At 43.0% G+C, this 72,089-nt stretch overlaps 5 protein-coding genes across 7 annotated transcripts; 3 read left to right on the top strand and 2 right to left on the bottom strand.

Annotated features, from left to right (window-relative positions):
• Window positions 1–4,094: 4,094 nt before the first annotated feature.
• LOC127777545 (cytochrome P450 84A1-like) lies at window positions 4,095–5,960 on the bottom strand. Its single transcript, XM_052304151.1, has 2 exons — window positions 5,008–5,960; window positions 4,095–4,926 (listed from the first exon to the last, which is right to left on the bottom strand). Exons 1-2 carry the CDS (start codon window positions 5,920–5,922, stop codon window positions 4,297–4,299), a joined length of 1,545 nt encoding a protein of 514 aa, XP_052160111.1. The 5' UTR covers window positions 5,923–5,960; the 3' UTR covers window positions 4,095–4,296.
• A 19,072-nt stretch (window positions 5,961–25,032) lies between these two features.
• LOC127777599 (uncharacterized) lies at window positions 25,033–25,848 on the bottom strand. Its single transcript, XM_052304202.1, has one exon. The coding sequence runs from the start codon at window positions 25,759–25,761 to the stop codon at window positions 25,294–25,296; it is 468 nt and encodes a 155-aa protein (XP_052160162.1). The 5' UTR covers window positions 25,762–25,848; the 3' UTR covers window positions 25,033–25,293.
• Window positions 25,849–29,673: 3,825 nt separating this feature from the next.
• On the top strand, window positions 29,674–32,082 carry LOC127776940 (uncharacterized). The gene is made up of 4 exons (XM_052303495.1): window positions 29,674–30,207; window positions 30,411–30,790; window positions 31,169–31,337; window positions 31,441–32,082. Exons 1-4 carry the CDS (start codon window positions 29,674–29,676, stop codon window positions 32,080–32,082), a joined length of 1,725 nt encoding a protein of 574 aa, XP_052159455.1.
• Window positions 32,083–33,447: 1,365 nt separating this feature from the next.
• Window positions 33,448–38,870, top strand: LOC127775567 (uncharacterized). 3 transcript variants are annotated; one of them, XR_008017998.1, is made up of 7 exons: window positions 33,448–33,978; window positions 34,510–34,736; window positions 34,815–36,735; window positions 36,819–37,076; window positions 37,153–37,264; window positions 37,356–37,434; window positions 38,004–38,870. XR_008017998.1 is itself a non-coding variant. In XM_052301827.1 (6 exons), exons 3-5 carry the CDS (start codon window positions 35,216–35,218, stop codon window positions 37,217–37,219), a joined length of 1,845 nt encoding a protein of 614 aa, XP_052157787.1. In that variant the 5' UTR covers window positions 33,448–33,978; window positions 34,510–34,736; window positions 34,815–35,215; the 3' UTR covers window positions 37,220–37,264; window positions 37,356–38,870. The 3 variants fall into 3 exon arrangements, 1 of the variants encoding a protein (XP_052157787.1); XR_008017997.1 differs by having other exon boundaries at window positions 37,712–38,870; XM_052301827.1 differs by having other exon boundaries at window positions 37,356–38,870.
• Window positions 38,871–65,585: 26,715 nt separating this feature from the next.
• LOC127776939 (pathogenesis-related protein PRB1-3-like) lies at window positions 65,586–66,095 on the top strand. Its single transcript, XM_052303494.1, has one exon. It carries the CDS (start codon window positions 65,586–65,588, stop codon window positions 66,093–66,095), a length of 510 nt encoding a protein of 169 aa, XP_052159454.1.
• The last annotated feature ends 5,994 nt before the right edge of the window (window positions 66,096–72,089 follow it).

The following is a 72,089-nucleotide window of genomic DNA, read 5'->3' as shown; positions in this document are numbered from 1 at the left end:
AGGATGCCACGATAGCAAAACCGGTTAGTCGATACTACCATGGGACCTCCTTTGAACGGTTTGAGTAAGTTTAGGGGTACACATTTTTGGATTCGTGGTTAAGGGACCTAAAAAAATCTCGCTGGTAAGTTAAAGGACCTCCGGTGAACTTATTCCTTTATAAATTGGAAGAGCACTGGCCTTATCTCGTTTTGCCAGAGCAGCCCCACATGCCGCACACACACTACGTTGGATCGGCCCAGCCATGACAGGCCACCTCTGATGGGCCAAAGTGCCTCGTCACATATGGCCACATCTTTGACGGGTTCAATCGGAGACTATAACAGGTGAGGCTGTGGGCCTAGACCCACAACAGGTAGGTAATCATCTATGACAAGCCACTATGTGCGCCCGATAAAGGTTGCTCTCTGTCGGGTACACATAACATCCTGTCAGAAATGACTATCCACATGTGATGGATGGAAGTATTTGAACCCTAACCCGACATAGGTGTCCAACACGCTATAAATATCCTAAACCTCCAATTGTTTTTCATTCCAATCCTGTGCACTGTTCACATTCAAGTGAGAGGGCAGGGACAAGCGATTTTTTCCTGGAAATTGAGTAAAAAAAACAATGATAATTGTTTGATGAAGTTGTTTGTATTTTTTCTTATACTTTCTGTCTTATTATTCGCAGATAGATCCAAGTTGGATGTACGGTATTTCTCATTGGAGTCAAAAGAATAGGGATAGGGTCGTTGAATTCCTGAATATTGTGAAGGGTTGTAGGAGAACTAGGATGAGCGAACATATGCTATGTCCATGTGCAGTCTACAAAAAAATGAGATGATGTTCTCTGAATGTTCGTGGGTGCAGTCTCAGCTGATCTGTAGAGGATTTATGAAGCATGACAATTGTTGGACCAAGCATGGAGAGAAAGAGTCATTGAATGTTGCAGTTAATGATGAAGTGTCAAATGTAAGAAATGAGCTAGATCAAGATGGCTTGTTGTCCCTTTTCCATTAGGTAGTAATACCATAGATTTGGACCCTGGAACTTTATTTGAAATGTAAACCTAGTGTGGTATCTCCCAACTACTGAGCACGTTAAGAGAATGTTTGCAAATCTGAACCAAGCTAAGTTAGTACGTTCCTTGCTGAAAAATGGAACGTCGATGGTACGTTAAGGCACCCAACAGATTCATTGTAGTGTATGACAATAGATAGAATTTACGTTGAATTTGCACATGACTCGAAAACGTACGATATGCCATGTGTACGAATGGTATTAATCTATTTAGTGATTTGGGCAGTCATCATAGCACATGGCCAGTGCTTCCTGTGAACTTCAATCATTCCTGCTTGGATGTACTTAAAGAGAAAGTACATTATGCTTGCCATGCTAGTTTAAGGATCAAGGCATCCTGGCAACGATATCGATGTCTTCATTGAACCGATAACCGATAATCGATGACTTGCACGTCATAATGGCAAGGGGAGTTTCCCGGAGATGGAGCCAGTGGCCCATAAGAAGTATGCATGAGCTAAGTTCGTACTAGGCATGCCCTTTGTGGAGGACAACGCATTAGCTTTAATTAGTATTACGCGCTAAGAGCTACACAAACACTACCTGGAGCTGAGGAATGCCAAGCGGAATAATAGGGAGTCCAGTGTACTTGGATATCACAATCACCAACCATTCTTATCTATTCGATCTATTAAGGATCCGCGCGGTGACATGAGCCTTCTTAAGTTCCTCTCATTGTAAGTGCACTGTAGTCTAATGTGTTACACTGAATATCCAACATTAAAATGTTCTAATAACTATTACATCTCTTTGGGTTGTGTTGGCAGCAAGCTTGAAGAATGGGAAACCATGTTGGTTTCCTATATCCATCATTGATCAATGAGATCAACCTCCATTCCAAGGGAGATGATGTTGTTGAGTACGTGAGCCAATGCCAATGGGCCTACCAAGACAAGGAGTATATAATGTATGCACACAATCAACCGTAAGGGCAGAAAATACATTGGTTATATTATTTTTAGTGAATCTTTTTGTTATGCTACGTTACCGCCATACAAACACCACTGGATAATGTAAGTCATAATACCAAAATGGAATAGGGTTTACTACCTTAATTCCAGAAATAGTAAAGTATATGATTTCAGTGCTTTCTCCGCCGCATTAGATAGGTGCTGGAGAGAGGCGGTTGCCCTTGTTCGTCCGAACCAGGCGTGGCCCCTCTCATCTCCACCTTCCACGTGGAGCTCCCTCATTGGTTCCCTATGGCAGCTATGGGTGGAAACCGACTTAGTAACTGTCATTAGGAAACTATAAAAGGAGGAGAAGCTCTCACTCTCAACACACACTCAAGAAGCAATCTCTTTCTCTTTCTCATTTGTATTAGTGGAGTTTGGGCTGAGATTAGCTATACTATTTTGTTTCCAAGTACTGTTAGTGATTCGGGTATGGCTCTAGTACTCCTTTCTCTTTGTAAGACTATGATCTTAGTAATGAAATTATCTTCTTTATTTATCGGTGTTCATGGTTCATATACTGTTTTGTCAAATATATGTCCCTTGATTAGTTTATACTTATTTCATTGCATATGCTATAAATGTTAAGGCAATCTTATGATTTGCGCTAGTTATTACTTGTCCATTTGTCACGTGGGAGTCCGGGGGAACTTTATGTATTATTTACAGTGCAAGCATGGTGCTTGGATTGATTACATCTTGTTGGATGAGGGTGTACTCGCAGGTTGTAGAGGTAGGCGGGAGGTGGTGATAATGATGTCCGTCCTTTATAATCCTTCACGTTCGGTTATAACGTAAGAGTTCGTAAATTGCCATTACCATGCTAGCAGACCAGTAGGGAACGGTCTCTCTGTAATGCCTGGGTGCATTGAACTAAGTCCTAAACATGTATATGTATATGTATGTGTGTAAACTATGCGTCGTAAGTGTAGAAGTATATAAGAAACCATTGCTCTCTTTTGTCCTTCTCCACAATCTAGTTTATCCTTTGTATAGATGATTTTTCTGTGTGTCACATTACCTTAATACTATTATTTACCATTGCTTAGACTATGATTTATTAATCATACTAACAACTTCCTATGACAAGCTAAGCATGAGTAAGGGTTTTGAGTAATCGAGATGATCGTAGAATATAGCATTCTGGTTCCAATTTCATGAGACATGTAACACATTTGATCGCTGTTTTCGAGTGGTTTGATGGGCATATCTTAGGTTGAAATTGACTAGCAATTTACTCACAACTCTGCATCGTGAGCAACTATCTATAGGAGGTTGGACAGTTCTCAGGAGCCAAAACATTTGAATTTTTCATCCTTTAGATCTGACATCTAACTGTTGCTGATGGCCCCACGATGTATTTAGTGTAACCGATGCAGTTACAGTGTAACTGTGCTATAGGTAGGGTGTAAGTATGATTTAAATTTATGTTTTAAATCAAAATAGGTGTTAGGTCGGACATTGCACTAGTGAAGCTGAGGGTGCGGGATCGACTACTCTCATCTACGTAAATTTATGCTATTTTCTCCCATCTATGCACGAATCTAATAGCGCAAACATCAGTAGTTTTCCTTGAAAAAGAACTGTTGGAAGTTTTATAACTATTCCGTATATTGAAAGGTGTCAACCACGATCGATCATGGATGGACACATTGAGGATGAGTGATCATTGATGCATCTATAGATCTCACTCATCTAAATGCGTGTGCAGTAATTCACACCCACCATAATCTAACAGTTACTTTTTTTTTCAAGAGCTGTTTTTTAATAGAATGAACTGTATGTGGATATTGGTATAAGATGGCTTCACCCTTGAGGTGATAACATAAAACAAAGTCCCATGTGAAGCATGCCAGATGCATCACATGTCATGTAACATAGTAATACCTCCATCTCAAAATATAAGCATTTTTAGTATAGCAGCAAGTCAAGTAGTTTTAACTTTGGTTATTAATGAAAAAGAAAAGATCAATCAGTTAAATTTGATGTTACTGAATTTATCATTTAAAAAACTATCATAATATGCAAATATTTTTATTTAAAACATCTTACTTTCATAGATATTGTTGGACAAAGTTGCATCTCGATACTATATCAATGTTCAAAAATATTTATATTTTGGGACAGGGGAGTACTTACTAGCGTTTGTACGGGATTCTTCATCAGATAATTAATTAACGACATACAACGAGATGATTGGTATCAACAGTAGCTCGCTGCAAACGTGGGAGCCGGGCGAGCCGCGGGAAATATCACAAACTAGCTGCACACTCGAATCAGAGCAACGGGCAGGACAGCCGCGGCGATGGCACGGCGCACAGCCGCTCAGCCTTGGGCGCGGTGAGCCCGAACACGTCGTCCATGTCGAGCTCGAGCGGCTCCGTCCCAGCTGGCAGCGACCAGTCGAAGCAGTGCAGGAGCTCCGCGAGGCCGAGCTCCACGGCGAACATCCCCAGCTGCATCCCCGGGCACGACCGCCGCCCGGACCCGAACGGCAGGTACTGGAAGTCCCCACCCTTGAACTCCACGCGCGCGCTCTCGTCGGCGAACCGCGACGGCCGGAACGCCGCCGCGTCGGTCCCCCACAGCGCCTCGTCGCGGCACATGGCCCAGTTGTTGATCCAGATGCGCGACCCGCGAGGGACAGTGTAGCCCCCGATGGCGCAGTCGTGGAGGCTCTCGCGGAGGAGGAGCGGCAGCGGCGGGTGGAGACGGAGCACCTCCTTGGTGACGCACCTGAGGTGGGGGAGGTTGTCGAGGTCGTCCTGGTTGACCCTGCGGCGGAGGCCAACCACGCCGGCTAGCTCGTCCTGCGCGCGCTTCAGTTCGTCTGGGTTGCGCAGGAGCTCCGACAGCGCCCACTCCACCGTGGACGCCACTGTCTTCGTGCCGCCGAACATGATGTCCTACACGGATCCATGGAAGCTTGGATTAGCTGCCGTGGAGAGTTGTGAAAAGATGGCAGAAGCTAATTACACGTTACGTGCCATGATTAGCCCCTTGATGTTGTCTCTGGTCAGGTGGAGGTCACCGAGTTCGACGCCGTCGGCTCTCTTGTGTCGTCCGCCGGGAGCGTCGACGAGGTACGCGATCATGTCGTCCACCATGTCGGACGCCGACACGTCGCCGTTCCTCAACTTGGCCAGGTGCTCGTCGATGATCCGGTCGATGAAAACGTCCAGCGCGTGCCTCGCGGCCGCCATCCTCTTACCGATGCCGTTGAGATCGAGCCACCCGAGGCAGGGGATGTAGTCTCCCATGTTGAACGCCATGAAGATCTCCGAGAGCTCGAGGATGATGTCGACGAACACCTTCTCGTCCTCCCGGCTCTGTGCACCGAACGCCGCCCGGAAGGTCACGTTGGTGGCGAACTTGAATACCAGATCACCGACACTGCCCGCGACTCCGCGCAGCTCGGCAACGGACCTGACGAGGGCATCCACCTCGCCGCGCACGACGCGCCACGAGACGTCGCGCCGGGGGCTGAAGAGCTTGAGCACGCAGAGCTTGCGCATCTGGCGCCAGAACGGGCCGTAGTGCGCGAACGCCATGTCGGCCAGGTCGTAGGAGACGTACACCATGGCGGCCGTGACCGGACGGTGCGAGAAGACGCTGTCGTTCTCGTGTATGATCTCCCTCACCGTCTCCGGCGATGACACCACGAACACGTCCGCCTGGCCAACGCGGAGGTGGAAGAAGCCGCCGTGGATCTTGGAGAGCTTGGCGAGGCCGCGGTGGGTGAACTGATGCACGGACAGCAGGTTGCCGATGACGGGCAAGCCGGGAGGCCCGGGCGGGAGGAGGATGGCTGTTCGACGGAGTCGGCTGGCGTACCAGAGGAAGAAGGCGATGCTGATCAATGAAGCGGTGACGAAGTAGGCATCTTGACTGTAGTACTCCATAGAGTGATCACTTCACTAGGGATTACTACACACTAACAAGTTCAATAGCGTGTTTATATAATGTTTGCGAGTTCCATATATTATATATAGCTGCTCAATTATGTTGTTTCTATTGTAAAACTACAAAAATAATATACTAAGACATCACGTGTATGAGGTAGGTGACATATCCAATGGAGCATGCACGATTATATATTTCTATATGGTTGGAAACTTTCCTCGAAGCTTTCATCACAACTTTAGGAGAAATAAAAACTATCAAATTCTCGCGTTAATCAGAAGGGGATTACTTGTGACTGAATTTGTCACCTTCAACTTATACGCCAGTTTTCATGAAAAAAGGCATCCCTTCATCATCCCCATTTATGGTGAAACTCGAACTCTAGCAGAGAACCTGTGGTTTAGGGGGTAGGTCCCTAGCTCCTGTTTGGAACTCCTGTACTCAGCACAACACAAGTGTAAATTATCTGCCCGTGTCATTTTTTCATGTTGGGCTTACTTCGTGCTTGAATGGCCCGTAGGCCGTAACTCTAAATTTCCATCCATTTTTGACCCTATGGCCTATCCATCGTAAAGTAATTGTGACTTCACCAGGCCATAGTAATTTTCCAAGAAATATCGGGCTCGGCCCGCTCGGCATCCCCATACCCATCGCTGACTTTCCTCATGCCCCGCCGGAATTTCAGAACAACCCCGCCGGGCACAATAGTATTCTTCATTCATTTTAGATTTGGTCAACATTTGTTTGGATTTCAAATATTTTAATTCCAAAATTTCCGAAATTCCTGAAATTTTGGTGCCCCAGTAAAAATGTCCAAAATGAAATTGCAGACATCCTGCAGCATCAATCGATTTCTTTCGTCTTCTCCAGTAGTTTTGCTTGTTATTGCTGTCTTTTTATAGCGTGTTTTTCTGTTTTGAATTTATTGTGGATATTCATCTTGAAGATCAATTTGATCCTGACTCCTTGTTGGCTTATCTTGTTTCAATTCGAACCTGGTGCCCGTACCTTAATTTGGATGCATAAATGCAATATTTGCTAATTCAGTGAAGTGATATGACAATTGTTTATTCTATGCCAATACTAATAGTTACTATTCTATGCTGGTTCATGTAAAGGAACCGATACTAATACATCGTGCTGGTTGATTTGAAGAACCGGTACAGACGAAGGTCATCATTATTAATTTTTGTACTCCAAGAACCCGCACAAGTTAGGAGGGTTCCATATCAATACCAGTTTTTAGCTATAATAGTAGTGTGTGTACTAGGCACACCAATGGTTTGTAATGTTGAATAGTTACAAATTACTTTGGACCTCCTCTAGAAATATAGTCGTATTTGGGATATTTTAATCCAGATAAACAAGATACTGAACATGTGTTGTGAATAACGGAGATATCTGGTTTGGGATATTTTAATCCAGATAAACAAGATACTGAACATGTGTTGTGAATAACGGAGATATCTATGAACATGCTAATAATAGTAATATAGCATCATCTAGTAACATGTTTACCACTAAGGTGATTAGAGTAATATACCCATAGAAGCGCCAGAAGATGAGGCATTGTTGTTGTCGTTGCCTCCATTGTAATTGTCGTTCTCCGCTCCTTCAGTGTCGCCTTTCTCTCCGTTTGTTGCCATTGACGTAGAGGAAGCCGAACATGATGAAGAGGATGCAGTGCCGAGAGCACTCATGCATACAACGCACTCTGAAAAACTTGATCACCTAACAACCCATGCAGGTTCTCCAGTGGACAGAGTTCTGAAGGCTTGCTCATCCTACTACCAACAACCGGGACTAAATGTTTTTTTTATTATTTTTTGCTGCTTGCATAATGATTTCCCCAAATCGAGTTGGTCCCGACATCCCCAAATAAAATTGAGATCCCCAAATCCCTACATCAAATCGATGTCACAGATCGAATGAACATACCATGTTTACATCACAGATATCCCCAAATCCTCACATCAAATTGATGTCACAGATGGAATGAACACACTATGTTTATACGTTATAAATTCAGAGATCGAAATATAATAGGAAAAGGACACAAAAACAACAAAGACACAAACACATTCAAAAGTGGATCGATCGATGGAGATGACAGCAATGGAGGCTGCAGCCGCCTACACCCGCCGCCTCCGCGCCGACATCGCCGAGGGCACCGGTCGCATGGCCCTCGCCATCGACGACCACGACGGAGGCCACCGCCTCCGCGGGAGCCGCCACCCGCTCGCCGGCTTGCGCGCTCGTGCAGCCCGCCCACCACCCGTTTGCCGGCTTGCTAGCTCTGCCGCCCGCCGCCAGCTCACGCCACCCGCCTGCTCGGCTTGTTCGCTGCTCGCTCACGACTGCTGCGTGTGTGCACCCACGGGTAGGGAAGAGAGATAGAGGAGAGAGAGGAGGAAAGGAAGGGGAGGGAAGAGAGAGATGGAGAGATAGAGGAAAGGTCATGAGGAGGACTCGTTGTGAGGAGGAGATGATAAGTGCGAGGGATAATGTACGACGCTTCGATCTTTAATCCCGGTTGGTAAGACTAACCTGGACTAAAGATAGTGGGGGACCTGACGCTTTTTGAACCGGGACTAAAAATGATCTTTAGTCCCAGTTGGTAACACTAGCCGAGACTGCAGATCAAAAAGTTTTGTAAGGCCTTTTAATCGGGACTAAAAATGATCTTTAGTCCCGTTTCCCATTCGAACTGGGACTAATGTGATTTTTGCCATCCGGGCAAAGATCACTTCTCCGGTAGTGATCCTATAAGCGAATCGAAGAAACAAGCAAGAACAAGATAAAAGCAAACTGAATTGCAAATAACAATTGAATACAAACGATAAGGTGGAGTTCTGAAGACGAGTAATTAAGCGGTCTAGTTGACACGTGTAGGTACAAGGTAAAATAGAAATGGCTAAAACATTAATCTTACATAACCAGAGAAACCCTGAAGGGGTACATAGCTATTTCTGGAGGTGGGAGGATGACCAAGGGGTCCCTAGGGTCGTGCTCCACTATGTTGTGGAGCACCCGACAAGTGCCCCACTTTGGTCGGGGTCCCAGATAAAGTTACAAGCCCATAGGCCCATTATAGGTGACACAACACCTTGTTTCCTTGATTGCCTCCGACTGATATAGAATTTCGAGACGAGGCAAGATCCGTTGGAAAGAGGAATAAAAATGCTATTTAGTCACGGCTCCTATTCGAACCGGGACTAATATGATTTTTGCCATCTAGGCAAAGATTAATTCTCCAGTAGGGATGCTATAAGTAAATCGAAGAAACAAGCAAGAAGAAGATAAAAGCAATCTGAATTGCAAATAAAAATTGAATACACACGATAAGACGGGGTTCAGAAGACGAGTAACTAAGCGGTCTAGCCGAACGCATAGGTACAAGGTAAAATAGCAATGGCTACAACTTATCTAAGATAACCCGAGAAACCCTGAAGGGGTACATAGCTATTTATGGTGGTGGGAGGACGACTAAGGTCTCTCTAGGGTCGTGCTTCACTATGTTTCGGAGCACCCCAAATGTGCCCCGCTTTGGTCGGGGTCCCAGATAAAGTTATAAGCCTATGGGTCCATTATAGGTGATGCAACACCTTGTTTCCTTGATTGTGGCCAATTGATATAGAATTTAGAGATAAGGCTTCATCCGTTGGAAAGAGGACATGAAGAGCTTTCCATCAAGTACTCACTAGCAGAAAACAGACATTGTATGCACATTTGTATGCTCGTTGATGTGGCATGGTCTCGATGTCCTCCAGTTGACTTAAGATGTGAATAATGGTTATACCTATGGTAGTCATGGTCACATTAGCGTGTACCGAGGAAACAGTAGAGTCAGGGAGAGATGAACAGAGTGGAGGGAGCTCCCTGTCTATCTCGAGGTGGAAGATAGTGAGCGCGAGAGAGACATTTAGGGAGTAATTCAACCAATTTATTGCTCCATCCGTTACTAGAGTAACGAATCTCCGTCAGTTATACCTGCCACGCCTCGGCTGCGGCCATGGCCCGACTCTGCACATGCGCATGTTCGTGTGGCAATCCCACCATCATCTTAACTGCTTAAGAGCTGCTCTCAATTAGCAACATGTTTAAGTTGAGGTCCCTCATTGTTTTTGGAGGTAATATTAGAGCCTGTTTAGATCCATGTCACATCGGATGTTCGGACACTAATTAGAAGTATTAAATGTAGACTAATGACAAAACCTATGCCATAACCTTGGACTAATATAATTCATGAGACGATTCAATTGAGCCTAATTAATCCATTGATTAGCCTATGTGATGCTACAGTAAACATGTGCAATTATGGATTAATTAGGCTTAAAAAATTTGTCTCGTGAATTAGCTCTCATTAATGCAATTAGTTTAGTAAGTAGTCTATGTTTAATACTCCAAATTAGTATCCGAACATCAGATGCGACAGGGACTAAAGTTTAATCCTTAGATCCAAACGCCACCTTAATCCTTTAATATTAATTGTTGACCCATGGAATTTACTAGAAATAAATTGGCCGTAGCCCATTTAATTTTAACACCTCCAAGTGGCTAACCAAATGTCTGTCTAAGAATTTACGATTTTTTGTGAACTGTTTGATATCACCTCTTATATAGCAGTGTCTTCATTAATCACTGTTGTCCTGACATGAACACCACATGAGCGCGTGAGTCACGCACGTTCATACTGCATAGGATATTGCAGTGTATCTGTCACTAATCAAGCAATAACTATAGAACTACAGATATCGCCCTCGTGCATATCTGTGGATCAGGAGATGCCAAAACAGCAGATGACGTAGACAATATGACGGGCCACATAGACCAATGATTCCTTGCTGTGTCTGCATCTCTAGCAAGCTATTGCAAATTTGCAATTGCAATGCTGAAGGAGATGGCCAAACCAGCTATACAAGATATATTGTCCCCTGACAGAAAGATTTATTTTCTAATGGAGGGAGTACTATATAGTATTATCAATTTTGATATTCTCTCCTTGTTTAGACCTGCATGTGTATAGAATATGACTATGTAATCATACTATATACAATATAGTTTATCTTTCGCCTTCGATAAGGACAATTCAAACAGACGAAATGGCAGGTGCCAGGTGGTGTGTTAGCATGCAGGAAGCATTTGCGTACGTTCTATGATGAAGCAACCGTGAGTCTTAAGGTTGACGGATTTAAAACTTCAAATCGAAAGGCCATAAATTTTTGACGACTATGTCGGTTAACAACAGGATGAATTTATCAAATGATAGCAGTATTGGTTACAAACTTTGAAATTTATTAAACAATGCAAGATCTATAGTTAAGACAACAACCAAAATACAACTTTTCAAAACAAAGCACAAATTCAATCTATTTATTTTTACTGGAACTCAATATTTATTAAATATGACTTTCAAAATTATTACTCCATCTGTTACATCTACTTGGCAACATTGACTTTGACCATTTCAACCTTGAACATTATCACTCTTTTAAAGAGTAAACTGTGTTTAGGGCCACCTTTCATTGCCAAAGTTTACTTTGGACCACCCTGTAACCCAACCTTTCACTTTGGACTAGGTTATTTTTCTTTTGTTTCATATTGGACCACCCTAAAAACTTTTCTAGAGCACATTAATGACTTTATGCACATCAGCACCCATAAACCATCAATCTTCCCGACGTACATGTAGGCTATTCTCCTAAGTGGGTCCAAGGACGAGTTTGGACTAAAATAAAAGAATAAATTACACCCATGGTGCATCAACTTGGCAGGTGGGTGCAATTTAGTACAATAACTGGAGAAATGAGCATTTTAGTACAACAAGTTAGCAGCTAGGTGCAATTTAGTATAAGAACTTAATAAGTGATCATATAAATGCAACAGCTTGTAAGATAAGTACAATTTTGATACAGTAAATTAAGAAGTTATGCGACAACTTAATTATTTGAAGCATTTTTTTATAAATTCAATTTTTAAGTACTTATTCTGACAATATAATAGTGTGGATTTGTATAAGCATATTTATATTTTTATTCTAATAACTAATAACAGAAAGTCAATTAAACTGGATGTAGAAATTATTATATTTCGGTTGATATTTGAGAAGGTGAAGAAAAAAATTCATAAAGTTAATTGGATGTAAATTGTATGTGTTGTATAATTCTTAAAGATTAAATTTAATATTGTAAGGTAATATCCATAGGATTACTATGTAATGGCATATTGACATCGTGAAAAAAACTCACCCAGTATTTGCTTAGCTAAGTTGATGCACCAAAATACTAAATTGTCAAATTCATAAACTAGAACGCACCCAATTATCAATTTGTTGCACTCCGACATTCAATTCTCAAGTTCTTCCACTATATCGCACGTATCTGCCAAGTTGTTGTACGAGGGTGCAATTTACTCAAAATAAAAACTCGAAGGAACTGCTCGTTATTGCATTGAGTTTGGTGAAATTTTAGTGACCCTTGTTAGATTCTTTTCATACTTTCATGATCAATATCACACACACCCACCATATTTGCTCATCTTCTACACTGGAGGATAGCAAACACATACTTTCCATTTACCATATATGCTATACTTCTATGTAGAAAGTCAGAATAATTTATACATCTACCACAAAAGCTAAACTTCTACACTAGAAGTCCGCATCAACTAACCATCCATCAAATAAAGACTTCACATATTTATGATTTATCCTCTAACTATACATGGAAAATGAGACATGAGCTAGAAAAAAATAAATGTTGAGAAAAAAGCTCACAAGAGACAATATTCTCGTGCATGAGAAAAAGAAAAAAAATAATGAGAGAGAAAAAAAATAGCCATGTTCTCCAAATAAGTGCAAGGAGGAGGATCCAAAAAAAGGAATCATCATTACACTTTCCCCCTTTTTCACATATATCCGTTGTCCACACTCATGCACATCTTGATCATGATGGTATGACTAGTTATTTTCTTGGATCCGGGTTTTGACTATGCAATATATGTGATGCAAGTATGCCGTTCTTCTTTCATACATGGGCTCTACATAATCCTTATTAGAAGTAGAAATAAGAAAGAGCAAAATCACTGTCTTGGTGAGGAATCATACACATTGAGCGATCTGAGAGAATCAATTGAGGAGTAAAGTAAAGTTATGTTTTATGAGCAAAACAAAAAAAAACCCAAGGTACTTATCAGGAGGAGTGGATGTAACTTGAATCAAGGCCGTTCCATTCTTAAATCACCCAAGATGGTGTATGCTTTAGAATAACTTGCATGCTGGAATTATTTCAAGGGAATCATATCTCTGTTGTCATCCATAATCTTTACTTAGGGATGAGAAAAGACTAAGTGTAGGGGTCCTGTTGCCGATCCTTAAGTACCGAATCCAACCATCAATTCTTGCATTAAAAGCAAATGGAATGCCAAACTTAGAGGTAGTGGTTATTACTAACCATTTCCACAAGTCTTGGTCAATATGCGTATGCAGATGAACTATGGACCAAAACCACACGCCATGTGACAAAATACACCTCTGGACAATTGGATGCAATTACACAAATGGAGGTCCCAAATGTCAATCAAAACCACCTACCATTGAGTCCAACAAAGGTACAACATGTAGGGACCCACCAGATCTCCTCCCAACCGAAGCAGTGGCTGGGAGCCTGAGAGATGGGATAGAAGGTCAGTTAAACCACAATGTCGCCCGAACCTCCATCGATTCCCCTCGCCATCTGCTTTCACGTGTAGCCTCCTGATAATCTCTCAAAGGCTGTTATGCTTGATTCCTGGTGGTTACCGACCTTCCAACCGTCATAGGAAGACTATAAATGGAGGAGAAGCTCTTACTCTCAAATTGCACAACAAGTGGAGTACAACTCACCTACACATTTAGGAAGCTCTCTAGTAGAGTTAAAATATAGGAAGAGAGTGAGGGGAAGCTCCGGAAGGAGAGCCCTAAATGTATGATTTCTCTCTGGGATGTTCCGGAGATGTTGGCCCATCTTCAGGAGTGTCCCCGATGGATGCCTTATTTTACAAGTAAGTGTCGGCGCACTCTCTCATCTTGTACCTCGATGGATGCCTTATTTTACAAGTAAGTGTTCATGATTCCTGGTATTTAATTACCTTGCTTAAGTGAGATATATTCTCATAGTTGCGAGTTCGTTGCTTTGTTTTTATAATAAGTGCCCTATAAGTAGGACTCTTGATGAAGAAGGAAATTCCTGCGCCAGGCTTGAATAGTAATCAATGACTTAGGCATAGTGTTGAGGTTAGTGGTTACCTTCGTTTGTTATGTGCTACACGGAAAGTGATATTCACGGCAGGTGGTGATAGCCCTGTCTACCCTTTACATCCCTCCATGTTTGGATACATCATAGAGCTACAGGCCTGTAAGTTATGTCTAGTTAATTATTCCATTGCTGTCCGTTCTAGCCAAAGCGTACCATTAGTTATTGTCCTTGGATAAAATCTCTTTCCTTGATATACACACCCCTTAGCTATGATTCGATACACTCAGAATACTCTAAAGCTGAAGTGCTACATCGGTATCTGTGCGCTTGCAGGTTGATCTGTGACCGTAACAAATATAAATACCTACCCATCAACGAAGGTGTTTAGTGGTACGTGGTTTGAGCAGTGAAGTTGAACTTGCCACAAGGGGATTAAGAAACCAGCGAGTTCCCAAAACTCAGATGAAAAATTGCTTAACTTGTGTCTTATTTACTTATTGCATTTTGTTGGTATTTCTTACATTCACAAATAAATCCGCAAGCACACGGATACTACTGTAGCATTTCACCCATGAGTATTCCGAAGGGAAGGTGGTGGCATAAAGGTATGGTTTTATATATCATTAATCAATCTATAATTAATTCACCATAGTGTAAAAAAGGGTTAGGATAATAATTAATTCACCATAGTATAAACAAGGTAGTGGACACAGGAGATTCATCTCTATTATAATGTCTAGTACAAAATAACAATACGAAACTATAGTACAATTGTACTTCTATACTAATCATGTTTAGCATACACTTAACAAGTACATGCTAACAACATAGGACTTAGTTCTAGGCACCTAGGTACAACAGAGAGACCACTCCCGGCTGGTCTGCCAGCATGGTTAAAGCATTTACGGACTATTACGTCATACCCGAACGTAGACGAATACAAAGGGTGGACATGACTGTCACCACCTGCCGCCTACCTCACTTTCCGTGGGGAACACCTGCATCCAACGATATTTATCTAACCTAAGCATTGTGCTTATGCCAGCAAATAATAGCACTAACCTAAGTTGGAGCTAGAGCAACCTATAAAGGTCATTTGACTATTACCATAGCATAGATCGACTAGCCTAGGTTGAAGTAGATATACAATGTATATACTACTCATAAAACATAAGCTCAATAAAGAAATATGTAAACTATTCTATTAATTCAACTATAGTCTTACAAGAAGAGTAAAGTACTAAAGACATACCCAAAACTCCGAACAAACTATAGGACCGAAGCTCCTCTAGACATATTTCTACTAGAACTATAGAGAATACAATATGGAAGAGAGAATTGCTCCTTCGGTGTTTCTTGTGAAGTGAAGAGCACATCTATCATTGGGAGTGGTTGAGTCGACACATGGAAGAGGAGTGCCAAGCGCGCCAAGTATGGTTCGGCCGAACCCATTCCACCGCCATCGCCCACCGACTTTTGTAGGAGTATGTTAGGTGGGCCCCTTGGTCGGTTCCAGTTTGTTTGACCCCCACATTAGGTTAGTTTGAGTTGACTTGTGGGCCCCTCAATCCGTGTGCTTGCATGTGATTCGCCGGAGGTGTGTTTCCTTGCTTGCCGGCCTCATTTTCCCTTCAATTTGATGTATAATTCCTGTATCCATGTTAATTCTCTAATCCTAATACGACTATATTATTTCTGATTGATATACTTTTAGGAAATGCTAATTTTCCCTTTATTCATTGTCACACCTGCAGTTTCCCCTTTTCCGTAGTTTCTAATTCACCAATAAATTATCTATAGAAATTACTTTGGCTAACCTCGAGAAAATCCAAGTTAACAATGTATTTAATAATCTGATTTGTCAGGGAGAATTATTTTTTGAATTCTCTTTTCTCTAAAATCATTAACAGGATATTCACAGCATCAGAACCAATGTTTTTAATTTAACTTGTCAACATTTGAAGTAATAATAATCTTTATCTTTCGCTTTTGGTCATGAGTCATGCCCGATTCACTCCCCTCTTCGTCCGCGGTTTCATTTTGCATGATGAGTTCGGTCCTATTTCGTTCACGGGTTCCGTTTCCGTTCCTTTCCTAAAACTCCTTATCCTATTTTCCCTATTCCTATTTTTCCTCCCCCTCTCCTCCTCCCACTCGGCCGCCGCTCCCCCTCTCCCATGCTGCGTGCCGCCCTTCCCATCCGAGTCCGAGTCGGCCTCCTCCTCTCCCCACTCTGCTGACTCCCCTCTGGCCCCATCTCCTTTAGTTTTTCCCCTCTCCTATTTAAGTTAGAACCCACCTCCCCCGCTATTTTCCTATTTGTTTTATTTTAGCCTTAGACCTAGCTAGCCGCTGCTGCCGACTAGCCCTAGCGCCGTGTCGCCACCGACCGCTGCTCCGCCACCGCTGGCCGCTGCCGCCGCCTCCCGCCGTTGCCGTCGTCGCCCTAGCGTCGCCGGTAATATGTTTTACCTCTCTGTGTCATAGCTATCGCCATAATCTTTCCGGTTCTAATTTGTTTCCGTCCTAGGTTTTGATCTAACGTCGCTGCCGTCTCCGCGTGTTGCCGTCGGACCGTCGTCGCCGTCTCCTCCTCGCCGATAGTCTCGGTTTTGTGAGGAACCTATCCGTAATCTCCCGTTTAGGGTGTTAATTCTTTTTAGTGTCGTCGTTGAAACCCTAGTAGTTTAACCGTCAAAACCCTAGCCCTAGTGCCGCCGCCGCCTAGCTGCCGCGCCGCCGCCGCTCTGTGTCCTAGCCGGCCGAGCCTTAGCCGCTGCCGTCTTGCCTAGCTGCCGCCGCTGCCGCCTGTGCCGGCCGAGTTGTGCCCTAGCCGCCGCCGCTCTGTGCCGCCGCTGTCGGCACTGAGCCACCGCCGCTCTCCCGCGTGGTCATCATGGTTTGCCGCTGTGCTGTAGCTCGGTAGCTGAGTTGCAATCGAAATCGGTACATAACAACTGTCAACACATTTACTTTTGTGTAATTCACATTCATAGACACTATTTGAGCACTCATCACCTTAGGATTGCAAAACTTAATATAATTTCTTAGTTTGTCCTATCCTTCACCAAGCCTAGCAACTTGGGTTAGTTTTGATTAGATGTTATTTATTTTTAATATCGCCTATTAACCCCCCTAGTCGACATCTCGATCATATACCCATATGGCAATGAAAGAGGGGAAGTGGATTGGATTGGTCCGCCATTTTCTAAGGGATGATACTAACCCGGATCTAGAGGGAATATTGTTTTTCATGGATCATCTGTAACAACCCTCTCTCTAGGACCATGTAGCCCAGCCCAACTGACGGGCGGGCCACTCACACATACCACTCCACATACACTTTTTTCCTTGCTTCGTGTAAAAGGGTCAACCCGGAATTGATATCATTGGAGAGAACAGACCTTATTAGTTGATTCCACCCTTGCTAAACTAGCAAGGTACTAAACATGCGCAAACAGCTCTCATGGACTACATAGTCCCCATCCTAATTGGGTTAGGATGTCACATCATCCCATATCACCCGTCCCCAAACTAAATACCTTGAAAAATGGGTTTGCCCCTAGCCTGAAACATCCCATCCTCCCAACCAAACACATGCTAAATAGTGAATAACACGCATGGCAAACCAGAAAGAAAATGACCTGCACTGATCCAGTCTTCTCTATCCTGCCGTCTTCTTCCTCGCACACACATGCATGGCAAAAACACGAGCACTGGTAGGTCAGCAAACACTAGATGGAACTCAACAAGTCAAAAACCAACTGACAAAAGTTTCTAAAAACTACAAAGTAGAATTTTGGCAGCGAGGCGATTCTGTTTTCAAATGTCCCGACGGCAACAAAGATACTATAGCGATAGCGACAGTGGTGGTACTAAACGTGACAAGAACTCAAAACTCTAAATGACTACATGCTAAGACTAACAACATGACACAACGATGCAACACAAAACTAAACAAAGCAAAAACTGAAAAGAACAATTCTTTTGTTTTCTTGTATAGCCATTTTCTGGTTATAGGTAAGGCTCTGATACCACTTGATAAACCCTGAGCTCCGCTTGAGACACTCACGGCTTCGATTGGCCTGATCTTTCGGTGAGTTGATGATAACTACGATTTGGGAGAAACGTTAACGACCCAACTACAACCATATGAGACGTTGTTCTTGATGCATCTCTCCGTGGGTTGTTGAACATGCAATACAGATCAACCTTATTCTTACAAGCAAATTGAAGAAACAAGTAAGAACAAGATAAAAACAATATGAATTGTAAATAGCAGTTGAATAAAAATGATAAGTTGGAATTTTGTAACTGAAAAATGACGATCTGTTAAACTTTAGTTTAAACAAAACCCGAGAAACCCTTAAGGGGTACCTAGCTATTTAAGAAACCCTGAAGGGGTACCTAGCTATTTAAGGACATGGGAGGTGTTGGTATTTCTTATGATAATAGATAAATCTGCAAGCGCACGGAATACCGTTGTAGCACTTCACCTTCGAGTGACCCCAAAAGAATATCGAACTCAGGGAACATGTGTAATTTCCCTAAGGCTAAGACTATCCAAGGACAACAACTTAAGGTAGGCAGGCTAGAGAGGACTTTCTATGTGTCTTAATTATCTAAGCTAAGCAAAGGTCATTTCATATCTATTACTTCGGGCACTAACCCCTGCTGGTCTGCCAGCGTGGTTCCGGCTATAGCTCTATGATGTATCCGAACGTGGAGGATTACTAGGCCGGGATTCAGGGCTGTCACCACCTGCCGCCTACCTCTGACAAATCCGTGGGATACACAACAAACAAAGGTAACCTTTAACCTAGACACCACGTCTAAGTTATTAATAACTACTCTAATACTTGTACAGGAACTTCCTTCTTTATCCATAGTCCTAGTACTAGAGCACTTAGTATAAATACTAGACAATGAACCCACAAAGATGAAAATCTATCTTACTTAAACAAAGTAATTAAATAACATAAGAAAGGAACACGAATGCTTACTTTATAGAAGATGTTCTCCGAACCCGGAGCAGAGTATACCAACAGCTCCGGTACTCCTCCAGAATTCCTCCTAGGAATCTACACTCGTCGAGATAGAAGTCGGATGAGGGCCAAACTTCCGGGCACTCCTCCAGAGCTTCCCCTCACTCTCTACCTAATTCTAATGTACAAAAGATACAATAGAGCCTCTTGTAATTCAGCTCAAAGTTGTGTTTTGGAAATGAGAGTGAAATCCTCCTTATATAGGATCCAAATGACGGTTAGGGGCTTGGGAAATGACCAAAAGACCCTGCAACTGCCATAGGGGAGAAATCCGAGCCGTCCACGTGAAGCCAGATGGCGGGAGGCGCCATGATTGGTTCAGCCGAATTGGCGGTTCGACCGAACCAAAAAACTGTCCTCCTGACCTCTCCTTTGGCTGGTAGGTTGCTTAATGGGCCCCCAACATCTTGCACATTGTTTTTTCCCAATTCTAAGTGGTTTTGGTTGACATATGGGCCCTCCAATTCATGTAAACGCATCCTGAATTCGCGGAGGTGCATTTTATCGCATGACGGATGTGTTTTCTCCTCAAATTACCTACATACACATATTTCACCAACACTAGTAGAAATGATTAGTAATAAACCCTACCACTATGTTGGATTCCATACTTTATTTCATTATATGCAAGTATTGACGGTCAAATATTATGATTTAAGGACCGTCAACAAGAGGACGACTAAGGGTTCTCTTGGGTCGTGCTCCACTAGGTTGGGACTGTTGACAGCTATTAAGTATCAAATTCTCACCGTCAATACCTGCACAAAACTAAATGTGTAAAACGTCTTACATAAGTGGTTGGGTATATTTCTAACAATTTCCACAAGTGTTGCTGTATATTTGGATGCAGGTGACAAACTACCAAAGTTGTGAAGAAATATACATAAAGAAGGAGGAGAATCAAACCTATATTCAAACCTATAGTGTTTTGGACCCAAAAACCTAATGAAACACCTCCAAATGAGCCCAACCACTATGCCAATGGACTGAGGGCCCACCAGAGAATGTCCAGGAGAATGGGATGGGTAGTGGCGCAGTTGTGGGGGTGCCGGAGGGGGCCAACACCCCCCCTATCCAAACACCACCACCACATCCCCCTGTTTTTACTCCATATTGAGGTTAACTAAGATAGGTATTTATCTAGTTTATTTGTGTAGCTTGGAATTATTATTAGTTTAGTTAGTTAGCAAGCCTAAAAAAATTAGAATGAAACATGATCTACAAAATTAGTCTGTGATTTCTCATTTTTTTCAAAGTAAAATAGAAGATACTTATTTGTGAGATTATTTAATAGTTTACATTAAAAGGATATAGCAATAAAGACTAGTTCCAAACTTTCAATGATATTATTAAAGAGCTAAAATTCAATTTTTTAAAGGACTAGTTTACGCATTGATTGTTATTAGCAGTGACTAATTGACCACCCTTGTCATCTGTTGACGGTCGTTACAGTCAAATTTCGACTGTCAATATGACTAAAATAATGGAGAATTAGCTATGCTTACAATGCATATTTGTTTTCAAATAATATAGTTTCACTTGTACTTGGAGAATAACATGTTGCAAGAATTTATCAAATAAAATAAAGAGAAAGTGGAGAAAACCTCACTCCTAAGCAAGCAAATGGATAAGGAGGCCTCCGCCATGAGGACCCACCTATCAGCCACCCTGTCGAAGCTTGAGGCCTGCTGGGCCGGCCCAGGATCGGCGGCGCCCAATCTGGTCAGCTCTCCACGTGGACATCCAGGATTGCTTCTCAATGACGGTTGTGAGGGTAAAATGGACATTTCACATGCCAGTAACCGCCATACCACCCCTATAAAAGGAGGAGCTCATTCACTCTCGCAACACACTCAAGCAAGCTCAAATTCCTCTTCATACTTTAGTATTAGTATCTTAGTGCTAAGTGGAGTAGAATAGAATTTTGGTATGGCTCTAGCAGCTCTTGTGTTCTCTTCTGTAATACTTTCTATATTAATGAAATACTCTTCTTTATATATCTTCGGTACTTTGTTTAGTCTGAGTATTGTTCTTACTTTATATCTGTGTCGTACCAATTCTGTGGGTAGTGTACCAGAGAGGTGCAATCATGCGGGTTTAATGTTTGATTTATCAGTTGCTCTATGTCATGTTCACGGGTGTAGAGTAGTATTTTGTAATGTAAGCATGGCGCTTAGATTATTAAATATCATTATTTGGGCATATATGCTGCGGGAGAGTAGAGGTGGGCCGCTGATGATGACAGCTCATTACGGATATTCCTCCATGTCAGTATATATTCCGAAGACAGATTCCTGGGGTGTGTACTCCTCTGTATTTAGCCCCGGTTGGATGGCTATGACAGGTTGTCGTAAGGAACTCGGCAACCCAGGGTGGTCTCTTGAAGTACCAGGAGGGCACTGTTAGGGGGTATTGGCCACACGATTGTATACTAGCAGATGTAAACTAGGATTTGAGTGTATATTAGAAGTATAGGAATTGAGTGCTTTCTAATTCTTCTTCCACTTAGTTAGAATTACTCCATTACGAGGATTTGATTAGCTTTACTTCGTGTCACTCTACCCCTACATTAAACTTAACCCCTGCTTATACTTTAACCATTACAAGTAATGTATGTATAAGGTGCACTATCAAAGGTCACTCTTATTATCTTCCGTTGGGATTAAAAATACGGTCTTGGAATACTTCCGGGTGAAATACTACAATGGTATATTCGTGCGCTTGCAGATTACTTCTGTAACCATAATATACCAGGACTATTTTTGGCACCATTGCTGAGAATGAATATTTCTTGTAATGTCGTTATGAAATACCAACACCCTCGATATTGGTTATTCGTTCTTATGGTTTATCCCCACCCCACACTCCCTAATCTCAAATCCTGGCTTCACCCCAAGGATGGGCCAACGGAGCTGGTCAGGGTTTGGCCGAACCCTGAAAGAGGCTGCTGGCCTAGGCCCAGTTTGCGTTCGGTAGTAACTGCTTCCCAATGATGGTTTCTACCGGTTCCGTTGCTCCATCCATCATCCAAATGGACAGATGGCATGAGGAGAAGAAATGTGCTCTTTGGATACAATGGAGGATCTCCACACTTCCAAGAAAGCTCCACCAATAAATACCCCTGCTAATCCTTCATTCAACACACACCAAGCATGAGCTGAATTACAAGAGGCTCTATTGTATTTTTATGTATATTAGATTAGGGAGAGAGTAAGGGAGAAAAAATCGGAGGAATTCTGGAGTTGTCGGTACTTTCCTCTTCACTTTTGTACCTTGTTAATTACCCTGATTTAATTGATAATATCTGTATCGAGTAATTGACATTTACTTTGTGAGGAATATCTCTTATATAGTTAGTTCCTATTAGCGCACTAGAATATTGTGCACTAGAATAATGTTTGATCGACATTAGAGTAGTATTTAGATAGTGTAGACGTGGTGTCAATATTATTTAATACCAGTATTTGTTCCATATCCTATAGTTCGTTAGAGGTAGGTATAGAGGTGGTGACAGCCCTCGAGATCACTTATGTCCTCTCTATTCGGGTACAGAGCAGAATGCGATCTGGTAGCAGCGAGCAAGCCAGTGCCTGAAGTATCGCTATACGATTAAACCAGACTTTCTATAGACATTGTTCCTCTCTTCCTCTCTACCCTTTGCCTATTTTTCCTTTGTGTCCTTGGATGAACTTGTAGAGGAGTTGAACACGCACGTTTCCTATGGAAAATCAATACCTTGGAGTACTCCCGGGTGAAGTGTTACATCGGTATCTCCGTGCGCTTGCGGATTTCATTTGTGACCGTAAGAAATACCAACAGGGACGCACCTCACATGGGTCGGGGTTCTTGATGAAATTAATGCCCAAAGGCCCATTATTGGTGACGCAACATCTTGTTTCTGTGATTGCGGTCGAATGATATGGAATTTGGAGATGAGTCTAGGTGCTTTGGAAACAGGACTCCGAGAGCTTTCCATCAAAGTACTCACGGCCCAAAACGGAGCTCGTATGCACATTTGGCTGCCATTGGTAGATAACACTGTAGCCGGTGGCTGAACTGGACTCCAAAACTTGGACAAGTTGATATTGATGTGAGCAATGATTACATCAATAGCAGCCATGGTCGCATCACCAACCCTTATGCCAAACACATGGATGGGATCATTCTATCGCAAAAAAATATGATAGACCTCACCTGTCCCACTTTATCCTCAGATAAAACATGTGTTTACTGAACTTCATATATATATATATATATATATATATATATATATATATATATATATTTAAAAAAAATATATATATATAAAATATAATGATTAGATATAATATATATATATATATATTATATATATATATATATATATATAAAGTTTTGGTCCTTGTTTAGATATAATGATCTGGATTTATAAAATATAAATTGTATCTTTATAATTAGATTTAATCCAAATCATGATCTCATACCGGTCAGCAAAGCGAACTGTTTTGTTCCTGCCAACACACATGGGATATAGTTTGGGTCTGGAAACATGGACACAAAATAAATGAAAGATCATTTCAGCAACTATTTAATTGGAAAAAGGAATCAAAATCATCCCTTTCAAATCAAAATATGGAAAAGTCCAAATTCCTTCCTTATGTCTCTTCTCTGTTTCTGGCATCTTTCCTTTCTCCGTTAAAGTCAAGTTTGCGTCCTCTTTTCATCGGGTCTAGGAAAATAGTCCTAGCAAAAGTCAATTTATCTCCCTGTCGTTACACTACATCTTTCTTTTCTCCGTTAAAGTCAAGTTTGCGTCCTCTTTTCATCGGGTCTAGGAAAATAGTCCCAGCCAAAGTCAATTTATCTCCCTGTCGTTACAGTAGCTTCGTCAAGCTCTAGCAGAGACAGTGGCCTACACCCGATGCCACCCCAATCCTGTGCCCGATTCAACCAAACCCTTGGAGATAATCTCAAATTAGTTGAGCGCTTTTGATCTATATCTCCTACCCTATCTTTTCCCTCAAGAAATTGAAGAAAATACCATGGAAATCGCTCCCGTATCGAGGTCGAAGTCGAGTTTACCTCTCTAGCGAACCCTAGTTTTATCTCTCTGGCAAACTTGAGTCGGATTCAACCAAATTAGCACCTTGACGGACAAAAATGCCAACAAAAGAGAGGTGATGAACGGAAAGTTACCAATTTTTTAATTAATTAACACAATATTGGTGCTTCATATATAATAGGAAAATGTTCAGAGTGGGGTGGTGGAAAATTCACCGTACACCACCACCACTTATTTTATAGTAAAGCATGGATGTTTTTCCAATGCATCCATCCCCGCGATCATGACACCACACTCTTAATTAGATCAGCATGCGGGAGTTTACTATTATGGTATCTGCCTATCGCAATGGCACAACCAAACTTCCCAAAACATTAACATTGAAATTCACAAAACCTAGATAAATTTCTAAAAAGAACCTTCATTTTGTATAAAAATGTATCAGAAAAAACAAAGTAGTAACAAAATAAAGTCAGAAAAAATCGAGAACAAATAAAATCCAAGGCAATTTAGTAAATCCCTGAATGATTCTCAAGAAAACATAAAAGCTAAGAAAATCCCTTATCTCACTACAAGAATATAGGTGTTTCGTGAAGGTGCTTAAAAAATATAGACCAGCTTGCAACCAATCCCGTCTCAGTAAATTCCTATTGAAAGTATATCCGCAACTGGGTGAGGATTTCAATGAATTCGTGCTTTTGCTGGTGGTCAATAATTTTTATTTAGAAGTCTTCGAAATTGCTAAAAAATAAAGAGGGAAAAATTCAACCCAACATTGCAGACCATGTGTTGCCATGTGAACATTTGTGTTTATCCAAAACTAAAATGCATTAGCACATTAGTTATCTTACAATCATCATGCATAAGTAGTATTTACAATGTTAAACCCTGAAACTAGCTACCCATCGACAGCTGCCAGAATTATTGAAATTCAAATTAATTTACAGGTCAAAGCAAGCATGCGTTCAGTATATATACATAGTTGGCGGTACTTTCAATCTTACTTGTAGTAGCAAACTAACGACGTATCCATGCAGCGCAGAGTCTTAGTTAACAATAGTATCCCGTCCCATAGTATCCGTACGCAGTTCCAGCCAAGTTGGCGGCACCGAGTGCCGGCGGCGGCCGAGCAGCGGCGACTGCTGCAGCCGCCTCGGCTTCCATACGCGCTATCTCCGACTGCGTCCTCTCCTTGAACTTCCTGATGAACGTGTCGGCGCGTTCGTCCACCTTGCCGTCCTCCCCATCGTCAGGCGCCACGAGCACCTTCCTGCGGGTGACCGCAGGCTCGACGGAGCGTGCGGACACCGCCGTAGGCCATGCCCGGGCCGTCACAGCGTCTGGCGGCGGCTGTGGTGGTCTGGCCGGCGCCGGAGCTGCAGACTGCATGGACGACGGTGCGGCACGCGGAGTGATCTTGGATAGGAGGTAGGAGGAGGAGGCCATGATCAAGTTGGCCGTGATGATGGTCGATGACTCCAAGAGTGAGGAGTTATTCCGGCGACGTGACGGTGGCATGCTTAATTAGCTAGACGCGCCTTGTAGAGGGTGGAACTGGTGTTGGAATACGATTCTTCACGGTAGTACAGGCGACAATGGTGCTATTTATATGCGAGAATTAATGGAGAATAGCCATCTGTTTGGAGTGTTTGTCACTCTACGTTGTAATATTTAGGTTGCTATAGTAAATATCTTCGACATGTGGTGGTCCTTCCACGAAGACATGTTCCCTTGGACCCATGCCTATAATATGTTGTCCTTATCTTAACTGAGTTGTAGCAGTGAGCTTTTTAGGCGATCGATCTCATCTTGATTTTCACTACGCTAAACTCTAGGTGCGTTATCCTCAGGTGATCCATGGTTTACCAAACCAGTCCATATATTCTGCAACATGAGGGGGTCACTGCTATAGAAAACAGCATCATAGCCGTTTAGAAAACATCATGCCTTGAACTGTCAGCAATACTGAGCATTATTGCCAATTCATTTTCGATTTGGCAGGAGCTTGTTTGAATTGGCAGTAATATTCCATCACTATCTGTTCACGTTAAACTGACAGTGATAAGTCAGCAGTGATACATGTCTATGTAGTACTGGTTACTGATCGTGGCAGAAAAAGACCATCTCCATCGAGTCAATAGTCAAGTACATTTATTATTTAATTTGGAAAGATTAACTTGTACATGCAAATTCATTTTTGTCGAAAACATATCACATGACCTCTCTCTATATTGGTTTTTCTCTATAGAATGCTCATTTTCAGTTTAACTCTAAATTAATCAACGAAATTTCGCTCGCCTAGCTCGTTACTGACAGCATATTGATTTGGTTATACCTTGGGTATTTAATTAATTATACTTTTGATTGTAATATGCATGGATGCATCCAACTTCTATTATTAATAGGAAAACCATGTTCTTCTTTTCGGATGTAATTAGCCCTACGTAACCTTTGAAACAAATCATTGTCCCGAAGAAACGGCACCAAAACTTTCTCTTCAAAAATCTGGTTTACAAGTGGCATGGTGGGAGAATAGGATCAGATACGACCAAAGGAACAACGTTACGATTGCTTTTCAGATAAGATGGCCAAAGGGGTGATCTGTCCAGCTATTTGTTGGAGTGTCGCACATGTATTCCTGACAGGACACACTCGTCATGCTTTTCAGATAAGAGCATACGCAGTGTTGCACTTAGAGGAGGCACTAGAAGAGAGAGAAAAGGATAGACCACACACTGTGATATGTTTTTTAGCCGGTCTCAAGCAAGAGCTGGGTACTAGTCATAGGACCCGATTCTACTGGAAAGAGCATATGACATGGCCCACGCATCAGACAAATTGTGTCTTTGGCCTGTATGTAGGAGAGAGATTATGGCTTTTCTTTATCTTATTTTAATTTATGTGAGGCCCACAATAAGTACCTTTGCCAAATTTATACACTGCATCAGTTCTCACGAGGTGCTATATCTGACATGGGTCACACCTTTAGTATCGATGCATGCATGACACACTACACATGCTCTAACGTCGTCTTATTGAGTACAGTCTTCTGCGCGTTACTCCAATGCTGCACTTATCTTAATTGCCTCTCTAATTCAAAATATAAGGTGTTTTTTTTTTGTTTCGTTCGGATAATCTTTGAAAAAATGCTTCAATAATATATCATTTTTATGACAAAAAAGTATATCATAAGAAAATACTTTTGGATTAAAATCCATTAAATTCAGCTTTCACTGCTGTGAAGCATCTTATTAGTACCGGCAAGTCCGTACCAGTTACTCCCTCTATTCCATAATATAAGGCATAGTCAAACTTGATACGGTCTTCAAAACTAATCTTAGTCTTATAATTCTTATATATTACAAGGTTTATAGTAACAAAATTATAACCATATGAAAGTAAATTCAAATGTCAATCCAATGATATAATTTTTAACAAGTAAAAATTCAATTCATATTATACTAAATGTTGGTCAAAATATTTTGAAGGTTAAATCTTGAAATTTGTGAGCGCCTTACGTTATGGGATAGAGGGAGTAGTAGAAAAACTAGCACTAATATGGGATTTCCCACCCTCCGAGCCCCTACGCGTCTCAGAAGTAGAAAAATGACATTGTTCGGGATCATTACTGACATTATTTAATAAACAGCATTGATGTATTTAGTACTTCCTCCATCTGAAAATATACTATTTTTTTGCCTACAGAATTTGTCCCAAATATAACTTCTTCTCCACCAATATTCTCTTATCAATCAATCGCAACCCTATACCATTCAAAATTCCCACCAACCTCCACTTCTCAACCAATCATAATCTTCTACCGTTTAATTTTACCTACTTTTTAATAACCGTGTTCAATTCTAAAACTCCTTATATCATGGAACTGAGGTAGTATCAATTCCCTACATGACCGACATAGAAAGGTAACTATTAGTGTCAGTTTTTGGGCAAACCGACACAAAAGAGCTGGTCGAAGGAGGTGAGTCAAGCATATCGGCAGAGCGAAATAAAGATTTAAGTGCCCTCCCATCCGCATCGACTCCCCTCCTCTTCCAGGCTCACACTCTAGGATTGCCTCGCCCTTCTCGCCCCACTGTGCGTGCCTTCCCCTTCTCTCCTCTTACTTCTGGTTTTGCCCCCTCATCAGCTAGTGAGGAGGCTGGGATGCTAGATCTAGCGACTCTAGCCTCCCCACCGGTGGATCCGTCTAGCCAAACCGAGGGCGCAGGCCGATCACCACTCGGATGCCTTCGACGCTCATCACTAGGCTACCTCCCTATCGTCAAGCCTTAGCTCCGCCTTATCACCCCGCCCCGTCCCTACCATCCCACACCTAATCTTGTTCTCGTCTACCCTGCCTTCTTCTCAGCGCTAAGAGGGGAGGGGCAGTGGATCTAGTTCGTGGGCAGCGGCAATGCATGTCACTACTAGAAAAAGGATTTTTCATGGCGTTGGCCTAATATTTTCTCTGGCGGTGAAATGTGAAAACCGCCAGCAAGGTTTTAAAGAGGGGTGGGAGGCAACGACCGCCAGCGAAAAAATATTTTCGTTGGCGGCTGAGTAATACGGGCCGCCAGCGAAGATTTTTCTATTTTCGCTAGCGGTACCTTCGGCGCGCCGCCAGCGAAAATAAGTTCATCTTCTCTGGCGGTACGATAACGTGGACCGCCGTTGAAGATGAAGCTATTTTCGCTGGCGGCGCTCTTTAGCCACCACCACCTCTATCATTTTTTATGGCGGTGTATTACGTAGTCCGCCAGTGAAAATTGGTTCTCCTACATAAGGCCGTGCCCGAGCTGCCATGCCATTTGAGCACGATTTTCTCTCTCTTATGAACTCAAACATAGGGGAGAAGTTTTTGAACTCGAATGGTTTGATAGATCTTTTGTACCAAAGGTTAGTTATACTTTATAGTACTCCATTTCTCAAGCTTTTTTTCATTTTTATCCGTTCTATGTTGAGATTTTGCAAGGTCAAGTTTCCAAGGCATGTTCGTTTTGATTTGTTTTGTGGTGCTCAAAACGGTCAAAATTTTTATGATATATTGTACATGATCAATGTATATAGATTTCGCAATGTTTTGATAGGTTTATTTGTAGAAGATCTATATGGCACGGTTGTTTTGTGCACTTTAGATCTATATCTGGTTATGGAAGAGAATTGAGAGAAAGAAAGAGGGTAGTTTGGTAATTTTGTCTAGTTTTTTCTAGTTGTATGTCTAGTTGTCATGTATTGGGAATATGGGTGGTAGTTTTTTTTTAAAAAAATGAAGTCATAATATAGTTTTAAATTTTCCGTGTTTATACTAATTGTAATATTTTTCACAATGTTTAATTTATTTTTTTACATATTAGCATAATTATTTTAATGTGACATATTATTAAAACTATTTAAACTAATTGTTAGTTTTTTTTTCTCAATGCATAGACGATGGCAGATAGATCATGGATGCGTAGAGAGAGATATCGTGCGTCATATATTGAAGGAGTCGACATATTTATGAAAGCTGCGAAGAAAAATGCTGTAGCTAAGAAGACAAATGAAATTAGATGTCCATGCAAACACTGCAAAAATCAGAAATTTTGGAATGATCCATCTGTAATCGAGCAACACTTGGTGACAGATGGATTTGTTGAAGGCTACACAAATTGGTCATACCATGGAGAAATCCCTGCAAGTTGTCAAGTTCCCAACCAAGAGATAGTAGTACAGGATGAAGTGTTCAATGACTGGAATTTCACGGTAGTAGAAGAAGAATCGGTTGATGATGATGGTTATGACACAGCTAATGATGTTGATGATGGTCATGTCACGGTAGATGATGCTGATGGTAGTGATGGAACTGCTTTTGATTTGGAGGAGATGTTGCACCATGCTGAACCTGAAGTTGTGGCTGGCTCTGCTCGTGGTTTGGATAATTTCAATGCATTACAAAAGGCATCAAAGGAACTTTTCTACGATGAGGTAAAGGGTTGTGGAAAGGATTCACATTGTTGCGTACGGTGCTTGAACTTCTGAGATTGAAGGCTAGAAACAATTTGTCCGATAGTAGTTTCAACGATTTGTTGGTTCTACTAAAAGAATTGTTGCCGAAGCCCAACTCAATGCCAACTAGCACCTATGAAGCGAAGAAGCTTATATGCCTGTTGTCATTGGGTGTGCAAAAGATACACGCGTGTGTTAACCACTGTATCCTGTTTCGTAAAGAGTACGAGGATTTGGACAGTTGCCCAACATGCAAGAGTAGTCGATACAAAACAGGCCATAGCCAGTCCGAGGGTCAGGATGTTGTCCTTGACGATCTTGAAGAGTTCGATCCATGCAAAGACAGCAACAAAAAGAAGATTCCCCAGCTGGTCATGTGGTACCTTCCGGTGAAAGATCGTTTGAAGCGTTTGTTCTCGAACCCGAGGGATGCCGAATTGATGCGTTGGCATCATGAAAAGCGAAAAAAGGATGGGATGATTCGACATCCTGCAGATGCAAGACAGTGGAAGAAATTTGACACAAAGTACCATAAGTTTGCAGAGGACCCAAGAAACGTAAGGTTTGCATTGAGTACCGATGGAATGAATCCATTCGGTGACTTGAGCAGCTCACACAGTACGTGGCCAGTACTCCTAACCCTGTACAACCTCCCAACGTGGCTGTGTCAGAAAAGGAAGTATATTTTGTTGACCATCCTTGTACAAGGACCACGACAACCTGGCAATGACATGGATGTGTTTTTGGAGCCTTTGCTGGAGGATATGCGCGATTTGTGGAAACACGGGATCTGAGTTTGGGACGAATTCCTTCGGGAGTACTTCACGCTACATGCAATTATCTTTGTCACCGTGAAAGACTTGCCCGCACTGTTTTTCCTATTGGGGCAGATCAAGGGGAAGACGGGTTGTGTTATTTGTGTGGATGGTACTGTGTACAGGTATCTTAAGGGATCGAAGAAGTTAGTGTACATGCGGCACCGGCGTTTCTTAAGAAAGAAACACCTGTACCACTCCAAAGAAGAATATTTCGACGGTACTGTTGAGGAAGGTGATGCACCAGAACCATGGAAGGGTGATAAAGTGTTCAGAATGACCAAAAACCTGAAGGTTGTTTGTAAAAAAGAAGGAAACGAATAAGCGGAAGAGAAATGATGCCGAAGTGCCAGTAAGCTCTAGCGTGCCATTCAAGAAGCACTCCATTTTCTTTAAGTACCTTCCGTACTGGAAAGATTTAGACATACGCCATTCCATTGATGTCATGCACCTAGAGAAAAATGTCTTCGATAGCACCATTGGGACTATACTGGACATACCAACTAAGAGCAAGGATGGGCTGAAATCACGTAAGGACCTCGTGGATATGCAGATAAGGAAAGAGCTTCATCGTGTGGATGAAGGTAATAATGGAAAAGTGTACCTTCCGCCTGCTTGCTACACCTTGACAAGAGCGAAGAAAATGGCATTGTGCAAATCCCTACATGGGTTGAGAGTGCCTACTGGCTTCTCCTCAAACATTAAGCGACCAGTGTCGATGAAGGATCTATCGCTTTCAGGCTACAATTCCCATGACTGTCATGTAATGCTCACAATATTCCTCGCCATTGCAATTAGAGCAGTCGAACCAGTTCACGTAAAGCTGGTCATCACAAAGCTGTGCTATTTCTTCAATTCCATATCTCAGAAAGTAATTGATCCTGAAGAGTTAGGTCCTCTCCGGGCTTTCGCTATACAGACAGTGTGCGAGCTTGAGATGTGTTTCCCTCCATCATTTTTCGATATGATGCAACACCTCATAGTTCATATCATGCCTCAGATAATTGCACTTGGGCCCCTTTACCTGCATCAGATGTGACCTTTTGAACGATACATGTCCATTCTAAAAAGCTACGTACGGAACCGCGCCCACCCAGAGGGATCCATGATAGAGGGATACACAACCGAGGAGGTCGTTGAGTGTTGCATTGATTACCTAAAAGATGGGAAAGCAATTGGTTTACCGGTACCTTGACATGAAGGTAGATTATCTGGGAAAGGAACAAAAGGGAAGAAAAGAATCCACGACAATGACTACAAAAAAGTGAAAGATGCTCATTTCACTGTACTACAGCAACTCGCATTAGTGGAGCCGTACATAAGCAACACCTGCAGGAATTACAGGCAACAAATGTGGGTCGATCTAATAGATGGATCATGAAGAAACACAAGCATCACTTTACTGAATAGTTCAAGGACCTCGATCTACCAGATGGCCATACCATGGAAGAAAGAACAATTAAAATGCTAGCTGACGGGCCATCAAGTGTGTACACCTCATGGCAAGCATATCATCTGAATGGATACATGTTTTACACAAAAGCGAAAGACAAAAGGAGTGCATGCCAAAATAGTGGCGTTCGAGTAGAAGCAATCGACACAACTGGGCAAAAGAGCACATACTATGGATTCATAGAAGAAATCTGCAAACTAAACTACGGGCCAAATATGCAGATTCCACTGTTTCGGTGCCAATGGGTGAAACACCCAGCCGGCATGTCTGTGGACAACTTTGGGCTGACAATTGTTGACTTCGACAACGTAGGCCACAAGGAAGACCCATGGGTGCTTGCCGATCGGGTCGCTCAAGTTTGCTCAAGTTTTCTATATGTGACAGACCCATCTAATTTGAAGAAAGACATAGTTATTTCGGGAAAACAAAGTATTTTGGGAGTTGATGATGTCGAAGATATCGAGGCATACAATCAATATGAGAACATGACACTATTTACAGATTTTTGAAACAAGATACTACGCGTCGAAGAATCAATTGGCGAATCGCCGAAGCCATACATGAGAAATGAAGGTGTAGGGAGATATGTGAAAGGCTAATTCATGTGAACTGATGGATGATGAATATTTATGTATGAAGTGCGACATGCATGATGATGGATAATGATGAATATTATTTAAGTATTAATATGTGACATGATGAATATTTAAGTATTAATTTTATATTTTTTATTCAAACAATTTAATAAATTATTAATTCTTTTCCTATCATTTCGATTCAAACAATTTATTAAATATTTTTATGGATGTTGAATTATTTATGTTGTGTAAATTTTATTTACATATATCTGCATTAAAAAAAGAAAAGAATTAAAATCATTAAACAATTTTCGCTGGCAGGCCAATAAGAACACCGCTAGCAAAAATCATTTTCGCTGGCGGTGAGTACGCAAACAACCCCAAAATTTTCTAAGTCCGGCGAAGGCGCGAAAACCCTAGCGCCGCTAGGCTGCCCAAATTTTGTGCGCCAGCGAAAAACCCTAGCGCCTCCTCCGCCGACCGCCGCTGCCTCCTCCACCGCCTACTCCGCCGACCGCCTCCTCCGCCAACCTCGTCCTCCGCCGACCGCTGCCGCCTCCTCCACCGCCTACTCCGCCGACCGCCTCCTCCGTCGACCGCGTCCTCCGCCGACCGCCACCGCCTCCTCCGCCGCCTACTCCGCCGACCGCCTACTCCGCTGACCGCCGCCTACTCCGCCGACCGCCGCCGCCTCCTCCGCCGACCGCCGCCGCCTCCTCCGCCGACCGCCGCCTCCTCCACACCGCCTACTCCGCCGACCGCCTCCTCCGCCGACCGCGTCCTCCGCCAACCGCCGCCGCCTCCTCCGCCGCCTACTCCGCCAACCGCCTACTCCACTGACCGCCGCGTCCTCCGACGACCGCCACAGCCTCCTCATCCGTCGACCTCTGCCGCATCCTCGCTGGTGAGCATATGATGAATGCCTGGGATATTTGATATGCATGGTTTGATGAATGGTTGATGAAATGCCTGGGATGATATTTGATGAATGTTTGATGAAATGCCTGGGATATTTGGGTTAATTCTGAATTTTTCAGTACAAACAGTACATATCCCCATTTAGCAAATTCTGACTTTGTGATAAACAGTACATATCCCTTTTTTCCTCTTCAATAACAGACAAACACTTTGATCGTTAATTTGCAGGGCAGCTCAAAACACACTAACACATATTCTTCTTTTTTCAGTGAACACTGCTCTTCTTATTATAAAAACTGAAAGTTCTGAATTTAATCTGAAACTCAAGTGCAAATGTGATTTAAATGCTGAAATATGCTGTAGAGAAAACTGAAAACTGAAATCTGAGATATCTTCATTAATTGAGTTTAGGTTCTCTGATCTGAATTAGTAATACTGAATATAGTTATAGTAATACTGAATATAGTTCTAAATCTGAGTTAGTAATACTGAATATAGTTATACACCTTTTTTAAAGCTATGGAAAAACACAATGAAGCACGACCCGTGGGTGACAAGGCCAATGAAACTGAACTTATCGGCTTGCAAGTAATCGCGGAAGAATCGTCGTCATCAAGCTCCGGTGAAGCAGGGAGTGACTCTTATCACTCGCCGAGTGACCCTCATCCTTCTCCTCCAAGGAAGAATAAGGGCGGTGGTGAGGACGACGAGGTTGACTCGGATTACATTTCCCCTGAGCCGGTGGTATGTAACATATTTTGTTTATCCAAATCTAATTGTGACTGCAGATTTTAACTGATGACACGTCAAATACAATTACAGAAGAATGCTCCACGCCGCTCAAAAAGGAAAGCGCAAGCCGCACCTATAGAAAGGGAACCAACTGTGGAAGCCGCGTCTGCCGTGCACCCAACAGCTTCTCGTAAACCCCAAAAAAGAAGAGGCGAGCGAGGCAAAAACGTGCTGTCAAAAGAAGTCCACGCCCTTACGCGGATCGGTGAGAAAGGGGAACCCCTATCGCCTGAAGATGTATGTTCCAAGTATAGCAACCAATGTGGGGCAATAGTAAGGGATAACGTGGAGATCACATTTAAAGATTGGAAGAAAGTTAACCCAGCTAAAAAGAACACGTGTTGGACGGAGCTGAAAAGTAGGTTTTCTTTTCCAGAAGGGACAGACGAAGAAGCAGCGAAGGATTTCGCGCTGAAGACTATGGGTAAGTTATGGCCAAGAAATGGAGAAAAGAAGAAGAAGAATTAAAAAAGGCAGGCAAACCAATTCCTATGGAACATCATAACGAACGAGCCAGGAACTGGGTGCATGCAAGAACCCCATCTTTTAACTCGAAGGGCGATGTAGTCTTCAAAGATCCAAAGCTCCAGCAGGTAGCCAACAAGATGAAGGAGATCGTCACACAACAGAAGGATGGGATATTCGTGCCAGACAGAGAAGTGGATGAACTGTCAGTTGCTTTGGGAACCTCGGAGCACAGAGGCCGCGTTCGAGGAGTCTCCTCAAAGGCTTGTTGGAAGGATGGCTTCAAAGAAGATGCTGCTAGCTACAAGAAACGTGATCGATATAAGGAGGAGTTAGTGGCTAGCTGTAGGGCAGCAACATTGCAAGAATGCATAAGATTTTTTAACCGAAACCCGGAACTTCAGCAACGCGTTGATAGGATGCAAGATGCGTTTCCTATGCCCGATGTCCCTAGCTATCCAGTCGATGATATAAAGGAAGATACTCCTTGCAGACTGCTTATTCCGGTTAGAAGGACAGGAAAGACAATTCAGGTTGCAACTGGAAGGGCAATGCCAGGGCGCAGATTTCATTGCCAAGATATACCAGATGACTATGCCAAGGTAGAGGTGCGGACGGTAAATGAGGATCACAGGATGTACGAGATAGACTTTCCAACACCCGAGGATATCGTGTACCTTGGAGATCCAGTTGACCAGATAATACTATGGCACAAAAAGGATATTCAATTAGGATCAACGGATTCTCCGCCAAGGATACTGCGGTCACTATGTCATGCCTTGCGTAACATGGACGAAGAACCGGGGGATCCTCCAGAAGATGCATCACCTCGGCATCAACCTGAAAAGCAAGCCGATCAGCCTGAAAAACAAGCAGATGAACCAGAGCTTGCAAAGCAATCCAATCAGCCTGAAAAGCACGCAGATGAACCAGAGCTTGCACATCCAATGCCTGAGCAACTAGAGCCTGAGCAGCCAATGCTTGAGAAAGCAGAGCTTGAAAGGGAAGAAGAGGTTGTACAAGAAAGGGAAAAAGAGGTTGTACAAGAGAGGGAAGAAGAGGCTGTAGAAGAGCACAAAGAAAAAAGTGCGCCCAAGAAAAAGTTTGTGGTAAAGGCATTCCCAGGAAGGAAGAGAGATATCAAGGGGAAAGCAAAGGATGTTTATGATAAAAGGAAAGCAAAAGGCCTGAAAATAAGCTTGGATAAAACTTTGAGTTTTATTCCTACCGTTGATGTGCCAGAACTATTTGAGAATGGCAAAGCATTCCTCCCCACATGGGAATTAGAAGGACCTTGGCAATTAAAAGGGTGGCATGAATGGTACATGAAAGCAAGTAGAATAAAAGGCCTTTCATCATTTACAGTTGCCGTTTCAGAGGAGGTTTTCATGAGCGGACCATGTCTACTACATGTTAGTTTTAAGGATATGCATGCTCTCTACCGTAGGCAAAGACTCGATGCCAATTTGGTCGCCATTTGGTGTCTGTAAGTGCACGAGTACTAGCTAAATTGATGATAGTACCTATGCATTATAGTAATAACTAATTCGATCATCCATTTTTTTGAAGGATGAATTACGTCATAGCAGAACAGATGCGTGAGACTGTCGGCTTCCTAAACCCTTGCCGTATAAGTAAGCCGAACCACACCTTCACGCTAGATGAGAAGAGGGTACCGGCACATGTTGCGGCCATGACTCCCGAAGAGAGAGATGCATACCTGACAGAAAGGCATCAAGCTAAAATTCGCGATGTGGCTACTTACGTAGCTATAGCACTTGAATCAATGCAGGGCAAAGAATGCATCTACGCCCCATACGCCTTTGAGTAAGTTTTCGTATCTAATATCTACTAGGAGTATATACTTAATCGCGGCTCGACTAAGGATTTTTTTTTTTTGCAGCGACCACTGGATTACTTTTCTTCTATATCCAAAGTATAACGAAGTTATTAGTCTTGGATTCTCTTGATAAAGACATACAATCATATCAGGAAATCCTCAGAATCTTCGATCTGTAAGTTATATATATATGGACGATTGTTTTATTCTCATGACAACATGTTGTTAGCTTTGATGAATCTAAATTAATTGTTTTCTTCAAGCAGTGCATATAAAAGGTATTACCAGGTAGGCGGACAACGGCGAAACGACAGAGATCAAATATACATCCACAATAAGTGGCCGGTAATTAATTTTGGACGACATACAACTACTTAATTTTTTATAAATGCACGTGTATATCCATTTATAATTAACTAATATACCTTATATTGATGTCAAAAGTGTCACAAGCAACCGAAGGGAAACGTACTATGTGGATATTATACTTGCGAGTTCCTTAGGATCAATGGTCAATATTGCAAAAATTATGGAGATGCAAGTAGATGCCATCAATACGTTTGTTAAATTAATTGCTAACTTTGAATTGCTAACAAGTTCTGTTGCCATTATCTCGATGCAGCTTCTAAAATTCCCCAAGAGTGATAGGGAGCTGGATGATAAATCCATTCAGAATATACAACGAGACTTGTGCTATTTCATTCACAATGAATGTTGTCACCAGCTTGGGAGGTTTTTTGATAAAGAAGGGCTTTTGGGCTTGCCAGAAAACGATATTCTTTCTAACTGGAGCAAGCATGCAATTTAAATTCAACGTCAATGTCGTTAGTCGACTTTTAAGACTAGCAGTAGTAGGATATAGTAGTAGTTATCACATAGCTGATTTTGCTGTTTATATATGTGAAAATGTCCAGGTCTGCAGGTGATGGAGAAGAAGGTGGTGAAGTCTGAAATCTGAAATCTGAAATCTGAAATTACTTTTGAATCTGAAATCTGGATGGTGGTACCTCCTGCTATTTTTGTTGCTGCTGCTATTCTGATCTGAAAATAGATATTGAAATGCAGCACATGTATGTTTCAGACAATATATTAAAATTGAGATGAACTATGCTGCTGCTTCTGCTGATTGCGATTGAACTGATTCAGGTGAATGCTAGCTTTATATATATAGGGACATTTTATTTTGTAACTGAAAGTGATCTGCAAGATGAAAAATGATGTGATGATGTCCCAGCTGTATATATGTGATGTATGGCTAAATATATGTGAAGAGCTGTAGGACTGAATATGAATACGAGCTATGAATCTAAGTCTGAATCTGAATTTAGTGCAGTTGCAGTACTGAACCATTGCAGATGGGATTTTCCAGGAGATGAGCTGTTTGCTGGATTTTCAGGAATTGGTACATTCAGGATTCTGTGCTGCAATTTTTGAATTTACTCTCTGAAATGGATATGTTCTGTTCAGAAATATATGCACATAAGTTAATAAATGGGTAGATGCAGAAATATATATACTTGTCCTGAAATTTATATGTTATGTTCTGAAAATTGTATACATATGCTGATCTGAAACTGATCAAGTGCAAATGTAATTTAAATTATATATATTCTGAAATCTGTCCTAGTATATGTTTTGGCGAGCTGTGGGTGAATTCTGAAATCAGACCTAGTATACTACCTGTGGGTGAATTCTGAATTTGAGCACAAAAAGATGTACTGTATTCTGCTATTTTTCTGAAATCTGAAATTATATAGCCAAATAGTGTAAGTTTTCACTGGCGGGCCACATGTCAATAAATGGCTGGCGAGAAGTTTACCCTGGCGGCCCATGTGTCAACACACAGATGGCGGGCAGTTTTCTCTGGCGGCCCATGTGTCAGCAAACGACTGACTGAACGCATCTTTGCTGGCGGCTGTCCTTAGTCAGACGCTAGCGAAGCAAGTTTTCTCTGGCGGTTAGTACTAGCGAGCCGCTAGCGAAGAAAGTTTTCGCTTGCGGCTAGCTTTAGCGAACCGCCAGAGAAGAGATTTTCGCTGGCGGCTCCATTGAGAAAGCCGCTAGCGAAAATAGATCTTCTCTAGCGGCTGGACTCCGCCAGAGAAAACTATACATCTTCACTGGCCTTTACTCTCTGGCGGCTCCTAGTACCGCCAGCGAAAACCTGTTTTAGCCGCCACAAAAAAACGTATTTCGTAGTAGTGTGTGCGCGTGCGGCCTCCTCTTCGCCCCACTCCGATTATGGATGACGACAGCCATGCTGGAGGAGGTGGATCAGGTGACACGAGATTGATTTGCGAACCAGTGAGTTCCGAGCCCAAGATGAGTTGTTGATATGTGAACTAGTTCTTTTACTGATGAGTATTTGATCCGTGTGTTAATATTGCGGATCAATATATGTTCCATTACGGTTGATGCAGGGTTATTTAGGGGTTAGTATTTGTGGTTTTTCTTTGCTGTATTTCAAGCAGCTGATCACTTGATTGAATTAAAACGTCTCGACGCGTTTTTTAGGGCTTGTGAACCTCTTCATTTCCGGACCAAATATCTGCCACTTATGAGGACGACGGATCATCAACACCGGAAATCCAGTGCCGATTGGAGACCTAAGAGCACCCGCAATAGTAAAGTAAGGTGCTATCTATGTTATAAAACATGTACATCACAGCAATAGACTAGATTAATAGTAAACCACTTCAATGGTATGTCTACATGGGTATCTATAGCTCTATAATCCATTGCCTCGTTTTTCTCTATGAACTATCTCTAGGTTAGTAGATAGCTTTGCTCTCTCTCTTTATTTAATCTCTTCCAAGTAAGAAAATATGCTGACATGAATCTCTTGTAGAGAGCCTATAAAACATGTACATCTATGTTATAAAACATGTACATCACAGCAATAGACTAGATTAATAGTAAACCACTTCAATGGTATGTCTACATGGGTATCTATAGCTCTATAATCCATTGCCTCGTTTTTCTCTATAAACTATCTCTAGGTTAGTAGATAGCTTTGCTCTCTCTCTTTATTTAATCTCTTCCAAGTAAGAAAATATGCTGACATGAATCTCTTGTAGAGAGCCTATAAATAACCATTGCGGGTGGCCTAATAACACCGATATCCTGCCACGCTGGCCAGAGTAGAGGATCTGAAGTGGTAGTGTTTACATGATAAAAACTTGTTTTTTAATATACGACGTTACTTTTTAGATACGTTTGACCATTCATCTTGTTAAAGGGAATTATGTACTTATCATTTCTTTTGTTTTGACTAAATTTATCGTCAAATATTCTTTGAGCATTACTTAAAATTTCTAATATCTGCAAAAAAAAAAAGATGAATGGTAAAAAAATAAATGGCATCATGTATTTAGAAAACGATGATAGTATTACAGTACACCAATTATTGGTCATGTTCAGAACGGAGTGATTGTTCAAATACAAAATCATCACTGGCACGTGCAGGCCATTGGTTATTTAATTAAGTTCACAAGTTCTGTTCCCACCTCCGTTATAAATACAAACAAAAGTTGTGTAGAATTAATTGCGTGAAAAGCACATATGTATGTTCGGTAAAGTTCCATTAAGTTACTCGCTAAAATTCAAACATAATAAATTAACACGATAAGAAAGCAACAACGAGATTAATTAGTTGTACACGTAGCCGCGCAAGTGTGTTCTTCAAGCTAGTAGACAAGGTTCGCTTTTCTATCTGGTAAGATGACAAACCAAACAAGGACATCATGCATACCGTCGCTATAACTACTAAAATTAAGCTTCAGACATATCTATCGCGTCGTGTCCCCTTCTTCCACTAGAGTCTACGATGGTATTCTAAGCCTTCTTACATTTTGCTTTCTTGCTTCATACGGCCTAGCTTCTATTGTTCCATTGATCATAGGTGGTATCATATATAGAATAATGGACGATTGGCCGTATCTTGCTTTCTAATGTGGTACAGGTTGGTGGGTATATTTTATAGGATTGAAACACAAGAAAAGTCTACCAAAGAAAATGTTTGGCAGTAACATCAAAAACTATTTTTTTTAGAATAAAAGGAAACCCTCAAACCTCGATGACTCTCAGACCCGCACATCTGCCCGTTGGTCTGAGCACCACCTCCTCATCGTTCTGATCGCTCTTATTGCTTTCTATAGCCTGACAACGCTGGTTTGACCGTGCCAAAACCACCGGTCCAACCGTAGCTCCTCCGTTGGTCCGATCAACAAAACCGAGAAAAACACGAATCAAAAAACTTAAAAGTAGATCAATTATATTCTTTCTATGTGTGTTTATAAATTACAATAATAGTACGCTAAACTTGAAATCTAGACTAAAAGCTTATTTTCGTCGAGACTATCCTCTCACCAAAGCCTCAAATCCAACATGTATAAGTAGTCCTAATTCCATAGGAAACGTACCCAAACAAGTATCAAATATATCGTTATTACAATTGAAACTCTATCTTTCCAAATTTGGACTACTTCCAAATTTAACTATGTATCTCATATGTACACAATCCCGCTTGTATACTATATGAAATCTTTACCACCATGTGCATTGTTCTTTAGAATATACATAACACGTGATCTTCTTTTTGTCCGGACATTAACTTCTCCCAAGTCGACTCCCGATCCATCACAGACAACACTTTCTCAAGGCCTCAAGCAACACCACATTTGGATAAACAAGAAACCATATCAGAGCACAAGTTCTTTTCCCAACATGACTTAATATTAATACACAATAGTATTACATACGCATAATAATCATGCATGTCGAATTCATAAACATGAAGTAATCACGAGAATCCAAAAGATTAGCTCAAATCAGAACCGTCCGGTCGGACCGTCAAGTCAGTCGGTCTAACCGGTGCCCGGTCTGACCGGCATTGACCGACTCGTCTGATCACACATCTCTATAAGCAAAACACCATTCACAGTAAAATCAAAAACTTTGTTCATCGTCAAACCTCGGTCCGACCGGACCAATCCAGAGCACAAAACCCTAGCACAACCTATGTCTGGTCCAACCGGCATTACATGGCCGGTCCGACCGGATATATCCAAAGGCAAAACTGCACTTCACCAATATTCCACCAAATCAAATATGATCAACATTTCCAATTAATTACAAAATAATAATCAAACCTTTCTTTTATACATTTCTACGCCTAGTACTAATTAGATCAATAACATTTTTAGTTCTTTGAACAGTTTTACGCATAATTATTATCGTGTTAATGCTTTTGTTAACTACATTGGATCTTAGCATGGATATGTGCGAACTTCAAGCATATATATATATGTCATGTGGTTACCCACGTGTTGCAACGGAAATTTAGAAATACCTACAAAGAACATGATGAACATAATTTGTAATATCCATAAAGACAAATTTTTAAGCTTGATAGTATGTGATATAAGATTATGATTTTTTAGACGATTATCTCCACCTATATATATATATATATATATATATATATATATATATATATATATAGTGCGTGTGCCTTGGTATAGACTAAAAAACATAATCTAAGATCGATGCTTTATTTCATTCCCACAGTTTACGCTAAACCGTTGGCTTCGCCAGGGCATCCAGCTGATGAGCTGAATAAACCCCATGTCTTGCTTGGCATTCACTACACCATTGGTCCCCATCTCAACCTTTCCGAGCTTCGCATTTTCATCCTGCTAGGCAGAAATCTGCCAGGAATACCCCAAGCATCAAAACACCATCAGGGCGATCGGTCCATGACATTCCTTATCGTCGGGAAAACAAAGCCAGGTACTGTTGGAATTGTATACAGGATATTCGTCGTTGGTGATTTGTACTACTACCACCATTTCAAAATGTAAAACGCTGTTGATTTTTCGCACAACGTTTGACTATTCATCTTACTAAAAAATGTAGTATAAATATATAAAAATAATACTCCCTCCGGGCTGATAATATTAGTTGTTTTGAACAAGGGTACAGTCAAACTTTATAATCTTTGATTATAAATAATCTCTAAAATATTTGTCTTAAAAATATGAAAACCAGATGTGTAGATTATTCTTAAAAAGTACTTCATATTTGTTGATATTTCTATATATATTATAATATAAAATAGTTGTCAAAGCTACTTTTTAGAGATCGTGCCCTTGTCGAAAACGACAAGTATTATCAACTCGGAGGGAGTATAAGTTAAGGTTATACTTTATTTGTTGATAAAGCAAGTCACAACAAGATAAATGATATTTATATAAAATTTTTGAATAAGATCAGTAGTCAAAAATTGTGCAAAAAGTCAACGACGTCATACATTTCGAAATAGAGAGAGTATATCACTCGAACAGAACCCCTCATTTGTAAAGGGTGGCAACCCACATTTGTAATGCATAAACGTCTCGCGAGTGATTAGTGGTCACTAGTGAGAAAACCTACATGTTAGAAGTTACCATCCGTCATGGAGGAGTCATCGGCTACGGATCATAATTACAAACCTTTATGAATGAGAATTTACAATTTATGAATTTTAAATGCAAACAAAAGACCCTAATTTATTTTAACATTACCACGGTATTCCAACATTCCAACCATGGTCTCACATTACTGGCCACAAATTCATGATTTTCAAGTAAAATGTACAGGCACAACATAGATGTTTATAGGCCAAGACCTCTCAATACACACAAACCATCTATTCCATCTCACCTATAGTCCACGTGTTGATAGGTTTCAGATGTCATTCTTTTGACTATTGCTTTTCAAACGTGAGGCGCTAATTTGACATACTAGATGACTCTAAATGAGAATTTTTTTCTACTACAAAGTTGAATATATCATCGAGTTCTACAACTTCCATATAGGGCATGTCTCCATCCGAGATCGTTCATTAAAAAATATTTTTGAAATAGATCATACCAATTATAACACATATTTGGGGATATAAACAATCTCAAATGAAAATGTTATCAATTATAAAGTTGTAGATCCCATCGAACCACTCAACTTTCTTATAGGGTATATATCTCAATCCGAGATGATTTGAATAATTCAAAATTAAGTTTCTTAAAATAGATCTCGCCACTTATTTTGAATATTTGGGCATATAAATGATCTAAAGATAAAGTCGCGGAGCATTCAAAAAGAAAAGCAAGGACCACTACGGGAGGTCGAACCACGGACCGGAGGTACTAGAACGTGATCCGCGGGTAACTTCGCATACCATTCCCAATCAGAGCCCTCGAGCCAGAAAGAGCTTGGGCATGACCCCCTCGGAGAAGGCGTCACTTTTCTTTAAATACGATGATGAACTCGGGTCGTTAAATTTCGACCAAACCAAAAGTTGGGAGTTCCGGAATGTCTGCTTTGCTGAGATTCCAAACCACCATGGAAAGGGCCAATTGCCAAGTATGCCGTGGTTGGTTTACCGGTGGAAAGGGCCCGGTGGGAAAGAAAGACCAGGGGGAAGAAGCGGGGTAGAGGAATTGGTCAACTCATCAGGCTCAAAGCACAGACTGGCATCAAGGAGTCCAAAGCATCGGTTGCTTCCACTTGTTTGTTGCCTCTACTTTTACTTGGACAGCTCAGCAGCCCTATATTCCCTTGTTCCAGCAAGCAAACAAATAGAATAGTTGGAACGAATAGACAAGTAGGACAGTGCTACCAGCTAGTTAACTCAGTTCATTCTTGACTTTCGGCTTGTAGCTTTGCTATGCAACCTCGCATTCGAAATTAGTACTTGCTTGGACAGCAGGTAAAGCAGGGACAGTAGTATATGGTAGTCCTTTCTTAGGGTAGGGCGACGAATACTTCAAATTCCGAAAAGGGGTCGCGAAGCTAAAGCGAAAGTTGTAGAAAGCCCCTCAATAATAGACTCGCACCTGGGAGAAGGGGTGTTGTTAATTTTTAAGTTCTAGACCTTGTCGAGATCTACAATTTTCATATAGAGCATGTCTCTATCCGACGTTATTTGTGAAATTCAAAAATTTAAAATTTCTCCCATCTGTGACAGGTACTACCACCCATCGTAGATAACGTTATTTGTGAAGGGTAATAGTTATGGCCTGTCACCGATGAGTGCTTTCATTTTTTATGGGCCTTCTCATTACAACCGTCACAGATGATTTGTTATATGTGACGGGTTATGGTTATGACCCGTTATAGGTCATATGTGACGTGTTACAACTATGATCCATCACAGATGACCTTATATTAGTGATGGATCATCCCCAGTAGCAATATCTTAAATGGGATACATTTTGACCAATTTGAGATGACTTCTAATTTTTCTCATTAGTCCGTCACACATGGCTCATCACGGATGCCCGGATCTACAGTAGCATATGGCATCTATGTCTGACCTAACAAAGAGGAATCCTCACCATTTAAGCACAACTATCGGTCTCAGTTAGAAAATCTATTCTACACAACACTCTTCCCTCCCAAGAATGAAACTCCTCCCACCAACATCCAAAGGCACAAACCCACTTCACACTACAGTTAAAAGCTGGTCAAAATGCTCCCACGTCGGTTAGACCTTGGTCAATCCGATATACGGACAGCCCACACTATCACCTCTTTACAGTCTTCATTTCACATAATGTATTAGAGTGACGATATGGCTATCGCCAAAATGAACTCATGATGGATCTACTATTCTTAAGCATTGCTTTTCTAACATCATGGTGCGAATGTGCTTGTAGCATGATGGGACATACCATCCAGTGGGGAGCTACCCACGAAGGATCAAATCCTGGTCTTGCCAAAAAAAAAAAACTCACATGCTTTGAAAATAGTACGGATCAAGAATTGGCCTACGTATATTGAGCCCTCTTGTAAAAAAGAAAACTCACATGCTTTGAAAATAGTACGGATCAAGAATTGGCCTACGTATATTGAGCCCTCTTGTATGTGGTATGGGAGTGGGCAACATATCCTATGCACACAGGCCCTCACGTGTACACACGTGTACACCAACTAAAAAATGTCACCAAAAAATCTAGAAAAAATCATACCCATACTTTCAATTGTATTACACCTAGGGTTAAAATCTTAACGTCAAATTCATTATATTTTAGCCGTAACAAAAAAAACAAAAAATCTGACAGTTTTAAGGTTGTAATTTTGTCAGAATTTTATCTTTTTTGTTATTCTCTATGTAGAATGAATTTGAAGATGCGACTTTGCACGTAGATGTAATACTATTGAAAGTACATGTATGAATTTTCCTAGAATTTTTTGTGATAATTTTTAGTTGGTGTACACGGTGTGTACACGCGAGGGCCTGTGTACATAGGATACGCTCCCATGGGAGTGAGCCCTCGTGTAGGGGTACAAGCCTAAAAGCACGGATTAAGTATCAATTCATATCCATGTAGGGGGACCGTTTCGGGTGCCTTTTCTTAATTGTGAAGATGTGACGCGTTTAATATGTGTAAGTATTTGTGAAGATGATTGAATGTTATATGTTGAAATATTATGGACGGATGATTGTTTGAAATGCTTGCATGTGTAATAAATTATAGATGATATTGCTTGCATAATTTTAAGATGTATATTGAGTTTTAGGATGTAGTGGGTTATAACTATATAGGAGGTGTACATACCTTGGGAATGGTCTTTTTTCTATGGGCAGAATTTATTCCTTCCAAATGTTTTTTTAATGGCGTCTCAGAATTTAGAATGCTGTCTATATGTTGACTTCGTTTTCCTCTTTATCAGTTCTGTTTATAGGTTACAAATGGATCTTTATTATATGTATCAATATAATTAAATATCCTAGAGCAATGTGCTTGGTATCATGGTATGATAAGAAAACCGAATAAACTTATGAATTGTAGCCTTGGATGAAAAGACCAGACTCATCCCGTTGGACAACAACTACATAAAAATAGATATAAGAACCTGTGTGGCGATTAATTAGCTATATATCCTTTTTCCTGAACATGGTAATTGATTCGCTACCATTTTGCCTGAACACATGGCAATTAATTCGCGCTTTTTTTACATCTGTGGAAATATTACCAGCACGTACTTATCCTAGAATTTTAGAAATAAAGATTCCAAACTAACTCTCCTGCTTAGATTCCTGTGAGTAAAGCAAGAGCTCTCGACCAAAACAAGAGGTTTACAAGCATGGCAAAATGCAATAAGTAAACCTTTTGGGCTTGTCTCCATTATTGGTGCGTGGATTCGGATATCCATGAATCAATTCGCAGAACTCCATAGAAATATTGACACCTTTTGTGACCCCCGAGATTTGTATACAAGAGGCAGAGATATGGACCACACAATCATACAAGAGTCTGTCCAAGGATTGATTCTTGCTATATGTTCTGCCCTTTTGTGCCTAACTTGCTTGAGCTACCATCCGCAGTTAATTTACATCACCAGAATAATCTCACAATAAACTGATCATACAACCTCTTCCTAGCGCGTGACATTAGCATGGGATATAAGCGCATGCGGCACCTTGAATTTCTTAGCAAATACAAATACTGATAGTCAAACAAACAGTTAAATGCAACGTAAACAGCTACTGAGTTACAATTTCTTTTTAAGAACGTAACACAGGGTTTCAATTGTTGCAACTATATAGTTTGGGCCCACGAAGTTGAATAATAATTCCCGAAAAAAATCTCGAAGGCCGACAAATCACTACTATAGAAAACCTCTAATAAGTACTGACTTATAGGTGCTGGTTCATTTAAAATTGGCATCTAATGATCGTGTCCCACCTTCGTGGAATGCAAAAATATAGAACCAGCAGATTTGAGTAACTGTAGATGCCGGTTCTAGAGAAAAACTGGCACTAATAGTACTAATTTTTTAAAGGATAGGAACCTATAGATATTTCATAGGTGTCAGTTAATTAAAAAACTGACACCTATAATATAACACCCATAAAACCGAGCCAAGCCGAGCCAGTGGGGTGGGATTCTTTTTATCCCCACTCCTGCAATTTAACCGCCCTTATCCTCCGACCTGCGAGATAACCTTTGCTACTCTCTCCATCTCATTTTCTCCTCTACCGTCTCCACATCCCGTCTCCCTCCTTGCTCCCTCTCAACTAAGTATGCCGATCGGTTGCCATGCGCATGACGAGCTTGAGGTGCGCCTAGCGAACGTGGATCCGAAGGTACGCATGGTCAGGGGGCGGGTCTTCGTCATGATCACAGGCGGTGGGGTCGTCGTGCCAGTGACGGGTAGCGCCGTGGACAGTAGAGGTGGGGTCGGGGGAGCCATAGCAGCTGGATCCATCCCATTCACGGTCGCACGGGGACTCGCATCGTCGGCAGCCCAACAGGGTTATGAGGCATGGCAGTGGCGGTAGGTGTCCCATCGCCGGCCGAGGAGGCAAGATATGGGCTTAGGTCAAAACTCCTCCATTTCTAACAGTGGAGGAGTCGAGGCTTGGCGGATGGGGGGTGAGTAGCAGATTTTGGAATACTAGTTGAATGTCCATGATTTTCTACGGATAAAAGAAAATATATTGTAATATGTCCATGCTCTTCTATTTCTTTTTTCTACAGGAAATATTCGCCTTAATTTGATTTTATATGTTGATGTTCATCTAGAAGCATAATTGTTGACATTAGCAACCAACTTGGAAAATTGTTCTTACCTTGCTTTCTGGAATAACGGTTCATGAACCAACACCTTTTACATCAAGTGAGAAAAACATACATAATCTTGTGAAGAAAATGTCCCTAATTAGCCCCAAGCAATCCTTGAAAAGCCAAAAATTCTAAATGTGCAATGCTCAAATTGAAACTATAACATTGGCTTCAAACATCTCTAAACCTTTGGATTTAATCAGGGACTGATTCATCTGACCATTGTCTAAACGATGTTAAATCTGAAAGCTTCATCTTTTGGATTCCAGAAAAGAAGTAATTATGAAACTATTTTACTAGATTGGCCCAACTCCTGATATAACTAGATGATACCCCGCGCGTTGCTGCGGGATAAAGTATTGACATAGGTTTAAAGGGTCCGTGCACAGATTCTAAATGGAAGGATTTAACATAAAAGCTGCACAGATGTACACCATTTTCAAAGAAATGAGTTAGGGTCCTTGTATAATAGGAGCTTATTAAGGATGATGAACCAATAAGTTTAAAGAAATGAGATAAAGAGAAGTTTTTCTCATGTAGCGACAACAATTGAATGGTCACATATACATACTTTGGCTGGAGCTACTGTAGGCTATCTATTGTCTAACTGAACACAGTTTATATAGACCAAACGCTTGTTTCCAAATGAGAAGAGCAAAGCTGAAAAATACCTTATACAGCTAATATCGATGATATGAAGCTTATTGCCCAATCACCAATCCCTGTTTTATAGATGAGTAACCTAATATACATACAAATTCGGGGGGAAGTTCTGCAGATTGATCGACTGAACTGACGTTAGCAATTGACTAATCGCTCTGTAAAAAAAGGTTATTGGTTCTTGCCTCCTCAAATACATAAGAATGAAAGATAAGGAAAATCAAGAAAAATTTTGAGATAATAATATTATAATTTAAATTATGAAATCAATTAACATTTGTAAAGAAAATCCCAGGAGGGAGGGACCTGCAGAGACTATACCTTTCACTTACATCATTGATCACCATGCTGCATATGATGGAATTATCTCCAATCACATCATGTGCAAAATCACCGTCTGCCTGGAGGATGACATTTTTTTTTATAATTTGTCACCTCAAAGAATTATCTATAGTCGCATAACTTGCATATCAAATACCGTAGTTGCTTCACTGGACATAATACTATAACCAGTATAAAATATAAAATTCATGGACAGTTGCAAGGTAACTTAAATGATTGAAAAATTGAGCATAGCAGAAAATGTATATTTTGGAATCAAATCTAGTAGTATGTACCAAAAAAAAATTGTGCCAATATACTTATTATTCAACGTTGTAGGGTACTTGAATCCAGAAATAAACCTACAGTCAAATCTGAGAAGAAAGTGAAGCAGGGAGTGAGTAATATGCAACCACAAATACTGTTGTACGGAAGAAAAGAGGTCAGGTTGGGATACTAAAATATATGTCGGGAACTAATAGCTGAATTGCCGAGAAACAATCTGCATCAATCAATATCGATTAGAAAGAGATATTTACCTGGAATGCTGTATTACGGATGAACCGGGAACAATAGGGATCAGCATGAAGGGGAACAATTAATCTCATCGCCTAGAAGATGGATCCATGAACCTGTGTGATCGGATGGTGCAGCAATACAACAAACAACATAATGTGTGTAATATATACAAAGAAGACAGGAAGAGGGAGGCGAGACAACAACCAAATAACGCAGGTGACATTTATTAGGAGAGGAAGATGGATAGACAACTGGGAGCCGGCTAGGCCTGCGCATGTTTCCCTTGAACTGGCGCGGCCGCGCGGGTGGTATGGCTCGTTCCGTCGCTTGCCCTACTGCCGACGATCCCCTTTATGCGATGCGCTGATGCTGTTGGTGGGAGAGAGGGAGGCGATGCGGTGCGAGCTTAGGTCACGCGGCGTGGGAGAGGGACCACCTGCGGGCTGCAGCACTGGAAGGTCGCGCGGCGCAGGAGGCGGAGGACGTGCTCGTTGGGATTCGATGCGGCGGAAGAGCGAGCGTTGCAGTGGCCGCGGCCGGTGGGGGAGGCGGAGCGTGATGCGGGAGGAGAGGATAAGATCCAGGTGGACGGCACGTGATGCGGTGTAGGTGGAACCGTGGAAGCGCGATCTGGGCGGACGGATCGCTCGATTTAGATCCAACGGTTTGGAGAAAAAGGATGACGTGGAGGCACCAGGAAGCAGAGAATTCCTAGTAGTGGGGATGATTTGTATAGGTATATAGGATTAGCTAGTAAAGAAGAAAACCAAATGAACACCGATCTAGAAAGTGATATGAAAAGAACCTAACTCTCATAGCCTCTTAAGATGATGTCTCACCACATTGTGCCAGGAATCGACTAACATGCTCAACTATTGAAATATTCTTTTGTCTTGAAAACTTTGAGAAATTGGGTGCCTGTATCGGTTTGGTAATGGAACCCTGTCAAACCAATCAAAATATGGTTACCGATACATGTATGTATGTTTTTCTTAGTTAGGCTTAAGTCCAAACTGTTCCCGTATAATTTTAGCTATTTTGTCTGCCCACTCCTCATTTCTATACCCACATATTGATGTTGTGTTGGCTGCTGCTCATGTAGATTCTTTTACGGTTGATATTGTCTTTCACCATGTTGATATTCACATTGCCCCTCTAGCCGATACTGATGTGGTTCTGGTGGTCATTCTTGCCAATATTGATGAGACGATCCTCGCCGATAACGATTGTTTTGATTAGATTGCTCATGATATTGTTGTTGCTGAGGTTGTTGCTCTTGGTGTTGCCCCCCATACTAGGCAACTTTATGATACCCAATGGACACCTTTGGAATATGGATCTTGCTAGGTGTCTATGGGCTTTCATCCTTAACTATATCATAAGTTGGTTCCTGAAACTCTGTTTTTATAGCCTTGTAATAAGGAGGGTGTATTTACAGACGTCATAGGTTTCTCTCGAACAGTAGATCCATTAACAACCTTTATGATCAAATTTTGTAATATATTCACTAAAACTCTAGATTAATTGATTAAAGCTCGATTTACAGCATCATGTACTGTATCTACCCTATAATTCACCAACTCACTCTTACACCTACATTACTCATTCATCAAATCCAATGGTCTAAATCATCTATATACAAACGAACGACCTAGATCATCCCACGCCGAACCCTCTCCCGATATCGCGCGTTGGATCGCTGTTTCCTCCCCCAAAATCGCGCGCCCTCCTCTCAAAAAAAATCGCGCGCCCCCATCTTTTTCCTCTCGCAAACGTCACCGCGCTTATGCCGCCATTCATCGCCGATTCCTTCGCCTCCACATGAAGGAGTAGCCGATTCCTCTGCCCCAAATCCAGGTCGCCGAACCCCCGTCCCCAGCTCGTCGTCACTGATTCCCCCTCTCACATCACCGGGACCACCACCGCGTTTGGTCGGCGCCGATCCCCATCTCGAGCCGCCACTAATCGCCGCCCATCTCGAAGACCACATCACCGCCTGATCCCGCTTCCTCGCCGTCGACCTCCGCTCGTCGTTCACGGCCACACCACTGCCCACGATCATCTCCGAGTCACCACGCGGCGCGCAACCGTCACGTTCCATCGCTGCCGCCCCCGTCATCAATTATGCCTCCGCCAACGCCTCCATCCGCGGCTCCACGCTCAAGTCGATGCCGTCAACCCCACCGATGAGGTATTCACGTCATCTACTCAACCGCTGCTTCACATATGTAAGTTGCAAACAGGTCTCTGAAAATCCTCATGATCTGTTAATTGCATGTACATATGCATTAGGCAATAGGTTTGGTTATGGATATATAAAGCTTCAGTGAACAGTCAAGGTGGAGATTTTGCGTCTTCAGTGAACATGATTTTGGATGCTCTATAATTTTCTTGTATTTTTTTTTTGTCAACTGAACTGTACAGATCTATATAATTCCTGCAAATTTTCTCATACATGATTCACATGCTTCTTATTCCTGCAAATTTTGTTCTTCTACTTCTTTTCCTCTTGCATATGTCAACATAATGGAGTGACTAACTTTTGGGTATTCTTGCCTTTTGATTTGCAGACACTTCTCATAAATCAACTGTGCATAGACATATCCCAGAAGAATGGAGTGACTAAATAAAATTTTGGTTGCTCCAAGCATCTCTGAAAGAACTTGTTACCCTGTATAGAATTAAGTGAACAATTTAATTAGGTCCGATTTGTCATTCGAGGGTGCTTTTGAAGTAATACGTGGTATATATTAAATTGCATGACTTGCCTTTGATGAAGCTATATCCTTATGGTCAAATGTCATCTGTAACATTTCAAATTCAGGATGGTATGCATGGGGGCGATGAGCCTCAGATTTCAAGTTTCCTTTTTTTTTATCCCGTGTTTGACCTTTGAATTGCATCTCAGGCTTAGTATCATGGTTAATCTGCCAACTTATTCAATATCATGGAATAAAATACAAAGAAAGAATTTCACTCCATATGCTTTTGAATCTATCGCGGCGGTCAGATTGTTGACGTTCATCTCAACAATTCGACAAGGATGACATAACAGCTGTTGAAATTTCTTGTTTCCTGCGTCCTGTCTCTGATATTCAGTTGCTTATTCTGTCATTTTTTTTTGCAGGAATTATCATGTCACCTTGGTTGCTTTGCAGCTGCAAATGGTAGATGTCCAAAAGCATCTGAGATAAATAGCTCCCTTCTAATAGCCTGAGTTGTGCCACAAATTATCTATTATCTATTCTCAGTGATGATTCAATAGTGGTTTGGCGGCATATGATCTTAGAAGGACCACTTCTTTAGACGTATATCGCATTGTGTCAAAAATCATTGTGGATTATCACACATAATAGGTAGGATAAGTATAACAATGTTGAACATTGTTCTTCAATCATTGGAGCGACCCCCCACCCCACCCCCTAGGAGGTTGAGAAATTGACCATAAAAGAGTGATGGAGTTGCTCTCACTATTTCAGTAGTATATATACTATTACACAAAATGATTTCATTTTCAAACCTCGTTGCTCGATATGGCTTGACTCCTTCCTCTTTTGAAAGGTTTCCAGTTGGTACAGTTTTTTTTACTACAATTTATTTACAAAACATTCTATTTTACTACTGGAATTACTTCACAGGTTAGATTATACATGCCTTTCAAATCTGTATGTCATAGATCCATGCAAATATAAATGTGAATTTTCATGTTGCAGGGGTGGCTCATAATCCGGCTGCAATAGATTTTGATGTTGTATGTTTTCATTTAACATTGTAAAATGATGAATGCCTTCTTTGTGATGTTGATCAGGGATAAGATGCCCATGCTATATATGTTTCTTTGTCATTTGAGATCAAGCATTATGTTCCATTTACGTGAACTATTTGCAGATTTATTAACTTATTGAAGTACAATGAGAATTTATTTGAAGACATTACTCCTATAGTCATACAGGAATTTAAGAAGCGCATCAAGAATCTCTCAAATTGACCAACTATATATATGGTTTCAAAAGATAAAAAATGGGGATGTTATTTTAGACACGTGTGGCTATGTAATTCACAATATAATAATTCTATACCGTTCATTTTTCATCAATCTTAAATATATCTTTTTCAAGCTCGGTTATATTACATTTATGTTTGGTTTACATTCCAAATATCATCGTAGCGTTAGCACGTGCATATTACTAGTCTTGAAAGGTTTGAAAAAGATGAGTCGGAATCTTTGGAGGAGTTACACTTCCCTCTCCCTCAATCATCGGCTCAGGGAATCAAATTTTCTATATGGGTCCTTTCCGAGTCATGCTAAAATATTCCAAGCACAGGTTTTGAAAATCTTGCGTCGCTTGATCTACTTTGTTTTCTGTTTATCTGTCAACCTGTCTACTGTCACTCAAATAATATCATCGTTATTAACTTCTTTAGACAGGTTGACAGAGTAAATTCGTCCCACTGTGTGTGCCAAAAGTGTGTTGATGCAAAATTCGTCGCACATGAAGGCATGAAAGATTTGCTTTACACTAATGCATGTCCTATCAAATCGGGTTCAGGGCGTGCTAGTTAGTTTGATCCTGTAACTAACAATATACGAATGAAAAATTTAAATCGTAGTGCGAATCAGTCACAAGGCCGATGTAGTATAGTATGCCCATCCGATGTCGATGGAATTTCAGTTCGATCGGTTATAACCGATGGATATAAATATAACCCCGCAAGTACATATTTATACCCATAGGCTAAACTAAATCAATACAAGGACTTCTGACTCATTACACTTCCGACTCAAATACGACTGAAAGTGTAATGAGTAGTTTCCTAAATAGGAAACTACTCATTACACTTCCGACTTATATACGACTCCAATCAACTCATAAATAGAAAACTATCTGAGAACAATTCTAACATGATTCTCTTGGATCAAGCCACTATCTACAGAAACATAAACTAAGATACACCTTCCTTATTATGGAAGCTTGATTTAAACCTGGATAAACTTGCTAACTGAATCTTCTACAAGTATGACGTGAATTCCATCTGACTGGATCTTGACTATGGAAATTGCCAATTTTTTTGTTAACACAAACATGATATCCCATAGGTATCATGCTGATGTTAGCATGGTACCGTACATATCTCTGGTACTAGACATGATACCCGTAAGTACCAGATTCGGTACCTATGGTACCATGCAATTGATCCGTACCCACGGTATCATGCTGAGGTACCAGATTGATGTAACGTCCTGTATGAACCAGATCTGGTACATAAATATCATGTTGAAATCATCATGATGTCAGCTATTCCGTTGGAACGTTGGACCGTTTTGTACTATTTTTTGAAAAAAAGATAATATGACCGCGCAGGGAAGGCAGGCGGCTAGATTACTCATGGAATAAGTTCATCTGAGGTCCCTTAACTTGTCAATGAATCCAATTTTTTTCCTTCAACCGAAAATCCAGATATGATGGGTCCCTCAACTGTTAAAACCAGTGTAAAAATAAGTCCCAAGGCAGTTTGGACGGCGGTTTAAGCTGACATGGCGCCTACGTGGCTAATTTGACTCAGTCTTCATCTGACATGGTGCCTACATGGCAATTTGATTTGGAAAATCATAAAAACGGTAGCCCCACGTGTCAATTGCACCAAAAGGATTAATTAAAAATGGAGGGGCCCACGTGTCATTCTTACCCCTCTTCTTCTCTCTCCCTATCCAGGATTCATGCACTCCCCAGACTCGCTGTCGCCGTCATCACTGGTGCCGGACCTAGAGGTGTCTACGTTTCTTAGCCTACCGCCAGCAGCCGCCTCCCTAATATCCCCTTCTTCTCCTCCTCCACCCCAATCCGACAACCTGGCCTACTCGCCGCCGCCGGAGGTCCTCTCGGACAACCATCCTCTTGCTATAACTGCTCTACCGCAGCGGCCTCCACTCACCGGGATCGCGGCCATGTTCACACCCTGACCTACTCCACCTCCCCTTCCTCCGATGCCGCAGCACCGCCACCTCACCAGAGACTCACCGTGCTGGTGACTATCCCCAGAAAACCCACCATGGAGCGCCTCCTGCACTTCTGGCCCACCAAACCGACCTCTGCCAATGCCGTTGCAGCGGCTCCTGCACTTCTCTCCTCCCTCCCTTTACCTTTCTCTCTCGGGCCTCCTCTCCCCTCAGCCCAACTCCGTCCCCCTCCCTTCCTTCTCTCGGGCCGCCCCTCTCCCCTCCCCTCGGCCCAGCTCCCTCCTCTCCTCCTCTCGCCTGGGTCTGCCCCGGCCCAAGCCGAGCCGCAGCCCTCCGCGCACGCGTGCCGCACGCGCGTTGACCGCGCGCCTCCCGCGTGGGTCCCGCCCGTCAGGCGTCCCCGACCTCCAGCCGCCGGCCCCCTTCCTCTCTCTCCTGTGAACCCTAGCGCTGTTCCTCCCTCCAATCCGCTCAATTCAAATGACTAATTCCAAAATTGATTTGGGGGAATTAAACCCCATTGATTCCTCTCTCTTTCCCTCTAATTGCCCCCTTGAATAGCACCATTAATCACCCGGAACAGCCGCGCCATCCCCGGCCACCTTCCATGGCCGCCAGCCGCCATTCCCGCCTCCGTTCCGCCCTCTCCCGTGGCCGGCTCCCTCCCCGCGCCTATAAAATGGAACCCCCTCCTTCCGTTCTCTCGTTTTAGCCTCCTCCCGCGTCTCCCCGTGGCCGCACCACCCCTCCCCGCCGTTGTCCGCTCTCTCCCGTGCCGCCGGCCGCCTCCAGCCGTTTCCAGCCGCCTCTCCCTCCTCGCCCGTGCGTCGGTAGGCCGTGCCGTCGCCATCCTCGGCATCGCAGCCACATCCTCTCCCCCGGCCTGCCCTCCGTTTCGCGCGGTGACCATCGGCAGCGCGTTCCCGCCGTCGTCCAGTGGCGTTGCCGCCACTGTACTGCCCCAGCCGCCTGTGCCGCCTCGCCGGTGCTTTGGCTGTCGTCGTCGCCTCCTTCCTCGGCACCACGGGGGCATCCTCTTCCCCGGCCAGGCCACGGCGTCGTCCGAATTTCGCCGGAACGCTGTCGCCCGCGCCGCCTCTCCCTCGGTCTCATCGGCACCCACTCCGGCAGCCTCTTCCGCCGTGCCAGTGCGTCGGCCGACGTCGCCATCTCCACCTCCGGCATCGTAGCGACAAGGTAGCCCTCGGCCTCGCCTCCCCTCCACCCGAACCCCTCCGCTGTTCATCGTCATCGTCGTCCTCTCGCTGGCCTGGTCATCGTCGTGGCGTTCGTCCCTCCGTCAAGCCGTTTTCATTCGTCGTCCTCGCTTTGTCAAGTGAGTCGTTGCAGCCCCGTCGTTATCTTCGTCCTCGGCTCCGCGTCGTCAAGCCTCGTGCTGGCCGTGTCTCGCCTTCGTCCAAGGATCGCCGCCGAAGTCGTTCGCCTCCGTTGTCCCCGAGCCGTCTCCGCCGCGCCCGTTCATGTGTGCGTGTGGTGACCTGTTAGTGTGCCCGCTCGGTAGCCGCGTGGTTTCCACGTGTGCAGCCCGCGTGGTGTCTAGTGGAGTCTGTTTGTCGGCCACTTGCCTCGGTTGACACACGGGGTCCGCTTCCGTCGACCCGTGGACCGTCTCTATGTACTCGGTCTACCGTGGTCCCTTAGGTTGACATGTGGGGTCCACATGTCAACAAGCGCAGCCCTCCTGTCTTTTCCAGGCTAGCGCTTATACATGTTTTATAGTTGTAAAACCTAATTACAATAATCCGTAAATCTCCATATAACAGCATTAAACTTCGGATGATCATATCTTAATCATACGAACCCCGAATCGACCCGTTCAAGTCTCCTAATGTTTGTTATAACCTAAAGAACCTTGTGCTTTCTTTTTATGTATTGTTATTGCTTCTTTTTAGGCTTGTAGCTTTGCTTGTGTGCTTCGCGTAGCTTCTGTTGTTCCGGAGGTTTCCGAAGCGTGCTTCGCGGTCATCGCCGAAGGTTCGGAAGGCCGTTCTCTCTGAGCAAGGCAAGTCGCATCACTCTTGAGCATATCGAATCCCAGTTTATAAAATTATTTTGATTTAAATTATTGCATTACCGCTTTACTTAAATTCCCGCGTTATCACTGTTTTATTTAGCCATGCCTATTTACCTTTGTTATGACCTTATTATTATTGCTATTGTTATTATTACCTTGTTCACCCTAGGATAAACAAAACCCCAACTAGTGGGTACTCTATTAACGGTTCCACTAGTATGAATTTAGGTAGATGCTTCGCTGATTAATTAGGCAACACTAGGTGGTTTTATAACTTTAGACTTTGGGAGTTCTCATATCATTTGGACACTGTGGAATGGTTGGCTTGTGATGGAATTGAACACACACCTCCCCCCCCTCTATTCAAAACTCCCAAAATGGTTTTAGGCTGGGCTCGAGGTGCATGGTTCTGCTAGTAGCACCTCGGCCACTATAAGGACCGGTCTTCGGGCCTTTGTTGCAACGCACTACCGTACTAACCACATGTCTAATGGGTAAGGCTTAACTCGGTGCTCAGTCTAGTCCTGGCAAGAGTACACGGATGGAGATGGACGAAGTCGGGGCTTGATGGACATCTCTAGGGCAAATGAAGGCTACACGGACTGCGGCTCGGTAGTCGAGATGTCATGGCATAGGGCCGGTGTCCTGCTGTTAGGGGCTCAATCTTACCTACCTGTTTCGGGATTCCTGCCGTAGGCGAGGTTGGGTCGGTTCTTTTGTCATGGCTAGGATGGGTAAAGGGGTTATGTCACATCCTTTACGACGGGTTCCACGGCTGTGGAATGCAGAGTAAAGATGTGTCTTGTGGGTGAAGATTTACACCTCTGATCAGAGTAAATCTATTCGAATAGCCGCGCCCTCGGTTATGGGCAAGCCTAGCAATGTACCCAAGTTAGTGGTTTACTTCTTAAAACCTACTTAACAACTAAAATGTGGAATGGTTGGCCTGGGTTGGCTTGGGACGAGCTGGGACCCAGGTCGGGTTGCCAGTTCGGTCTGAATTATCGTAGGCCTTGGGTTAAGGCAGGTTCGTGCGGGTTCACGGCCTTGATTAATAATACTGTGTAGCTCTAGGATCGTGTTTACAAAATAGCTTTGGGCAACTAAGTGACTTTCAAATGCTGTTTTCTGCAAAGCTTAACCCCTATACTATTTCCCCTTGTACCCCCTTGCATTATTCATGCATCTTCCGGTGTGACTTGCTGAGTACTGTGGTTGTACTCATTCATGCTCTATCTCTCCCCCCTTCAGTAAGAGAAGCTTTGGAGAAGAAGTCCTAGGTGGAGTCCTGGCTTATACCCCAGTTGAGCGCCTGTGAAGATGGAGCCGTTGGCCCGCTAGTCCGCTGCTGTTTATTTTTGATTGTCAGGCCTGAAGCGCCTGTGTAATAATGTAAGTTTTATTGATATAATAAGGATGTGCCTTTTGTATCATGTTTGTGTGGTGTACCCCGGCTTTTCCTAGGACGGAGATTAATACACTAGCGTTCGGGAAAATGCAAATTTTCTCGGTCGCGACAAGCTGGTATCAGAGCCATCTCGACTGTAGGATAAGCTAAGTGGATTAAACCTAAGGACATATTTTATAAACAAAACTATTTGCGAAAAGTTCCTTTTTTCCTCCTTTCCCTAATGCTATTTGCAAAAGGTTTACTCCCTTCTTCCTCCTTCGAATTTCAACTAGTACTAGATGGTCAGCTTTGCGAAGAAGAAGATGTCGTCAGTTGTCTGCCGAAGCTCCGGAAGACTGTTGGATCCGCTAGCGAAGCGAAGGAAGCAGTGAAGCCAGCTGTGAAGCCGGAGTGAAGATCTTGGAGAACCCGTCGCAAAACCTAAGCCATCCTCGAGGGTAGAGTCATTAGTCGTGTGTTTCCTTGCTTGTGTGTGTAGCGCGTGGTTTGGATCTGTAGGGTGTGATGTAACCATGCTAGGTTGTTTGCTTAATCAACTTGCAGAATAAGCCTAACATACATCACAACAGAAAAATATTAGATCTGTTAAGGTCCTATCCTTAGTTCTGATCTCTTTCTTTCCTCCAATTTCCCCTCTCTCCCTCTCCAAACCTTGTATCAGATGGCTAACAATGAAAAAGGCAATAAGGTCAGAAGTCAGGACAAGGGTACCTCAAGCTCCCGATTGAATGAAGCACCAGACACCAGTTGTGTGGCAGTGGTCCAACACCTGATTAACCAGAATCGATTGCTTAAAGAGCTACTATAGCAGCATCAGACGCCAATTCTGAACCCGAGTCAGATGCAACCTCAAGTGCAGTTGGAGGCAGTCCAAGCACTCACACCTCAAGTCAGCACACCACCAGCATCCCAACCGGCCCATCGCGCCATGCAACATGTGGACTCAAAAGAAGCTAGAATCATTTGTTTTATATGTGATGAACAAGCGCACTATGCAAGGAACTGTCCTCAGCAGAAAAGAAAAGCATCAATGCGAACCGAAGATGAAGTTCGTAAGATGACCATTACCGGCACAGAAAGGCCTCCACTAGGAATGACAAAACGTCAGATAGGAAATTTCTTCCGAGGTGCACAACAGTTGACAGAACATCTTTTAGCTAATGGAGATAGAGTGTCTGATAGTGAAGATTCAGATCAAGTCTCCTCAGATGATGAAGATGAGAAGTATCTCCAATGTTTCAAGTAGAATAAAATGGAACATAAGGCATGCTCTCGTTGTGGAGAAATCGGTCACGTTGCTAGCTCGTGTGCCACTACCTGCGTTCATTGTGAGGAAGACCATCCACCCGACGGGTGTCCAACGAGCAGGATCACTTGTTTCTGGTGTGAAGGAACTGATCATGTACCAAAAGAATGTCAATTTAGTTTTCTGCTGACGAAGAAGATGGCCAACCAACCCGCCAGTTCCGACGGAGAGAAGCATCAAGGCAACACAAATCCTCGACAAGACTACAGTTTCAGCCTAACTCCAGTGCCAGGACAGAGGAATCAAAATGGGAAAAGAAAATGTCGAGTCCGGAAAGATATCTGTTGCTTCAATTGTCATGAATTGGGTCACTTCGCCGACAAGTGCCCGAAACCGAGAAACATAGCTGCCAACACGTCAATCCACGCAAATCCCTGGAATCAGAAGCTTGCTCCCCAGCGAATTGTCATCCATGCATCCCGAAGCAGTCCTATAGCCTGCATTGCAACAGCTTGAACTCCAATGAGTGCACTACCACAAGGTGTCAATGCTCAATTTCAGCCCTAGCAACCAGTTGACAAGACAGAGGCCAGTATCTGCGTTGTACCTTTGGATGTTCCAGCACAGCAGCCAAGAAATCAGGTACAAGATGAAGAACCTGAGCGTAAGAAAGTTATTGTTTGTTACAACTGCAGTGAAGAAGGACATTACTCCAGAAATTGTCCACAACCAAAGCGTAACCCGCGCCATCATTCCGGACATTATGCACGAAGAAGACAGGACCACAATATTAGGGTCACTGGAGCAAATGCAGAACCTGTCAAGCCTAGTGCTAGTCAGAAGCAACCATAATACTCTTGTATCGGTGTTGAAGTACTTTTGTTTTATAGCTGTTCCCTGTCAACCATGTAATAAGAGAGAAACATGAGATAATGAATGATTTTGACAAGTTTATGAAGGATCCATGTTAAGATTGCAAGTGTTGTGAGTTGTGTATGTTTTATTGATGATTAAGGAGACCTAGAGTCTCATTTCCGTGAGCTCCTACTCTATTATGAATCAAATAACCTAGTTGTAGATAGAAAAGAAAATCAAGTGATCAACCAAAGAGACATTTGTTTGGACTAAGAGTTTCAGATGTGTCTTCTTCGGATCAAAGGCAACAATCGTCAGTCTAGCTTTTGACGAATTACTTCAAGGTTCCTCTGAAAGGCAGCAGGCCCTAGGGACCACATTGCCACCAGAAGCATCCACAACTCTCAGAGTGAAGAGTACTTGGTTGAGAGAGGTCAAAAGGTGATTGATCGAAGAGGTCGGAAAAGATGTTTGGTTACTGGGAAAAGAAGTAGGTCGAAAGGTGATTGATAAAGGATAATGAGAAACATGATTTGTGTCACTCGAGGAAGACTCCCAATAACAATCGACCCTACAACAGTCACCCTGTCATTAAGGCAGAAGAATTCGCGAGTAAGCAAGATGACCACAGGTAGAAGTACTTCCATGAGGACAAGGATGGGAACCTTTGTGACATGACCAAGAAGTCAAGAAGTTAACCTGAACAGTTGGAATCTAAAGCTCGGTTCAACCTTCGGCTCTGTATTAGATGCTACCTAGAATAAAAGCACTTGCACTAGTATCGTTCAACACAATTTCCTAGCAATCGATCCATCGGGAAAGAACACATCAAGGTTGAAGGTGCGAAAGAATACGTTGAATGCTAAATGATGACAGCATGAAGAGAATAGTGGAAAGTAAACTGAATGTAAAGAAAGTGAATCCAAGTTGCTTGTTTGTGAGAACCATTCCAAGTTATGAACCAAGTGATATGTTCGAAGATAATCTATAGAGTCCCAAAATCACATCCAACAATCAGATTTGGTAGCATAAAGATTAGACAGTTACAAGTCCAGCAGCAAAGTCATTTGGGAAGACGTCAAAGCATGTCAAGTGGGATAAGTTGGTTCTCTTGGGAAGCATAATTCAAAGTTAGAGTGGTCTACCCTTGGATCGAATAGTAGAAATATCTAGCACCCGGAGACTAGGAAGGCTAATATGAGGCAGTTAGTGGCAAGTTGTCAATCATGGTATCCTTGGTAAGCGGGATATCTTAGTCTGAAGCATTTGGTGGTAAGCTGGAAGGAAACGCCAAGCGTGGTATTCTCATGATGAAAAGCATGGTATCCTAGTAATGACAAGCTGGAATCGACGCATAACGTGAAGTGGGTAACTTGTATGAGGCTAACGCCAAAGATATGAACTATGAGAAGTTCTGGAACTAAAGCCCCATCTTCAAGTGCCGCAACCCAGTCGAAGTCAGCTAGAGGTGCAACCAGGGACAAGTCAGGTGAAGAGAAGATTCCATCTGCAACAGAAGATCAAGCCAAGCAGTTCAGAGTGGGGAAGTTTTGCTGGGCAAGTTTGTTAAAGAAGACGCAACGGAAGAAGTCAGACCAGAAGAGAAGACCGCCCACCTATCTTCTTGCTAGCCTTCTCGAATCTCGGGTGCGAGATTCCTGTAAGGGGGTGGATTTGTCACGTCCTGATAAATTCATCCCGAATTAAAAATCATTCTTTAAAAGGAATAATAGAATTAATTAAAATTCAAAAAGAAATTTGCAAACATTAAAATGCGTACAAGAAAAATTCGAATGTGACCCGGAGAATTTTTGTTAAATTCTCCTTGGTCTAAAAGGAGCCCTCAAATTTTACTTGAATTTTCAGAGCACTGGAAATATTTATTAAGCAACAACAACAATTAACAAAGTTTATTAAAAAGAAAAACTAAAAATAATCCCCCTTCCTCCTTTGGGCCGAGTTTAGCCCAAAGTCTTTCTCTCCTCCCTCCCTTTTCCCTTCTCTCTCGGGCCTCCTCTCCCCTCTGCCCAGCTCCGTCCCCCTCCCTTCCTTCTCTCGGGCCACCCCTCTCCCCTCCCCTCGGCCCAGCTCCCTCCTCTCCTCCTCCCGCCTGGGCCTGCCCCGGCCCAAGCCGAGCCGCAGCCCTCCCGCGCACGCGCGCCGCACGCGCGTTGACCGCACGCCTCCCGCGTGGGTCCCGCCCATCAGGCGTCCCCGACCTCCAGCCGCCGGCCTCCTTCCTCTCTCTCCTGTGAACCCTAGCGCCGTCCCTTCCTCTAATCCGCTCAATTCAAATGGCTAATTCCAAAATTGATTAGGGGAATTAAACTCCATTGATTCCTCTCTCTTTCCCCCTAATTTCCTCCTTGAATAGCACCATTAATCGCCCGGAACAGCCGCGCCATCCCCGGCCACCTTCCATGGCCGCCGGCTGCCATTCCCGCCTCCGTTCCGCCCTCTCCCGTGGCCGGCTCCCTCCCCGCGCCTATAAAATGGAACCTCCTCCTTCCGTTCTCTCGTTTTAGCCTCCTCCCGCGTCTCCCCGTGGCCACACCACCCCTCCCCGCCGTCGTCCGCTCTCTCCCGTGCCGCCGGCCGCCTCCAGCCTCCTCTCCCTCCTCGCCCGTGCGTCGGTAGGCCGTGCCGTCGCCATCCTCGGCGTCGCAGCCACCTCCTCTCCACCGGCCTGCCTTCCGTTTCGCGCGGTGACCATCGGAGGCGCGTTCCCGCCGTCGTCCAGTGGCGTTGCCGCCACTGTACTGCTCCAGCCGCCTGTGCCGCCTCGCCGGTGCTATGGCTGTCGTTGTCGCCTCCTTCCTCGGCACCGCGGGGCCATCACTCGGGCCTCCAAGGCCCGTAGGACTCCTATTCGGATCCCTATCCGAATTAAGCTCATATTGGATCTCCATCCAATCCCCTTATTCTGGCCCATTAAGCGTGTGACCCTGTAGGTTCATGTATACTCGGCTATAACCCGAAAACTCCTTTTCGGTCTACGCATCAACAGTGGCCCCTAGTAGAACGTATTGACCCACAGGGTATACATAAAGATAATATCGGCTGAACCTCTGGTGTATACTTGTATGAACCTTTTTGCCTCACGATATCGATTAAGCTCAAGGCTAGATATGTGCCATCCTCTAATATCTCAATCATTCATCCGAACCTGTTGATAGATTATATAACTTGTGATTGACTCCTCAATCACCTTTGGTATGGCCATGCACTTTCATAATCTACAACATCGAGGGGCCCAGAGATATCTCTCCATAGGAGGGGCAAATCCCATCTTGATTATTCATATCTCACTACATGTTTCATAGCATACCTGAAAACTACTTTTATAACTACCCAATTACGGAGTAGCGTTTATAGCAGTCCGTAAGTAAGCTACTACACATGTTGGGAACCATGATAATCTCAGATCTAAGGATTCAACACCAACACTAAATAAGATCACTGATGACACAACACATATGGCTCTTGCAGTGTCTCATGTTGGATCTATCCAACAAGTTCACTAACATGTGTCCACATTATTAATTTGATATCTCTATATCATGATCTATGAGACATGATCATCAATTAATACATGTGCTGATCATCTAATCATATTTGTTCTACATATGTATTTGATCAGGGATCCTATAGAAATATTAACAAACAAGATAAAGAGTCTCATGAAAGAATCACATATTCATTAACTAATAATGAGTTATCTATTTCAAAAAACAATGTCGGATAAATATGTAAATATAATATGTGATACAATTATATCTATGATTGCCTCTAGGGCATATCACTAACAATATATATACTACACATAACACACGGATATAATCATATAAAGCTCTGCAAGCAGCTAGGGCGGTTAGGCAAAAATGGCGATCAGTAGTGTTGCCCGTGCTGCAATAGTAATCTTGTGTCTCGTCGCCCTCACAAACCTTGCGCAAGCCCAGAACTCGCCGCACGACTTCCTGCAACCCCACAACGCCGCGCGCGCGGAGGTCAGTGTCGGCAAGCTCTCCTGGGACGGCACCCTCGCCGCGTACGCGCGGAGGTACGGCGAGAAGAGGTCCCACGACTGCACGCTCAAGCACTCCCGTGGGCCGTATAGGGAGAACATCTACCGGGGCAGCGCCGGGCGGCGGCGGACGGCCGCGGACGCGGTGGCGCGGTGGGTCCGCGAGAGCGCCTACTACGACTGCGGGAGCAACACCTGCTTGCCGGGGCGGCGCTGCGGGCACTACACGCAGGTCACGTGGGCACGGACCACGAGGCTCGGGTGCGCCGCCGTGACGTGCGATAGCGGCGCCACGTTCGTGGTGTGTAGCTACGATCTACCGGGCAACACCAACGGGAGAGGTCCGTACCCTGGATGTGGGGATTAACACTACCTTTCTCTAGAGAAATAGCTGTACGTATAGCAAAACACCACCTAGTAGAATTTCACGTGATTGTTGAATTTTAACCCCTTGTGTATAACTCCCTCTTATGTTTACATAACCAAATACCATTGTAGTCTAAATTTAGATTTTCCATGATAAAGCATTATACTTGTACGTTCTTTCTTTTTGCTCGTAATACAACAATGGGAATTTCAGGGCGATATGAACGTGATAGTTCATTTTAACCCACTTGTTGCTGTATAATAAAAGATTTATACGACATACATAAATAGTACAGAGGGATGAAGCCATGGAAAATTCATTATTTTCTTATGGTAGGGAAAAATCATCATTGCCAATAATACGAATATCAGAATAAGCTAGGCCCGGTACTTTTCTCGATAAAGATTTACATCGGTTTACGTTAGCACGCTTTTCAAACTACAAAACGGCGTGTTTTGTGTGAAAATTTTCTATATGAAAGTTGCTTTCAAATATCAAATATATCCATTTTTCAAGTTTTTAATAATTAAAACTCAATTAATCACACTTTAATAGCTTTCTTATTTTACGTGCCCGCTTTTAATCTTATGAAGATTCAAATGCCACCTAAATGTATTCAAAGTACACCTCCAGTAAAATTAGATGATACCCCATACACTACAATACAAAGACATCCTTTGGTGTCGGCTCCAAAAGCCCCTTTGGTGCCGGATTTGGAGCGGACATGAAATTGGTGGCACCTATGAGTCCTCATTGGTGCCGGTCCAACAACCGGCAACTATGGTGTGCATGATTTCAAAAAGAAAAAAAGATATATTGCTCGGCTCAATCGAACCATCACAGAATTATCTACGTCATAATGAATCATATCCAACCATAAACAATGAACAATAACAATGAATCTTGCATGTCCTAGAATATTTCAGTCAGCAATTTCCAAATGCTAGCTCTAGTCATGTAAGAACACTGAACACAGAGATCATATCCAACCATGCATAGCATCTTGCAAGAACAGTGCAGAACACTTATCCAAGAACATGTAACAACAAAATAACAACACGAACAAAACACATAACAAATCGCTTAGTCATTGTCCGTCGACTCGCCACTCATCGTCGAGCCATCTCGCGAACCCCACCACCCAGAGCAATGCCCCCCCCTCCCTAGATCTACATGCCACTAGTGGGAGGCCGATGGAGAGGGAGAGGAAGAGGGAGACCGGATCAGCGCCCCGTCGCCTCTGGGGAGCCCACCAGTTGCCTCCCTTGGCCACTGCCGCCACCACCAACATAATCGGGTTCGTAAACCTGTCATACAACACAAAAGAATAGCAGCGGAAGTCTCTTAAATTCAAATAAACAAAAGAACCCGTGGAGTGTCAACCATCCTACACGGGCGACCAGTTGGGGCAAGAGCCAAGTTGAACAGCTACTCACCACCCTCACCGCCCGTGTAGGGCAGGAAGAACACACATCAATACTTTCATCCTCACCTGAAACATAACAAGATGAATATGAATGGTACTCGCAAGACATACCCAATATAATTAGTACAAAGGAGAATGCAAGCTTCTATTTCAAAGGAAGGATAAATGGGTTAAGATTTGCCATAAAGCTACTTTTATGGAGCAAATACTATGCTGAGAGTATGAGCATTTGTAAATCATCGCAATCTGAATTTTTTGACAGAAAGCATATATATCTAAAAATGAACCACAAATGAGCACAACTGGTGCTCTCACCATCATCTATGGGCCACCGTTGCCCAAATAACCATTCGCAAAATATCTACCAAGATATTCATGACTAGTACCCACCATTTAACCCATGTTTCATGCTAATATGGAGTGACTAACACATCAAGCGTCGCCCGTAAACGTGGACACGACTATTCGCATAGTTTTACTCCGATCAGAGGTGTAAAACTTTACCCACACAAAATGAACAAGGAACAAGTGTTTGATCGTCGCCATCCACTCCAAGGTGAGCTTCGCCTCAACCCATCATCTGGTGTTCGTCTTTCCATGCAAAACACATCCATACTCATATTTCTCCACTTCGCACAGGTTGAGTTCACGGTGCCACGGTCGCCATCGCCGTCGGCTCTAGTGCATAGTCGCGCGTCACTTCGCCGTTCCCGTTGACCCGGTGCATTTCCGGCCAAGCAGCTGCACCCCTGACGTAACCAAGGTCTTAGGAGCCAAATGCGCCAAGGGATTCCATAGAGATGCCACCGACGTGGGGATCGAGCTCATATTCTCTACCTCCAGCCGCCAGCCATCACCGTAGTTTCCTCCTTCCTCGGTGAGCTAGAGTTCGATTCCTTATGCAGGAATTCCTCTTAGGGTTTCAGTAGCCTCATGAGCACCTTCATTTAGCAGCCCACAGACTAGAGCGAGCCACCGCCGTGAAGCCGATGCCATCTACAGCCGACGGGTCGATCCTCGTGTCGCCACCACCATCCAAGACACTAGGCCCATCCATAAATTTGGTTAGCTCCCTAATGCCCTCTACATACACATTCCTGCATGTTTTTCATTTGAATCAAACCATAGCTCTAAGTGGTCATGCACCCCGAACCATACCGCCACTTGCACCACTACTGTCATTGATTCAGGGATCACCATTGGCCATGATTAGACCACCTACGGATGCGCAAGAGACCCCTTGTGGACACCCCGAGTATTATACCATCCAGTGTCCAACGCGACCACCACATACTGTTGGAGGAGTGGGATCCAAACACGCATAAAAAAGCCACTCATCCTCAATGTGTCCATGATCACGGTTGACACCTTCTGCTATAATAACCGGAATGCCGAGTAGCGATCGCAAGAGATAAACCATAAGATAACTTGCCAGGCTACTCCGTCATATGCCCGTCAACCACACGAAGGCGGCGACCAGAAAACAAGGCATACCCCAGTGCCTCGATCCAAAGCGCTATCCCCAATTATCTCAAGCAATCAAAACCCGTTACTCGTGCTCAGCTAATCCCCAGGAATGCGACTAGCCTCACACATTCATCGCAAGCAATTGGAACATCATCACAAGTGCATAAAAAGGGGTTAAGTACAGCAAGTATCTGGTACAGAATAGGGTCCGAGGTCCCATCTAACAGCACACAAGTAGCAGTGGAAGATTCAAACAAAAGCCAGAAGCACAAAACAAAACCGGTGGTGCCACAACCCCACAAGGTCACCAGGCAAGAGCCAAGCTGAAGGCAGCAGAAGATCATTCCCTGCCCTCGCCGCCCCCAGTAGAACAGTGACCACACAGGAAGCACAATTCTACGCCGGAGTCCTCACTTGAAAAACAGCGGAGCCGGGTTAAGTACAAGATTGTACTCATGAGTCTTACCCATAAAAATATATATAAGGGGAGAGAGAAGTATACAGGTTTACCTTAACCTAGAGCAATCTAAGTTCAACGTTTGCATAAAGCCAATTTTATTAAGCAGATATAAGTGAAAGCGATAACACAATAAACTGATTAGCAACATTATAAAATTCTGGACAGCAAGCGAATTAATCTGAAATGTACAAGTAAATGAGCCCAAACGGCGCTCACAACATCCACCATGGAACTACCAAATTCCATGTCATCATGGCACAGTCTGCCAACATCACCATCAAACATAAACCCACCAGAATAACCCAAGTTTGATGCTAACATAACTGAGGCACACATCAAGCATTGTCCATAACCATGGACACGGCTATTTGAATAGATTATACTCTGATCAGAGGTGTACAACTGTACCCACACGAGATGAACAAGGATCAAATGCCGCCCACCACACAGGTGTGACCTACAAGTGATTCAAGCTCATCACATGTCCTTTCCTAGCCCCACCCGAACCATTTAAACCACACCGGGGCCCCCGACGACTCAGTCACGTGCGTGTGATGTGACTAAGGCGGGCTCACCACGCGGGAGATACCCCCTGCCGTACCCCGGCCAACCGGGCACTCCGCGGATCCCAAATCCTCACGTTTCTCCGATGGGCGTAAATGATCACAGTAGGTTTAGTAATCAAACAGGCCGGTCCTAGGATACAGTGTGTGGTAAGTACGTAGGGTGCTTGAATGGACGTCAAAATGTTCGGTCCTTAACGACCCAGACGGAGCTACTGCATTAGGGGAAACATACCTCCCATCATCGCCCTACCACCCGTCCAAGTCAATCATATTTCATCAACCATTATTTAATGTAAGTGCTCCAGTTTTTAGCCCATTAACCAAGTTGTCCATATCCCAGAATTAACAAAACTGTCCAGCCATATAGTTGTATCCCCACTAAGCAAAACTAAGCATAATGAATAAAACATCCCAACTATTTCCAACCAGGAGAGTAATAGGTATATGGCAGCTATATATAACTAAGGTAAATACACCAATTAATTGTCTACCATGTCACCCAAAACTATTAACTAAACAAATGCAGATATATATATAGATTCGCAACCAATGGAGTTTAAGTTCATGGGCGCTAGATGCTTAGGTGCTCGCCATCCTGCTGAGGGTAGTCACACTCAGGCTCTGGTTCCGCTTCAGCACTGTCACGACCGGGAATAGCCCAACGGGCGTTCCTTACGCGCGTGTATTATTCCTTGTCCCAGGAGGCAAGGTACACCAGAGGTTGATACAATTCAGAGTTTAACAAGCGGAAGCGTAAATAGTTAATTATTACATGGGCGGCGAAGGCCCAGCACACACAAAGACAAACGGGAAACAGCGGAAGACTAGGGCGACGACCACAGGCGCTTGACGGCAGGCACGAGCTAGACACCAAAGCCTTCATCATCCAGGGGCTCCTCTTCTGGGTTTGGGAAAAATTGAGCAAGACTGAGTACAACCACCGTACTCAACAAGACACACCCATAAGTGCAGAATAAATGCAAAGGAGTACAATGGAGTTATAATATAGGGGGGGGGTTAGGGTTTGCAGTAAGCAGCATTAAAAGACACTTAGTTGCTCAAAGCTATTTTGTAAACACGATTCTAGAGCTGTACCATATTATTAATCAAGGCCGTGAACCCACACGAACCTGCCTTAACCCAAGGCCTACGATGATTCAGACCGAACTGGCAACCCGACCCTGGGTCCCAGCTCGTCCCAAGCCAACCCAGGCCAACCATTCCACATTTTAGTTGTTAAGCAGGTTTTAAGAATTAAAACACTAACTTGGGTACATTGCTCGGCTTGCCCATAACCGAGGGCGCGGCTATTCGAATAGGTTTTAGTCTGATCAGAGGTGTACATCTTTACCCACAAGACACGTCTTCCTCACGTGCAACCACGTGCCACATACCACCACGGCATATGGACGGAAGACATGACATAGTTTCCGACCCATCCTAGCCATAGACAAGAGTACCGACCCAACCCACCTACGGCCGGAACCCCCGGACAGGCAGGCAGAATTGAGCCCCTAGCAGCAGGACACCAGCCCTGTGCCATGACATCTCGACTATCGGGCCGCAGCTCGTGTAGCCTTCATTTGTCCTAGAGATGTCCATCGACCCCCGACTTCGTCCATCTCCATCCGTGTACTTTTGTTTATAACCAGACTGAGCCACAAACTAAGCCTTACCCATTAGACATGTGGAAGTACGGTAGTGCTTTGCAACAGAGGCCCGAAGACCGGTCCTTATGTGGCCGAGGTGCTACTATCAAAACCATGCACCCCGAGCCCAGCCTAAAACCATTTTGAGGGTTTTGAATAGAGGGGGAGGTGTGCATCCAATTCCACAATAATCCAACCATTCCAATATGTCCAGGTGATATGAATATTCCCAAAGTCTAGAGTTATAAAACCACCTAATGTTGCCTAATTAATCAGCGAAGCATCTACCTAAATTCATACTGGTGGAACCATGAATAAAATGTCCACTAGTTGGGGTTTTGTTTATCCTAGGGTGAACAAGGTAATAATAACAATAACAATAATAAGTTCATAACAAAGGTAAATAGGCATGGCTAAATAAAACAG

Source organism: Oryza glaberrima, chromosome 6, assembly GCF_000147395.1.
Source record: "Oryza glaberrima chromosome 6, OglaRS2, whole genome shotgun sequence".
In the NCBI taxonomy this organism is placed as follows: Eukaryota; Viridiplantae; Streptophyta; class Magnoliopsida; order Poales; family Poaceae; genus Oryza; species Oryza glaberrima.
The sequence above is the reverse complement of the archived record's forward strand: the minus strand, read 5'-3'. Positions and strand labels throughout refer to the sequence as shown.

What these genes read in the sequence shown, in the direction of transcription:
- LOC127775567 (XM_052301827.1), top strand. Translation starts at nt 35,216, where the DNA reads ATGGCCAAGAAATGGAGAAAAGAAGAAGAAGAATTAAAAAAGGCAGGC. An exon ending in TTGGTCGCCATTTGGTGTCT is followed by an intron (nt 36,736 to 36,818) that starts GTAAGTGCACGA and finishes ATTTTTTTGAAG; the next exon opens with GATGAATTACGTCATAGCAG. An exon ending in TACGCCCCATACGCCTTTGA is followed by an intron (nt 37,077 to 37,152) that starts GTAAGTTTTCGT and finishes TTTTTTTTGCAG; the next exon opens with CGACCACTGGATTACTTTTC.
- LOC127776940 (XM_052303495.1), top strand. Translation starts at nt 29,674, where the DNA reads ATGGCAGATAGATCATGGATGCGTAGAGAGAGATATCGTGCGTCATAT. An exon ending in AGGAACTTTTCTACGATGAG is followed by an intron (nt 30,208 to 30,410) that starts GTAAAGGGTTGT and finishes GGTGTGCAAAAG; the next exon opens with ATACACGCGTGTGTTAACCA. An exon ending in GAATGACCAAAAACCTGAAG is followed by an intron (nt 31,338 to 31,440) that starts GTTGTTTGTAAA and finishes ATTTTCTTTAAG; the next exon opens with TACCTTCCGTACTGGAAAGA.
- LOC127777545 (XM_052304151.1), bottom strand. Translation starts at nt 5,922, where the DNA reads ATGGAGTACTACAGTCAAGATGCCTACTTCGTCACCGCTTCATTGATC. An exon ending in ACATCAAGGGGCTAATCATG is followed by an intron (nt 4,927 to 5,007) that starts GCACGTAACGTG and finishes GGATCCGTGTAG; the next exon opens with GACATCATGTTCGGCGGCAC.
- LOC127776939 (XM_052303494.1), top strand. Translation starts at nt 65,586, where the DNA reads ATGGCGATCAGTAGTGTTGCCCGTGCTGCAATAGTAATCTTGTGTCTC.
- LOC127777599 (XM_052304202.1), bottom strand. Translation starts at nt 25,761, where the DNA reads ATGCCACCGTCACGTCGCCGGAATAACTCCTCACTCTTGGAGTCATCG.